This window comes from Oncorhynchus keta, chromosome 31, assembly GCF_023373465.1.
Source record: "Oncorhynchus keta strain PuntledgeMale-10-30-2019 chromosome 31, Oket_V2, whole genome shotgun sequence".
NCBI classification, from domain to species: Eukaryota; Metazoa; Chordata; class Actinopteri; order Salmoniformes; family Salmonidae; genus Oncorhynchus; species Oncorhynchus keta.
In genome coordinates, this window is record NC_068451.1 from 20,873,445 (window position 1) to 20,940,356 (window position 66,912).

At 45.4% G+C, this 66,912-nt stretch overlaps 1 protein-coding gene and 1 long non-coding RNA gene across 3 annotated transcripts; one reads left to right on the plus strand and one right to left on the minus strand.

Moving 5' to 3' along the window:
- Positions 1-14,421: 14,421 nt before the first annotated feature.
- Positions 14,422-39,965, minus strand: LOC118374537 (G protein-activated inward rectifier potassium channel 4-like). Of its 2 annotated transcripts, none has more exons than XM_035760968.2 (5): positions 39,806-39,965; positions 39,542-39,674; positions 23,852-23,999; positions 22,832-23,711; positions 14,422-15,224 (listed from the first exon to the last, which is right to left on the minus strand). In XM_035760968.2, the coding sequence occupies exons 3-5, from the start codon at positions 23,939-23,941 to the stop codon at positions 14,863-14,865; spliced, it is 1,332 nt and encodes a 443-aa protein (XP_035616861.2). In that variant the 5' UTR covers positions 23,942-23,999; positions 39,542-39,674; positions 39,806-39,965; the 3' UTR covers positions 14,422-14,862. The 2 variants fall into 2 exon arrangements, with proteins under 2 accessions (XP_035616861.2, XP_052345868.1); XM_052489908.1 differs by lacking the exon at positions 14,422-15,224 and adding an exon at positions 17,416-18,501.
- On the plus strand, positions 37,128-59,117 carry LOC127914319 (uncharacterized). Its single transcript, XR_008088020.1, has 2 exons — positions 37,128-37,287; positions 58,280-59,117. It is a non-coding gene; the product is annotated as an uncharacterized LOC127914319 (long non-coding RNA).
- Positions 59,118-66,912: the final 7,795 nt, after the last annotated feature.

Consider the following 66,912-nt stretch of genomic DNA (forward strand, 5'->3'; position numbering starts at 1 on the left):
TAACACCATAGTACCCTCCAAACTTAGGTCTGGGTCTCGACCCCGCCCTGTGCAACTGGGTACTGGACTTCCTGACGGGCCGCCCCCAGTTGGTGAGGGTAGGTAACATCTCCACCCCGCTGATCCTCAACACTGGGGCCCCACAAGGGTGCATTCTGAGCCCTCTCCTGTACTCCCTGTTCACCCACGACTGCGTGGCCATGCACGCCTCCAACTCAATCATCAAGTATGCGGACGACACTACAGTGGTAGGCTTGATTACCAACAACGACGAGTCGGCCTACAGGGAGGAGGTGAGGGCCCTCAGAGTGTGGTGTCAGGAAAATAACCTCACACTCAATGTCAACAAAACAAAGGAGATGATTGTGGACTTCAGGAAACAGCAGAGGGAGCACCCCTATCCACATCAATGGGAAAGTAGTGGAGAGGGTAGTAAGTTAAGTTCCTCGGCGTACACATCACGGACAAACTGAATTGGTCCACCCACACAGACAGCGTGGTGAAGAAGGCGGAGCAGCGCCTCTTCAACCTCAGGAGGCTAAAGAGATTTGGCTTGTCACCAAAAGCACTCACAAACTTCTACAGATGCACAATCGAGAGCATCCTGTTGGGCTGTATCACCGCCTGTTACGGCAACTGCTCCACCCACAACCGTAAGGCTCTCCAGAGGGTAGTGAGGTCTGCACAACGCATCACCGGGGGCAAACTACCTGCCCTCCAGGACACCTACACCACCCGATGTCACAGGAAGGCCATAAAGATCATCAAGGACAACAACCACCCGAGCCACTGCCTGTTCACCCCGCTATCATCCAGAAGGCGAGGTCAGTACAGGTGCATCAAAGCAGGGACAGAGAGACTGAAAAACAGCTTCTATCTCAAGGCCATCAGACTGTTAAACAGCCACCACTAACATTGAGTGGCTGCTGCCAACATACTGACTCAACTCCAGCCACTTTAATAATGGAAATTGATGTAAAAATGTATCACTAGCCACTTTAAACAATGCCACTTAATATAATGTTTACATACCCTACATTACTCATCTCATATGTATATACTGTACTCATTTAAACTGCTGCATTTTGCTGCATCTACTGCATCTTGCCATCTTTATGTAATACATGTATCACTAGCCACTTTAAACTATGCCACTTTATGTTTATATACCCTACAATACTCATCTCATATGTATATACTGTACTCTATACCATCTACTGCATCTTGCCTATGCCGTTCTGTACCATCACCCATTCATATATCTTTATGTACATATTCTTTATCCCTTTACACTTGTGTGTGTATAAGGTAGTAGTTGTGGAATTGTTAGGTTAGATTACTCGTTGGTTATTACTGCATTGTCGGAACTAGAAGCACAAGCATTTCGCTACACTCGCATTAACATCTGCTAACCATGTGTATGTGACAAATAAAATTTGTTTTGATTTGAGGATGAATTACCTGTGGTGGCAGGTGTGGTGAAGTCCTCAGAGTCCGAGCCTCGCCCAAATGGTCATCCAAATGATGATTCGGGCCCAGTGGGAGAGACATTTTTGGAGAAAGTGGAATCCTGCCTTTTGGCTAATCAAAATGTAGTCTCAGGCTGGGTAGAAAATAGGTTGGGTACTGTTAAATTGGTGAAGGTAGCTCGAAGTGGACTTGTGATTATTTTCCGTATTTCTTCCATCCAGAGGGAGCGTCACGTGACTAGGGACAAGATCTGTGACTTGCTTTGCTCTCCGGGGGCAGGGGGCCTTTGAAAGTAGTGATTACTGGGGTGAAGTTAAGTGTTGAGGTGGAGCAACTGAAATGGAAAACTCCCTATGCCTCTGACACCCACCGTTTGGTGCGACGCAGACCCTGTGGCGAGCGTGGTGAAACTGAGGAGACATTGTCTGTCCTTTTGAGGTTTGAAGCAGAGTCATGTTGAGGTTTGACAAAGTCATGTTAGGATATATCAGTTACCCAGTGAGAGCTTTTGTGCCAAATCCACTAAGGTGTTTCAGATGCCAAGCTTATGGTCATATTGCAACAGTGTGTAGGAGGGAGATTCCGAGATGTGTGAAGAAGGGCACGGGACAAAGGAATGTCTAGTATCGGTGGAATAAACTGTGTGTAAATTGTGGGGGTGCCCATGCTGCTGTGGGAGAGACAGGTTAAGATTGCCAGAGTCAGAGTAGAACACATTGTGCCATATGCTGAGGCAGTGAAGAGAGTAGAGAATGAGGGGTCAAGGGTGAGCAGTAGGCCTAGGCCAGTACAGAGTGATACGAGGTTGTGCTTCAGTACGGTTAACTTCTTAGCATTCATTGCCATGGTTATCAGTTGTACCTCAGAAATTAAATGTAAATCACATAATTGTTTCTTTGTGGTGGTAGTTGCGGAGAAGTACTCAGGTGTACAATGTTTTACTGCAGAAGAGTTACAAGTTGTGTTGAATGAAAGAGTCCCGTCCCCCCAGGCCGTAGGCCTGGTGTAGGATCAGTTAGGGTCAAAGTAGTGGAATGAGGTGGTGATTTGTATGTATTTATGAAATAGTGGTATATACTGTAGGCGGAGGGTTAGTTGGTGGTGCAATTCTTTTCTTTTCCCTCTCCTTTTACATTTTTTTATCACAAAATGTAATGTGATTGAACACACACTACCACACAGTAGGCGGCAGCATGCATATACAAAATGTGCAAACTCCATGATACCAAAGAATAAGAAGAAGTAATCAAGATTAAATTATTATGTTTTTGTCAAATTCTATAATTGTTTGAGCTTCATGTGGTCAATTTGCGGTGTACAAATGATTTATAATAATGTTCCAGCCCCCCGACCATCCACTCAAGAAAAAATCATCCCGCGGCTGAATGTAGTTGGTGACCCCTGCCATAGGGAATATGGTGACGACATACAAGATATCGAAAAGTTGTTCTCCATGGATATTTATTTGCATTTAGCGATCCAACTTAATTTTCTCTTTAAGATTATATGCATTTTTAGACACTACACGTAGGCCACTGGCTTCTGATTTAGCTCTGTGTGAAGGAGCCTATCCTCGGCTTTACCCTTCTGACTACAATGCATTAGAGTTAGAATCTTTCTTTTGATTTAGCTGAGGGGAACTGATCAAAGCGTGAAACACTCTACCTAAAAACAACTGATCCTTGATTCTGATACGGGTTTGGAAACCTTGAACACTCAACTTAATTATCACCCTAAAAAAACTTTACAAATAGACTGCAAAATATACACTGGTGTCACGCCCTGGTCAAAGTATTTTGTGTTTATCTTCATTTATTTGGTCAGGTCAGGGTGTGACATGGGTTTTTGTATGTGGTGTGTATGTATTGGGATTGTAGCTTAGTGGGGTGTTCTAGTTAAGTCTATGGCTGTCTGAAGTGGTTCTCAATCAGAGGCAGGTGTTTATCGTTGTCTCTGATTGGGAACCATATTTAGGCAGCCATATTCTTTGTGTGTTTCGTGGGTGATTGTCCTTAGTCCTGTGTTAGTTTACACAAGTATAGGCTGTTTCGGTTTTCGTTACAGTCTTTGTTTTGTAGTATTTGTATTGATTTGTGTTTTACGTTTGTTTATTAAACATTGATCGCAATCTACACGCTGCGTTTTGGTCCGACTCCCCTTCACCACAAGAGAACCGTTACAACTGGCTACTGTTAGATATTTCATGACAGATTTCCGCCAAGGTTTTTTGTGTAGCACAGCTTCAAGCCAAGGTTTTTTTGTTCCCTCCCAAATTTCCATTTGTAGTTCAGGTCAATGTGCAATGCAAAATAGCTCTGTGGGATTCTGTGTTAAAACAGCAGACAGTAAGTGTTTCTGTCACTCCTGCTCCCCTCTCCGGCGACGTCGCCTGTCTACTAACCACTGGTCCTGGCAACCCACATTGTGCACACCTGGCAATCCTCAGTGCGCACACCTGCTCCCCATCATTAAGCACACCTGGAATTCATCACCACCCTGATTACTCTCACTTCATATAGCCCTTACCACCAGTCAACAGGCAGTATTGGTTCTGTTTTCATGTCTCAACGTTTCTCTTGTTTTGTAACTCTCCATGTTCATTATTATAAAACTCCCCATCTGCACCTGCTTCCTTACAGAATACTGCCTCAGAAATTATGGAAGCAGCAGATGATTACACCATCTTCCAGACAGTCGAGGAACAGGGTCATCTACTCCACCAATACCACGACCAGCTGGGTCTACTGGGTACGACCATGAAGGAGGTCCTCCTCGTTGTCAACCGCCTGGACAACACCAGCAAGGTTCTCCATACCTTTGACAGAGGGCCTCCTATCATGGGTCGTCACAGTGAGCCAGTCCCCCAGTCTACCCAGCCATCCGCCCAGCGATTCCTGACTGTCTCTTCCGGAGAAGTATGACGGAACTCCATTGAAATGCCGTGGCTTCCTACTCCAGTGCTCCCTCTATTTTACCTATCAGACGGTAGCCCCCACCAAAGAGATGTCCAAGGTTGCCACGGTCATTTCCCTGCTGACCGGACGGCGTTGGAGTGGGCTACGGCCATGTGGGAGAGAGGAGAGGAAGAGCTGGGTTCCTATGAGAGATTCATGGCTCTGTTCAGGGCAGTCTTCGACCATCCTCCAGAGGGCAGAGAAGGAGGGCTTTTCCAACTCCAGCAGGGTGCCCAGACTGCTGCGGAGTACGCCTTCACCCTTTGGACTGTGGCAGCCTCCAGCGGCTGGAATGAGCTGGCGCTCAGCACTCTATTCCTCAGTGGACTGTGCAAAGAGGTCCAGACCGAGTAGGAATGGCGGAATGACAACATATCCTTGGACGCTCTTCTCCATCCGTCTGGATAACCTTCTTTGGGAGTGTCCACCTCGCCACTCACCTCCCTCCTTTGGCTGTCCTTAGTCAGAGCCTGAACCCATGGAGTTAGGGGCCACACCTCTCCGCGTCAGAGCAGAGTCACTGGAGACAGCTGGGGCTCTGTCCCTATTGCGGCCAGGAGGGGCACCAGCTTCAGTGGTGTCCGACACATCCTAACCCGGGGCCCATTAGAGCAGAGGGGTGGCCCCGTGACCTTTCATCTCCCAGGGTAGGCGTGAGCCATTATCATCGTTTTCCACCAAACCCTTTCTGGTTCCCATTTCGCTGGCTGTCCCTCAAGTGTTGTCTCTACAGCTCTAGTGGACTCCAGTGCCACAGAACTTTATCGACCAGGCCTTCGCCTCCTCCCTGAACTTAACCTCATACCCGCTCTCCTCTCCTTTTCCTGTCCAAGCCCTGGATATGTGACCATTGTGAACCGGCACAATTAATCATGTCACAGCATCACTCACCCGCACTATGGGACCCCAGCACCAGGAAAGCCTTCCCTTCAACACCGCACCCGTACACAATCCACAACTCCATAACCCCATCTCCTGGTCAAAGATGAGAATCACCGCCTGGGGACCAGGATGCTGGAGGACCTGCTTTCCCACACCCTTTGGTTTCACGCCATTAGAGGGTCATGCGATTCTCCTCCAGCCTCTCAAGCCATCCTCCCGTATTGTTGGCTCAGTGTTTTGGAACGTAGATGTGGACATCCGCCAGGCTCTGGAGAGAGAATCCACTCCTGCCATCTTCCCTCCAGAGCGCATCTACATCCCCACGGGGTGAGAGATTGGCTGTTGACCTGGGAACACATCCTTCGCCGCTGTACACCCAGGTATCACCCGCACCATCCAATCCCTCTCCGATAAATACTGGCCGCCCACTTGGTGCAGGACGTCACCCACTGTGTCAACTCATGTTCGGTATGTACTCAATCCAGATCTCCTGACATGCTCCAGCAGGTAAATTACCTCCCCTTCCCGTGTCTCAGCGACCTTGATCTCATCTGTCCATAGACTTTATGTCCATAGACTTTAATGTCCCTCTCTGGTCTACTGACCGCTCTCCAGGTCGCTGAAGCACTATTCCAGCAGGTCTTCTGGCACTATGGCCTTCTGGAAGACATCAGCTGGGGAGGTTCCTAAGGAGTCACTGCCAGGACCGGCAGGGGGAGTGGGCCCGAGTTCCTTCCCTGGGCGGAATACGCCCAGAACTCACTTCGTCACTCCACCACCAGGCTGACTCTCAGCCAATGCATCCTGGGATATCAGCTGGTTCCTTGGACTCCGAGCCAAAAGAGGCCCCTGCAATTGAAGCGTGGTTCCGTCGTCAGAAGGATCAGGCGGTCCACCACCGCAGTGAGGCTCCCGTGTTCCATCCTGGTGACCACGTCTGGCCCTCCATCAGGAACCTCCCGTTCCACCTGCCGGAAGCTGAGCCCCTGGCTTGTGGGGCCCTTCAAGGTCCTCCGGAGGGTCAATGAGGTAACCTATTATATAGAACTCCCCACCAACTACCAGATCTCACCCTTGTTTCACTCTTCAGGCTGGTGGTTCCTGGTCCCCTGGCTGATGCTATCCCCTGCGATTACCCCTCCCCTGGACTTTGAGGACCCCCACTTATGCTGTTAGGTCTCTCCATGACTCCCAAAGTTGTGGGGGTCGGCTCCAGTACCTCGACACTGCTTTTGTTTTGTAACTCTTCATGTTCATTATTATTAAACTCACCATCTGCACCTGCTTCCTGACTCCCATGAGTCATGTTAGAGTTCAGAAATCTGTATTTTCAAAACACAGACGTCAATAAATCTGCATTTTAAACCATTTCACTTGATCATAGAGTGATCAGGGGTGTGCAACTCATTTTCCTTCACAGAAAATACATGTGTAACACATTTGGCAGAAAATAGCTTCATTTTCATCAGCTGACAACAGCAGTGCAATGCTATTTGCCTAGCAGCCACACAAGTAAATGAGCTTATAATTAAAAGGCAAGGTCTTTTTTTGCAAAAACAATTCATGGCCATTATATTTCCAGTGTTTATCATATAAATAATGTAGCCAGTTACATTTCCTAAAGTTTTGTTTGAAGTTAATCTTGCATTGTACCAGAGAAAAGTAGGCTACGCTGAAAAAAATACCAGAGGTACACATTGGTGAATTCTCATCCGACTGGAGAAATGCAAGTCAAGCACAATATTTGTCTAAGGCCAAGCAGAAATTACAATAAGAAGCATTTTAGCAAGATATTTCTTGCTGAACAAAGGCAGAATACTGCGCTAATACGACTCCTGAAAACTATTTTGGTGTGCTATGAAAGTATAGTTTCTGAGGTTTCCAAATGCATATTGCATGCAATGATTACGAGGGGGTGTGGTATGAGGTAAATATTAGAGCAGTAAAAATAAATGTTTTGTCATACCCGTGGTATACCATGGCTGTTAGACAATCAGCATTCAGGGATCGAACCACTCAGTTTATAATAAAGGTTATACAATGGGTGGGTCTAATCCTGAATGCTGATTGGTTAAAACCTCATTCCACCCAAGTAATCATTCCAGCCAGTGTCTATTCCACAAATTACCACTAGCTAAATCTCTGATGTTAAAATGGCAGTCTGTTCTATCTGACTGCGCAATCCACTGTCTCAACCCAGCCAGTCAATTTATAAACTTGATCTCCACTATAAAAAGCATCTAGACATTATCTCACATTTCTTTTATACTAACATTTAGTTTTCAACATCTGAGACTTTTATAAACCTTGCTGTCTGTCTCTTTGACATTTGCAACATTGTTTCAATATTCCCATTCGATCTCCAGCTGTAGAGCTACCTCTGCCCTGGACTACATGACATGTAGCGATCACATTTATAACCGATCGCTGCAGCTGTACATAGTCTATCGGTAAATAGCCCACCCATTTTTACCTACCTCATCCCCATACTGTTTTTATTTACTTTTATGCTCTTTTGCACACCAATATCTCTACCTGTACATGACCATCTGATCATTTATCACTCCAGTGTTAATCTGCAAAATTGTAATTATTTGCCTACCTCATGCCTTTTGCACACAATGTATATAGACTCCCCTTTTTTCTTTTTTTTTTCCTACTGTGTTATTGACTTGTTAATTGTTTACTCCATGTGTAACTCTGTGTTGTCTGTTCACACTGCTATGCTTTATCTTGGCCAGGTCGCAGTTGCAAATGAGAACTTGTTCTCAACTAGCCTACCTGGTTAAATAAAGGTGAAATAAAAAATAAAATAAAAAATGTAGGACTTTGTATGATTTGATTTATGTATAATTGGATTTTTATGTGATTTGACGGTATTATGTCATTTTGAGCTTTGCTTTCAGTGGCAGTGCAGTATTCCTTGTTTACAACTAGAATGGGTGCAGTTTTAAGGGACCGTTGCCGCTTCATTATGATAAACACACCTTTCACCATACTTGACAATGTCACAATTTGCTTGTGTTTGGGGGTTTTACGCCTTGTCAGATGATTAATGACTGATTAATGACTGACTTATATATGACTGGGTAACAAAATTAGACTGATTATTCATTCCCCTCATCTTTTTTTTCACTTGATCAGGCTTGGAAGGAGTTGGAGAGAGACCCGAGAGGACCAGGTTGCTCTTGCCATGACGTTCTACAGCCAGTAGAGGGAAATCTTCATCAAGGTAAGACTCAATATGGCACAACTTCAGAGAGAATGATCAACCTCTAAAAATCTATCTGTGTGGTCACTGTGGTGTGAATGTAAAAATATACAAAAAAGGCTTCAATCATTTCAATTTCCATGATAAGCGCTCAATTATTTATTAGGTGGTTGCCAACGCCCACTAATAGCAAACCCTTCCAAAATGCCTTGAACAGGATCATTTGTGAAGCCAACAAAATGGTGCAAGAAATCCAAAACATAACTTTAAACAATTAATTCAAAGGCAAAGGCCTTTCAAACTTAGTGATTTTTTTTTTCAATTTAAAGTTTTATTAAGTTTTTTTTTTCAATCAACCAACAAAACACATTCCACATTCACAGATGTGACAGGCTTTAAAAAAAATAAAAAGTCAAAAAATAATAATACATTTGAAAAAATAAAAATACAATTAAAATGAATGATAAAGTCAAATAAAAGCATTTATTTTTCTTAATCTATATATTTTCCTTGGTACATATACATACACACACACACATACGCACACGTACTCAAAAACTAAATTAAAATAAAAACACAAAAAACAACAACATATACACACTTGCAGCAGCACTATCAAGGTTCTTATCAGCTATTTCAAGCATTCGCTGAGACGACGGGCCAATAATTCGGTTTTAGGTTTTACAGTACCTTACACAAAATGTATCTGCGCATTTCCCTAGTCACCCGTTCACTCTGTCCAGTTTGAAATATAGTTGAATAGTGGGGACCAGAGTATATCAAACTTGGGCTGTCTCTTGTGGAGGTCATAAGTGAGCTTTTCAAGAGGAAGAAAGTCAACAATCTGGTCAATCCACATTTTAAATGTAGGGGGGGGTATTAGAGGCCCACAATAGAAGAATACATTTCTTAGCAAAGTATGTAATAGTCATAAGCAAATTTTCTCTGTCAGGATCAAGAACAAAGTCCTGCTGGGCATTAAGAAGATAGATACACGGGGTCATATCAAACTGGGGTCAAACTGGGGTCATATCAAACTGTACCTCTAGTATTTTCTAGAGCATGGCGCTTGTAACGCCAGGGTAGTGGGTACAGACGTAGAATGTATGCACACATGACTGAATCTATTATTATTCTGTGCAATCTCCCTACAGCTCCAAAATACATGCATATAGGTTCCACATTCAGAGGTACATCTTTTACAGTTAGGAGACATATCTGTTTTCATTCTATGGAGTCTCAAAGGAGTATAATAAAATTTGTACAAAAATTTGTAATTAGATTCTTTCATTTTTACACTGGTAGAGGAGCAGTATACCCTGTCGCAAACCTCCGCCCATAACTCATCACTAATAGTCAGACCAAGGTCCTTTTCCCAGATTATCTTCAAAGGAGTAAAGGAGGAGCTTCCTTTCTCAGAAAGGAGTCTATAGATGTCAGATATTTTGCCTTTAATGGATTGTGCTGTGACAAGAAGGGTTTCAACTTCGTTCAACTGAGTTCTAAACCTCCTCTTGGAGGTAAATGAGGAAATTACATGTCTAATTTGAAGATATTTAAAAAAATGGGATCTTGGCACATCGAATTCACTGCAGAGCTCTTGAAAGGATTTCAGTGTAGTGGTTTTCTGATGAAATAGGTCTGAAAAGGTCCTGATTCCTAGAGTATGCCAAAGATTAAAGTTGGCATCCCTCAGGGCTTTTGGCAAGTCTGGGTTGCCTACTATAGGCGAGTGAGAACATATTTGGGAGGAAATGCCCAGGTATTTCTTACAGTCCCTCCACGCTAGTAGGGTGCTGTAAATCGCAAAGGTTTTGGCTATGTTGCCCACTTCACTAAAGTTATTAATGAATATAATTGAGCTTAAGGGCAATGAACCACAGGATTGGGCTTCTATCTGAATCCACGTTGACTCTTGTCTGTTTGTGATCCATGTTAGCATGTTGCGGATTTGGGCAGACCAGTAGTACAATTGAAGGGAGGGAAGGGCAAGACCACCTTTAGATTCAGGTTTTGATAAAGTGGAAAACTTGATCCTAGGTTTTTATTGCCCCATATAAATTTGGTGATGCTTTGGTTAGTTGTTTTGAAGAAGGAAACTGGGAGATAGCATGGGAGCATCTGAAATAAGTAGTTCAGTCTAGGGAGGACGTTCATACGGATTACATTAATTCTTCCTACTAAGCTAATTGGGAGGGAGATCCAGGTTTGGAGATTGTTCTTGATTCGATCCAGGAGTGGAAGATAATTTTCCTTAAAAAGGCTATTCAGATCTGGTGTTATGAAGATTCCGAGGTATTGAAACTCCTGTGTTTTCCATTGGAAAGGACAACGTGTCTTCATAGGGCTGGTGAGTGTAATATTGAGAGGGCAGACAGTGGATTTGTTAAAATGGATCTTATAACCTGAAAACTTGCCATACTGAGCAATTGTGTCTAAAATGAGAGGGAGGGATTTCTCAGGGTTGGATATGTAGAGCAAGACATCATCCGCGTAAAGCGAAATCTTGTGCTGCAGGCCACCTGCAGAAACACCCATAATACCTGGATTGCTCCTTATCAGCTCTGCCAGAGGCTCCACCCCCAACAAGTAGAGCAGCGGGGACAGCGAGCACCCTTGTCTTGTGCCCCGTTCCAGAGGGAATCTGTCAGAGTTCAGTCCATTAGTAGTCACCATGGCATTTGGATGAGAGTATAGTGATTTGATCCATTTAATCAAATTTGGGCCCATATTGAACTTTTCTAAGACTGAAAACAGAAAGCTCCATTCCATCCGGTCAAACGCCTTCTCAGCATCCAGTGAAGCCAGCAGGACAGGGGTCTTTTGTGCGTTTACTTGATCAATAATATCAAAAAGACGGCGAATGTCCAATTTGTAAGTCGCTCTGGATAAGAGCGTCTGCTAAATGACTTAAATGTAAATGAATGTTATCAGAAGAGTATCTGTTTCTAATAAATCCAGTTTGGTCCGCTTTTATTATTTTGGGAAGAAGAGTGTTTAGTCTTTTGGCGAGCAAATTTGGTAATTATTTTATAGTCGAAATCCAACAAGCTTATGGGCCGGAAGGACGAGCAGGATAGGGGGTCCTTGTCCTTTTTTAGCAACACTGTAATGCGAGCTGTGTGCATTGAGTCTGGGAGAACTCAGTTTTTGCAAAAATCCTCCAGCATTGGCATGAAGATAGGGCTGAGCTGGGGCCAAAAAGCTTTGTAGAACTCTCTGGGGAATCCATCTGGGCCTGGGGACTTATTAGGTGGCATGGAGGTAATTGCCTCCAGGATCTCCTCAGGAGTGAAGGGGGAGTTGAGATCTTCCTGGTCGGTCTCTGATAGTTTAGGTAGCGAGATTCCCTCTAGGAAAGAGTGGAGTTCTGCCTCTGTGTGTTTTCTCTCAGAGGTATATAGTTTGCAGTAAAAATCATGAAAAGTTAGATTGATCTTTTTTGGGTCATATGTGACCTCGTCCTCTGCTGTTCGGATAGCCATGATTGTACGCTCTGACTGCTCCTTTTTTAATTGGTAAGCAAGCAATCTACTGGGCCTATTGCTATACTCATGGTATTTCTGTTTAGTAAAGAAAACTTTTTTTTTTATCTCCCGAGTGTAGTCCAAATTCAGTTTGGCTTTGGCTGCTTTAAGATGACTCCAGGAGGTGCGGTCTAGGGATTGTTTATGTATTTTTTCACAGCATTCCAGCGCCGTCTCAAGATCTAGCCTGTGTGCTTCCATTGCTTTTTTCTTAGAGGAAGCATATGCAATTAGATGACCTCTTAGTGTGGCTTTAGCAGCATCCCACATTGTGGCCGGAGAGACAGGGGAATCTTTATTGTCTTGTGTGTAGTTGTCTGTCCATGTAGTTACCAATGTATGGAACACGTCATTTGATAGCATGGAGGTGTTGAATTTCCAGCTCTTTGACCTCGGGATGTTTTTGCAGAGGTCAAAGCGGATGTGGACAAAGGCGTGGTCTGAAAGTGCTATGGGTCCGATTGTACAAGTGGCTGAATTTATTAAACTCTTTGGGATAAAAATGTAATCTATACGGGAGTAGGTGTTATGGACATTAGAGTAGTATGTATAGTCCATAGATGAGCTATTATTCTCTCTCCAGATATCTATCAGCCCCATCTCTTTAGTAAGAGAGTTCAACATCTTTGCAGATCTAGGATTTGTGGTGGGGACTTGAGATGATTTGTCTAGGGTTGGGTTAAGGGTACAATTAAAATCTCCGGTCACCACGCCAAAGGAGACACAATGCTCATTGAAACATAATTTTTGACATGAAGGCAGGAGTATCTGTGTTAGGGGCGTATATGTTTAATATAGTAATTGGTTGACCATATAGTGACCCCGTTATCAAAATAAATCTCCCCTCCGGATCAGATATGTTTTTGTCTATTATGAATGGAACATTTTTATGGATAAGTATGGCTGTGCCTCTACAGTTTGATTTGAAAGATGAGAAATACACCTGTCCCACCCAAGCTCTGCGGAGTTTGGCATGTTCAGCATCACAGAGGTGTGTCTCTTGTAATAGCGCAATGTCTGCTTTTTCCTTTTTTAGAGCACACAGTATCTTTTTTCGTTTTATTGCATGCCCTAGACCATGGCAGTTCCATGTCAATAGATTTAAGGTACTAGTCATCGTCATCGAGCAGTAATCAAACTTTAGTGCAAGTCATCGCTGGGTAAAAGTGGATAGTAATTACAGCTGCGTTCACATAAAAGGAAAATAAATGGTGTACATAAAATAATAATCTCTGAACACCCCAGCCGAGTTCCCAAACAACTCGACACATCCCACAAACTCTTCGGGAGTTTTGAAGTGTCGCAAGGCTCCTTGGTGAAGAATCCTGAGCTCGTTTCGGTATTTGAATCCCCTGAAGATGCCTCGGTCAATGGAGTATTTCTTCACTTCGTCAAATTCTCGGCGCTTTCGGCGTATTCCAGCTGACAGGTCCTGGTGTAAAGCGAGTTTGGCGTTTCCCACTGTGATGGTGTTGTTTTTCGCCGCCTGTAGGACTCGTTCCTTGTCGGTGAATCTCAGGAAACGTATGGTGATTGGGCGCGGTGGTTGTCTGGCTGCTGGTGGGGGCCTCAGTGCTCGGTGAGCTCTCTCGAGTTCTATGGGCCTGTCGGTGGGCAGGTGGAGCCACTCGGGAAGTTTGTCTTGCAGGTAGCGGATCAGTGGCATGTTTCCCTCTTCTTTTTCGCCCAGATTGAATAGAACACAATTATTCCTTCGCCCCCTGTTTTCCAGGTCCTCTGTTTTCTCTTCCAGATGCTCGATTTTCTTTTTAGCATATGCTATTGTTTCCATGGCATCTGTCAATAAGTTTTCCATGGATAGGATTCGCCCCTCTGCCTCGTCCAGGCGCCCCGCGTTTATGGTTATCTTGTTTTTGATGTCAGGCAATGCGTTTTCCAGGATTGTCATCTTGCCCCCTATCGCACTGAGCTGAGAGTTAATGGCATCTAATTTGGTGTTTAGTTCTGTACGTTGGGATCTCAGCTCAGAAAGGATGTATTCGACAGAGTGCGAGGTTGGCATTCGTTGTGCCTCGTGGGGGAGCGGGTTCTCTTGCTCCTGGCTAATGGCGCTAGTTTTTTCTGAAGCTAGCTTCTTCTTGGAGGCTTTTTCCATCGCTAATACTCGAGTCCGGGTAAAAATGTCACCTGTAGTGTCGCCTTTTTCTTACTAAAGCTAAATGAGTGTGAACTTGGAGTGGAGGTAAGATTAGGAATTGGAAACTACTTGTGCGGAGCTCTTAGTTCACACGGCCATCTCGTTCAAGGGTCACGTGATCCCCCCAAACTTAGTGATTTAAGATTTGAATACAAGGTCAATATACATTCACGAAAATGAACACATGTAAGCAAAACATGTGTATCAAAATACTTGAAATGGATGGGCATTTGGCCAGGCCTCCTTTAATTCATCCTCTTTCACATTAATTCTTACACACATTGCTCTAGTCTATTACAAAGTATTCAATCATTTACATACCATTATTTGAAACTTTTAAAATCATATTCACCCAGTTATTCAAGTTGTTTTAGATCAGAATATTGGCACTAAATGCTGTAATAAAAACAATGAGTCCGCGTGAAGACTTACCTTTGGTCCCTCTAATAGTAGTCAAAAACTATAGGATATCATAGTTTATGTTTGATATCAAAGCCATTTGAGACATTGAGTCACTTGCACAAGTACTTCTTGCCTATCTTCATGATGTTTTGGTTTTGAAATCTTACCTCTTGTAGCCTTGTTTCCATGTATGAACTTATTTTAAACCAGTGAGCAGCATCATCGGATGAGATGGTTTGTGTTTTCACCAATGCACACTCATTCATGCCCATCATCCATCCTGTTGGCATCTCCATTGCTTATGTTATCCCCCTCTCCATCTCCTAGTTCCTCCACCCCAACCTTTTCCTCCCCTCTGTCTTCCTCTTTCTCTGGACCTGGTGGGGGTGGCTCCAGGACTGGAGGTGGGGACTGGGGAGGTAAGGGGATGGCTTCTCCCTTCTTGGCCAGCTCGGCCAGCTCTCGGGCAGAGCAGGTGGGGGTCGGGGTAGGGTAGGTGTGGTGAAAGGATTCATAGTCCACCTCGTAGAAGCCCTCCTCTAGGGAGAGCACAGGGGTGAAGCGCTCCCCCCACATGACCTCTGAATCTAGGTAGGAGCTGCGCGCCTGGCATGTCATTCCTGGAGAGAGAAAGGGGGAGGGAGACAGACAATACTGACATGAAATAGAGGATATGAGCTTGAAACGACTGTGTGATTGGGTATAATCTTAATGGGTTTTTTTCAAAGCCCTTGTCATGGAATTATACTAAGACCTGGATCCAAGTTGCGTCGGTGTGATTTGAGGATCTAATTAAGGTTCGCTATGCTTTGTCTTACTGACTTTAAATGAGCTATACTCCTTTCATTGAGCAAACATTTTAGCAGAGTTTCCAGGGTTGTACTAAATCAACTGAGACAAGAGAGAGAAACAGGATCTCACTGGGGAAAAGGAAATAGGCTGACGAGTAGTTCTAATACAGAGATGTGCATCTTCTCTTTCAATCACACACATGTACACACAAACACACAGATGCAGAAACACACACAGATAACCACACACACACACACACACGCACACACACACACACACACACACACACACACACACACACACACACACACACACACACACACACACACACACACACACACACACACACACACACACACACACACACACACACACACACACACACCTTTCTGAATATTTATACGTGGATTGCCTATAAATAGCTTGGGAGTATTTTCATCCTCTGCTCAAGTAAACCGTGAAGAGCCACATCAATTACAGTACATATTATCCACAGGAATGAAGAAACAAACCGACAGACCATGCACAGCCAGCACCAGGGGTATATCAAGACAGACAGACCAATGTGTACACACACACACATTGTGTGTGTACAGTGGGATACCTACATACTCGTCTGCTGATGATTTTTAATATACAATCAACATACCAATTAGCCTATGTATTTTCATGAAGCATCACACCTGGCAACCATCATTACGCACACCTGCTCCCCATCGTTATGTACACCTGGACTTCATCAGTACCTTGATTAGTTCCCTTTTATTTAGCCCTCAGTAGCCTCAGTCTTCAGTCTTGGTTTTGATTCCCAGTACGCTGCTCTTGTTTTGTATATCGTCATGTTCTTCCTTATTAAACTCACCAACTGCACTTGCTTCCGGACTCCCTGCATCTATGTTGCAGAAGCTCCCATTCTTTAAGCACCTGAGAGATTAACAGCAAACCAGTAAACTCTTTCCTACTTCAGGCAAATCCCACTTCAAGGCCTGATTGGGTTTGATCCCTGAGGGAAAAGAGCTTTTAAAAATTAAATAAAGCATTATCTTTTAGTTTGTCCCTTGACTAAACTGTCAATATTGACATGGGATACTGAGGAAAAAACAGTCCTTGCTGTGCGATGGATCAAACGATCTCCCCCTGTTAAACCAAAGTCTATATATTGAGTAGAATATCAAAAACAAATCTGAAGCAATAACACGCACCCGATGGCATCCTCATGAACAAACCCAAAGGTAAATCACCCGCAGCGTGTCTTTGAGCAGTGGTTCAGTTCACTGCCACCGCCCACTCCTGGACTTATAATCCTTGCCAGTGGGAGGGATAGGGTGGGAAAGGGAATTGGGTCATTCCATGAAAAGAGTGCCTTTTGTGTCCCATTGGTATTTTAAGTAGAAATTGTGCACCAATATTTATTTTTAAAAGTCTGTTATATTAAATTAAGTACCCTTTAATATAGACCATATGGATAATTCAATAAATTAGATGACTAAAGGCTTGCTTGTCACGCCCTGACCTCAGTTATCTTTGTTTTCTTTATTATTTGCTTAGGTCAGGGTGTGACAAGGGTGGTTTGTGTAGTTTTGTATTGTCTCAGGTTTTTTTTAATGTTTATGGGGTTTTTCTAGTCTAGGTGTTTTTATGTCTATGGTTGCCTAGATTGGTTCTCAATCAGAGGCAGCTGTTTATCGTTGTCTCTGATTGGGGACCATATTTAGGTAGCCATATTCCTTGGCTAGTTTGTGGGTTGTTATTCTATGTTTAATTGCCTGTTTTCACTAGTCATATAGCTTCACGGTTCGTTTTCTTGTTTTGTTCAGTGGTCGTTCTTTTCATTAATAACCTCTTACAGCTATCCCCCTACTTTTTTCAATTTCCCCCTGAAGACATACCCAAATCTAACTGCCTGTAGCTCATGCCCAGAACCAAGGATATGCATATTCTTGGTTTCATTTGAAAGAAAAGTTCACACTGAAGTTTGTGTGAATTGAATGTAGGAGAATATAACACAATAGATCTGGTTTAGATAATACAATAAAAAAAACGTGTTTTTTCATTTTTATTGTTGTATCATCATCTTTAAAATGAACAAGACAAAACAAACATTCAGATAGCATGATGATGATGACAATTTCAGTGAAACACATAAGAGGGCAACAGTACTTGTGCAACGTTTCAGAATGATAACTTCCAAAATGATTGTGCTACATGACATTTATCATGAAGTCACCCAGGTGTCCCACACAAGTAGCCCAAATGTACCCAAGTGGCCAAATTGGTGAAGTTATACATTTTGAATGGAATAACTATATACAAAATACCAAAATGGTATTCTAACACACCCCCCCAAAAAATGGAGAAAAAACATGAAAAAATATATATACATTTACAAAATAACACTTTCAATATTTGGAAGACCCTTAGTCCTCTACACAATATTGTGCTGCTGAGGGCCTCCTGGGTGGTGCAGTGGTTAAGGGCCCTGTATTGCAGCGCCAGCTGTGCCACCAGAGACTCTGGGTTCGCGCCCAGGCTCGGCCGAGGGTCGTCCAAGTTAGGGAGGGCTTGGCCGGTAGGGATATCCTTGTCTCGTCACGCACCAGCGACTCCTGCGGCGGGCCAGACTCCTGCGCACGGTGCCAGGTGCACGGTGTTTCTTCCGACACATTGGTGCGGCTGGCTTCCGGGTTGGATGTACGCTGTGTTAAGGACGCATGACTTTCAACCTTCGTCTCTCCCGAGCCCATACGGGAGTTGTAGCGATGAGACAAGAAAGTAGCTACTAATAATTGGATACCACGAAATTGGGGAGAAAGGGTAAAGAATTCAACAACAAAAAATATATATATATTGTGCTGCTGATGCCAGGTGCCATAGCCAGGTGCCAAGTGCCAGGTGCCATAGCACTGCTGTAAAGCAGAGGGTCACCAAACATGGTGGTGCAGGTGATGGGGGACTTCATTTTGCAGAGAACACAGCGACGCCTCCATGGTATGCCCTTTTGGCCCTGAGGCACATCCATGCCTGCAGAAATACATTTGTATGCAGGAGCTGGATGAACCAGCTTCACACCTTGGCACTGGAGGCTCCCATTCGGAGTCAGTGTCACTGTGAAAAAGAATGTTCAGTTAATATAGTTTCACATATGAGCCCTGTATCAACAGGTATAATAAACAGATATATATAGAGTACAAGGAACATAGGGTTGAATATATTATAGACCTGCTAGATCTACTGTCTCATTTATATTATAATAGACCTGCTAGATCTGCTGTCCATTTTATATTATAACATTTCAGCTAGATCTACTGTCTCTATTATATTATGACTGACTGGCTAGATCTACTGTCTTTATTATATTACAACAGACCAGCTGTATCTACTGTCTCCATTTCACTTTGGCCATTGTTGTGGGCCTGCCCTCCCCTCAACAGCTTCAAATAGGCTATTTCATGTGAGGGTGGGGTGGAGCGGCAGACACACACATCTCGGCCATGCTCCCTCTAATCCACAATATGTATATATACACACACAAACATAGGCTATGGGTCATAAACATACATACAAACATACCCCCACCCACAATGTATAGCCAACGTGTACTTTACACATTTCATTACATTTTTATATATTGCTACTAAAATGTTAAAAAATCACAAATAATATTTTATATTATTAATTTCAAACAACGGCATTAGCATGAGAAGAACTTACCAGTCCAAAACGATGTCCTGTCCATTCAAAAAATATTCCTCCATTTGGGAATCGCTAAATGAATCATCCTCCAACAATCTCAATCTCACTTTCCCGATCAATTTCTTCTAAAATTGTGTATACATCTGTATATCTAGACTTAGAGTTAGCTTTCCCTGACTTAGTCGCCATACTGATTGATATATAAACAGCTGAAGATGCGCTTTACCAAAACAATGCTGTCCGTAATATGCGTGGCTCCTGACCCTCTTTAAGCCGGAGTTTACTACATGGGTTGGTCTTCCAACACATAAACATTACATATTGCCGTTTACCTCAGCTCATTGGCTATCTACCCAGCTAGATTTCAAGACGATCAGTGGTCATTGGGTTAAAATACAGTCAATCAACGAAACAGCGGTCATATCGGTGCATATTGGTGCACAATGATGTCATTACTTGTTGTCTTCAAATCGGTTTCTTTCAGTCAATACATCCCGCGAAATGACCCATCACGTTTGGTTGTGTTACAAACAAACCAGTTGATTGCAATGAAACCAAACATGACTGGAAAAGTCACGTTTAGTGTGTGTATTTACATCGAATGTGTCGTCAAAAATGGAATGAGACGGAATTCACGACACAGGCGGTTCACAAAATGTTTCGTGTTAGGCTATAAAAATTGATTTTATCAAACAAAAGACCATTCATTGTGTAACAATGAGCATTGGGATTGCAAACAGAGGAAGATCGCCAAAGGTAAACAATTAATTTTATTGCAATTTGTGATGTTGTTACGCCTGTGCTGGTTGAAATAGTTTTTTTCAGATCATCGCATTGTATTCTTTCGCAGTAAATCCTTTTTAAAAATCTGACAACGCAGTTGGATTAGCAAGATTCTGGGCTTTCGACCCATGTATTTTCATTAATGTTTAACATGACTATTTATGTAGCGATCACCGTATGTTGTTGAATTTAATCCCGCTAACGGGTTCGGTGCGCAGAGAGGTTAAACGATTTATGTACGTTTATCACGCTGCGCCTTGGTCTCCTCATTATGACGACCGTGACATTGCTAAAGTGCCAAAATCCAGCATTTTGACATGTCCCTCTGTCAACCCTGTGTCACTTCTTGGAAGATTTTAACCCACTTAATCCCAAAATGTCTCCAAGTTTCACCATCATTGTAAAGACCTAGTTAGTTATTTTGTTACTTTGACAAAGTCATTTTTGAAGATTATTATTTATTTCATGTGATTATTGATTCATTTACGTCTGATTCATTTTAAGGTCAACCCTGTTAAGTGAACTGAACTCTCGTTTTAATATGGTGAAACGAATCATTTTTAACAGAAACATTGAACATCTAATAGTCAAATCCTAATCTTTTTGGCCATTTTCTGGTGTTTTGTGGTGGAAAACTGAAAGGGTCAAACATAACACGTCAACCGTAGATAGACAGGCTAGAAATGTTTTAACAAATACTTTTTTTGGGGAAGCTTGCATTCAATTGCCACTCCCTGATGCACACAACAAGCTTCCATTCCCCCTGTCACAAGGGGATTTATGGCTGATTTAAGAAGTAATTGACAACCCTGTTATGTTAAACCCTGTTACTTTATTTGGCACTTAATAGGCACTTACTATATATATATATATATATATATATATATATATATATATATATATATATATATATATTTATCCTCTTGAAATGCGAAAACAAGTTTTCTATTAAGTTGATCATGTGCTCTTTATGTGGGTGAAATCAAACATTTATTTTGTCCAAGTTACACTTCACAAAAGGCACAAAATTGCTGGAACGACCCAATTCAATCACCATTTCGACCAGAACTCCCTCAACGTCTTCTACTCATTTAATTTCCCAGAGGCGGTGCTATTGACAGGTCTGGGATTCTCCCACAAACACACAGACGGGCTTCCGTGGAGTCCCTTCCGCTTCTCACAGCAGCCAGAAGACCCTAATAGAGGATATTAGTGTCATGAAGTTGGCCTGGGTGGGGTAGGTTTATGGCAGTCATAAATACCTCTTCCCCCCTTTTTCCTCTCTCTACCCTACTGATGTTACATTTGCAAACCCCTTGGTTAACATAGAGATTCTGGGAACATCAGAAGCTGGGGGGAAATGAACTATATTCTGGTAATCAGACCAATGGAACATATACGGTGTTACTTAACGAATATGATGTCAGTTCGGTTGTCATCTGAGACATTCTCATCAATGATAAGATGACATAAACTCTACACTGGAAAGTCTACACATCAGAGTTATCGGATTCACATAGAATTGTTGTTCAATTTAAATGTTTGAATATGAAATGATTTGTGATGGGATGAAATGTGATTTTAGCTTCTAAAATGTGAGATTTGCTCAATCAGTGGCCCGCCCCTGTGAAGGGACATGGGCTATAAAACTTTTCAAACACTCCCTCCTCTCCCTTCCTATATAAGCCATTGACGACAATATAACTTCCTGTTCCGAGGACAACGGTCCTATGTCAGAATGGTTCAGATAATAACTACAGAACAAAGCCAACATCAGCGTGAGCTTTGGTTGCGAATGGTATGAACTTTGAACTCTTATTCACTACAGAAGTGATACCTCCTAGCTGTTGAGTTAGCAACAGCAGATGCAAACGCAGGTTAGCAAAGAACAGACAGAGTATCCCGTCTATCACACAATGACGTTACTATAACGTATTCAATTGACAACCAGAGACATTCTTCAAAGGACTCGGTTGGGCAACACGGCCTTGCATCTACCACCAACCTACCGAAGCGCAGCTCAGAGTAAATATTTATTGCATTTTCCTTTTCCAAATGGGCGGTAATTTAGAATGCATAAGATACTGTATTTACGATAGCACAGCTTCGGCCTTTGTTTCTCAGTCTTCCCGCTCCTTCACTCAAACCCAGCCCCTTTTCTTTTGTGTAACAAGCTGTCATATCTGTTCCTCCCGCTAGGGACGTTTTCCTTTTTTGACGTAATTTGTAATCAAGTTATGATTTAATTATGTGTATGTGTAATTCTGTGTGATTAGTTAGGTATTTAGTAAATAAATTATTAAACACAATTTTGTATTGCTGATTCAACTTGTTAGCCAGGGTTCATACAGAAAACTAAGAATTTACAACTTTCAGATGAGACTGAATTAAGATGACGATTGATATTGACTGCTATTGATGTGAAATATTACTAGGTCTTTAAGAGTTTATTCGGAAGATAACAGTTCTATAACTATTCTTTTGTGGTGTCCGACTCTCTAGTTAATTACATTTACATGGTGATATTAATTACGGAGAAATTATTTTATAGAATAGCATGTCATATCACTTAATCCGGCATAGCCAAAGACACAACATTAGCATACAGGACAATGCTGTGGCCATTTAGGACAGTGTAATTGCAGTCCTTGTCAAGTGCATTCACAGCCAACGTTAATTGGTGATACCCTGCAAGTCTCAAGGGATTCCTGACGACTGCATCCTCTTCATCCCACCAAGTGAATGAATGCTTATAAACAATGTCACACACAAACCTGCATTAGATTCTCATATTATACGTTAAAGTACCTGTAATTATAGTGTTATTAATGTCATTTTAATAATCATTTTCTACATCATTATGATTACAATAAAAATCTCTCTAGGTAGAAGTTTGTCGGCACAGATCTAGGATCAGCTTATTCTCCCCAGGTCCGAACCTTAAATTAGATGAACCCACCTGTGGCTTCCACCATGCCCTCCAGGATGACCACTACTTCAAACTCCTCTCTCTCTAGCTGTTCCTGTGAGATCTCCCAGAAGGGACTGCCCTCGTTGAACTCGTGACAGATGATGAGTGGCGACACCAGGAAGAGCCTGTCGTCCCCCGTATCGAAGCCCACATTGATATCCGTCTGATTGAGAGGGATAAACTCCCCTTCCTTGGTCTGCTTGGAGCGGATCAGCTTTGCCCGGATGGAGGCCTCCACGATGTGTGAGTTCCTCAGGTCTCCGACCCTGAACATCAGACACAGCTTGCTGTCCCTCACAGAGATCACCGCCTTGTGTGAGAACATGAGAGTCTCGGCTCGCTTCTTTGGCTGGGAGATCTTGACGAACATGCATCCCACCATGAAGGCATTGACGATGGAGCCCAGGATGGCCTGGACTAAAAGCAGGAGAATCCCCTCTGGGCATTTATCAGTGATGACCCGGTAGCCGTAGCCGATGGTGGTCTCCGTCTCGATGGAGAAGAGAAAGGCGGAGACAAAGCCGTTGAGGTTGTTCACGCAGGGGATCCAGTCTGCATCGTCGGTGTGGTCCAGGTCTCCGCGGATGTAGGCGATGAGCCACCAGATGAGACCGAAGAACACCCAGGTGGTTGTGTAGACCAGGGTGAACACCAGCAGGTTAAAGCGCCACTTCAGGTCCACCAGGGTAGTGAAGATGTCTGTCATGTAGCGGTATTTCTCGCGCACGTTGCCGTGATGCACGTTGCACTTGCCATCCTTCTCCACGTAGCGCTGGCGCCGTTTCCTCAGGGTACGTCCTGAACGGTTGGAACCTTTACAGCCCCCACCTTGCCTGCCGCCCACCACCATGGTCCGGTCTGTGGGCACCTGTGTGTTGTTCGTGTGAGAGAAAGGAAGAAAGAAAGAAAGATAGAAAGAAAGAGAAAGAAAGAAGAGGGTGAATGACTGTGTGATTTAACAAAGTAAGTTATTGCTAAATCGATACATTCCATCAAAACTTCCATCACCTTGTTTTTGGGTGTATCCCATCTTGGTTTTGACAGCTTTTGGTCCTGTTTCTCCACATCCTGTCCAAAACGCCTTTTGAAGCAATTCATGGCCTCAAAGCTTTGGGCCACAGTCGCTGTTTCTGGCCCCAAACAGTACGCTTTCTAGCTGCAAAACATAAAAGCATATTCACATGAAAGATTATTCAAATTCCACTGTGTAGCGGACTAGCAACAAACCTGTGACATTTCATATCAAACTGAAATGAGGTGTGGTGGTTTTTTAGTAATACATCATAAAATATAGAAGAGCCAACGCAAGCTTTTATGAACAGCTCTCCATATCAACTCATTATTGCTGTTCACCTCTGTCAGCCTGGGCAGGCGAGGTTCAGAGACATGGTTCATTTCTGTCATTGATCGGCAACAGCAGACACCCTCAAGCCAAACAGAGAACACGACAGTAATTCATTATGCTCAGAACAACTTCACAGTGTTAAATCCCACCTTCCCACATACACACTGGGGCATAAACACTGGGACACACACACACACACAAACACACACATGCACCATGACCCTCTCTTTTTCACAGCTAACTACGTGAGTCCTGGCTCAATTTAGAAAGGATAAAGTGAAACCCTTTTAAGTAATCTGCCTCATTATTGTCATCCTTCCAAATCGCTCCAGTCAATCCAGATCTATCCACCACCGCGGTGTGTGACTTGCAAGATTCTAAAGATGAGATCGACTGAACTTCAGATGGATTGCAGACTACTGGAGATGTAGATTGCATGATCATCAGCCTGAGACAAATCTCAGTTAGTTGCACTGCGGCTTGCAATGTCTGCCACCAGCAAAACAAAACAACTCAGCTTCCTCATTTGTCGTTATGTAGATTCCAGAGCTGATTACTGGTATCTAAAGGCAGTATAGCAGGTGTAATGTGAGAGGGAGTGAGTTTAAGGATTACTCAGATAGTCCAATGATACTGCTCCATGACCATCTGTTCCTTTGTATTGACAGAAGTTGCTGTTGTGAGCTGCTGGGATCAAAGCTCCTAGTTCCAGTCTCCCGTGGTAAGTGTGGGGGCAGGGGAGGGGACAGGGCAGAAAGCCACACTCTCCCTCCCTCAGGAACACTCTCACAATCTCACTCACCTCATGTCAGCTTGTTGCACTTTTGTTGTTATAAAGGCCTACAAGCAGCGCTTAAGATAAACTAAGGACAAGATTGAGTGTGTCCGTGTGTATGTATGTGTATGTCTGTATACGTGTGTGTACCAGTGGAGGAAGGGGAGGACCACCTTACGCAGTGAATTAAAAATAATGAAACATTAAATATATTCACATCACCAAATACCTGATTAAAACACACTGTTTTGCAATGAAGGTTTACAGTTGTCTCAACAACACCCTTTAGGCTATTACTATGGTGTAGCCAGAGGACAGCTATTCCCCGTCCTCCTCTGGCGACATTGATTTCAATACAAAACCTAGGAAGCTCTTAGGCCTTACCCCTTCCATAGACCTACATTGTAATTATGACCACTTCCGGAGGACATCCTCCAGCCAATCAAAGCTTTTGCCATATGAACAAACACGTTGTCCATCAAATCATAGGATTAGGATCAGAGAACGAACCTAGTGTGTTGTATTGCGGTTGTGCCATAGAAGCTTGGTGAGTTGGTGACTTATTGGATAGAGATTGACAGTGAAGAGTGATAGCTGAACATTTTTAAGGATATTATTCAAATCAAATTCGTTTTTTTAAACTATAGGAGACGGGGGTAGATTATATATTGTTTTCTTGGTTTTAGAACTTTATTTTTGGGTGGAGTTAGTGCAATTTATTTAAATTTGCCTTGCTAACTAGTAGAAAGTACTAACATCACTCACGAGTAGCGCAGCGGTCTAAGGTACTGTATCTCAGAGGCATGCTAGAGGCGTCACTACAGACCCTGGTTCGATCCTGGGCTGTATCACAACTGGCCGTGATTGGGAGTCATATGGGGCGGCGCACAAATGGCCCAGCATCGTCCTGGTTAGGGTTTAGCCGGTGTAGGCCGTAATTGTAAATAAGAATTTGTTCTTAACTGACTTGCCTAGTTAAATAAAGCTTAAATAAAAAAAATGACAAAATAAGCATTAGCTAGCTACCATATATGTATTTATAGCCCATTTGTTTGTCAGGAGAAAATGTGAATGTGATCAAATTTGGTTTATATTCAAACTTGGGCTGGCTATGCTGCCTATACCTTTTCAATCCAAAATGATTAACTGGAATGTATCAATCAACATAAGAGTGATGACATAGACTGAGTTAATTTTTTTATGAGGCCTACAGTTGCAAATATGCATAAAGCAAGCTCCGCCCCGTGAGATATATTGTCTATCAGTTGTTGGCTCTGTGTCTGGGTAGAGGAAATCCCCCTGTTAGTCTAGTCTAAATATAATTAATATGAACATGTACAAGGTTGCTGCAGTTTGACAGGGTTTTCTTCAGGAGATTTTTATAACTATGTGATCTGATATGAAAACATGGTCCCGTCATAGCCCATATAAAACCTTTTTACAATAGTCCAGTAGCCCAGCCTGTTCTCATAGACTAGATGTAATCACTGTCAAAAGAAAAACTCCAGGCCCCAGGGAGAACAATTTTTCCCACGGCTTTATCGGGGCTTTATTCAGGAACGTTTCTTGGGCTACTTTAATGTGTCAAGTAGGCGAGATTCGCAGTCTGTGTTTGACTTTGTGAATTCTGAGATGTCTAAGTTAACTTCATGGACAAACTTGTTGCCCAAACCTGTGATGCCGCAGCTGTAATGGAATGTCCCCTCCTGTTCCCTGATTAAGAGGTGATGACAACTCCACTACCATTGCCAATGCTCTCCTGACATGAACTGAAGCCATGTCTCATGTGCCCACTCATCCACTGGCACGTTGAATGTTTCCTCTCCAAGGACTGTGAGTAGCAATGTCAATTTTCTCTCATTATTACTGTATGTAGATTCAATCACATACAAAAACCCAATCACATTATTAAACATCAATGATTTTACTCCTTGCTTGGACTAACTCATTCTTAGCTCTTTAGTCTGTGTAGTGTATTGTGTTGTTGTTTTTTGTCAAATCCTGTCATGCCCTCAGTGGAAGAGCTCCTCTCCAACACCATCCATCCATTATGAGCCTGTCCTGCACTGAAGGCTATGAACACCTCAACCCCTGTCCTGCACTGAAGGCTATGAACACCTCAACCCCTGTCCTGCACTGAAGGCTATGAACACCTCAACCCCTGTCCTGCACTGAAGGCTATGAACACCTCAACCCCTGTCCTGCACTGAAGGCTATGAACACCTCAACCCCTGTCCTGCACTGAAGGCTATGAACACCTCAACCCCTGTCCTGCACTGAAGGCTATGAACACCTCAACCCCTGTCCTGCACTGAAGGCTATGAACACCTCAACCCCTGTCCTGCACTGAAGGCTATGAACACCTCAACCCCTGTCCTGCACTGAAGGCTATGAACACCTCAACCCCTGTCCGGCACTGAAGACAAGCCTCTGATCAACTCATGCCTCATACCCTCATTCAATCGCTGCTGTGATCCCTTTCCAACAGAGTGGAAGTAGCCCTCTCATTCCCACCCTTCTCAACTGTTCTCTCTCAGCTCAGCAGTGTCATATCTTAAAACATGTTTACAGGGCACACAGCCAACACTTTAAATAAATAGATGTTAATTATAGAGTAGGGTGGCAAAGTAATGGTCGCGGGGCACATTGAAAGTGAAACGCTCAAGTCATCTTTCTTTTGAGCCAGACCGCCCCCGTTCTATAAACTGCCACCCAGCATTTACAGTGGGGCAAAAAGTATTTAGTCAGCCACCAATTGTGCAAGTTCTCCCACTTAAAAAGATGAGAGAGGCCTGTAATTTTCATCATAGGTACACTTCAACTATGACAGACAAAATTTGAAAAAAAATCCAGAAAATCACATTGTAGGATTTTTAATGAATTTATTTGCAAATTATGGTGTCAAATAAGTATTTGGTCACCTACAAACAAGCAAGATTTCTGGCTCTTACAGACCTTACAGCTGAGAGAGAACAGTTGAGAAGGGTGGGAATGAGAGGGCTACTTCCACTCTTTAAGAGGCTCCTCTGTCCTCCACTCGTTACCTGTATTAATGGCATCTGTTTGAACTTGTTATCAGTATAAAAGACACCTGTCCACAACCTCAAACAGTCACACTCCAAACTCCACTATGGCCAAGACCAAAGAGCTGTCAAAGGACACCAGAAACAAAATTGTAGACCTGCACCAGGCTGGGAAGACTGAATCTGCAATAGGTAAGCAGCTTGGTTTGAAGAAATCAACTGTGGGAGCAATTATTAGGAAATGGAAGACATACAAGACCATTGATAATCTCCCTCGATCTGGGGCTCCATGGAAGATCTCACCCCGTGGGGTCAAAATGATCACATGAACGATGAGCAAAAATCCCAGAACCACACGGGGGGACCTAGTGAATGACCTGCAGAGAGCTGGGACCAAAGTAACAAAGCCTACCATCAGCAAGGGCATTGAAGATGAATCGTGGCTGGGTCTTTCAGCATGACAATGATCCCAAACACACCGCCCGGGCAACGAAGGAGTGGCTTCGTAAGAAGCATTTCAAGGTCCTGGAGTGGCCTAGCCAGTCTCCAGATCTCAACCCCATAGAAAATCTTTGGAGGGAGTTGAAAGTCCGTGTTGCCCAGCAACAGCCCCAAAACATCACTGCTCTAGAGGAGATCTGCATGGAGGAATGGGCCAAAATACCATTAACAGTGTGTGAAAACCTTGTGAAGACTTTGACCTCTGTCATTGCCAACAAAGGGTATATAACAAAGTATTGAGATAAACTTTTGTTATTGACCAAATACTTATTTTCCACCATCATTTGCAAATAAATTCATTAAAAATCCTACAATGTGATTTTCTGGATTTTTTTTCTCATTTTGTCTGTTATAGTTGAAGTGTAACTTGCACAATTGGTGGCTGACTAAATACTTTTTTGCCCCACTGTATAATGGACAAATAATTAATCATTACCAACACCACCTACTCTCAGCATATTTCTCTAATGACCCCTACCTAACAGCAGATTTTCATTAAGTCCCTGGTTTTAGATGTTGAGATGAAAACATTCTCTGCCACACACACACACACCTGATTAAACTTCTTTGAAGTCATACGCTTAAAACGATCAGCCTCCATTCCCCATGCTCTGTCCAGTGGTAAAACACTGGCAGTGGGTGTGATGAGGAGTTGCCTGTTAGTCAGCAGCAAATGTGTGAAAGCTGAAAGCCATATTAATAATGCAGGTCTCTGTTGGGTACGTGGGGGGAGGACAGGCAGAGACAGACGGAACACGCTGGGAGGCCACAAATCAGCCACTGATCCATCTAGAGGTGGGCCCGCCTGACGAGAGAAGATTAAAGAGACAAGGGGACAGACAACATGCTGCATACATGTATGACTGGGAGGAGAAACATTAGCCAAGGACTGGCAGGGGACGGAGAGCAAGGGAATGAGGGAGGGGGACAAGTAAACAAACAGGGGGAAGGAAGTAGATAAAGAGATATAGGAAAGGGAAAAGAGAAAAACAAATGAGGAGTGAAAATGAGAAGGAAAAAGAGGGACAGAGTAAGGTGTAGCGTTGGACAGGGCAAAAGGCAAGGGTGACAGAGTAGATTGGCGAGCAGATCGGTCAAGTAGAGGGTTTCAAGGAGGGAGATAATGAGAGAGACAGTAAAGAATGGTTTAATAGGGACAGAAAGAGAGAGATGGAGAGAAGGGGTTCATGGTTAGAAAGGAAATGACAGGTGTGGTTGGAAAGAGGAGAGGCTAGAGGGAAGATGGTGACTGGTGGAGAGGCTGGAATGTGTTAGGTGAATCGGTGAGTGTTAGGTCTAGTGTTGACACCAGTACCACTACTGACAGTAGCAGTAGCAGTAGCAGTGGCCATGTCTGTGTGTGTTTTCACAGGCTTCTCTCCAAGTTTTCCTTCTGACCACAGCAGCTTCCCCAGAGGCTCAGTCAACCAACATGGCTTCATCCTAAAGACAGGACTGACCCCAGTGCAGAGCAGCCAGGCAACATCTGCTTCCTCAGCACAGCTCCACTGGCACAGCATGTTACAGCACTAATGCCACCCAGAATAAAGAATAGTTCTGTCAGGGATAAGGCATGGAGGCAGCCTGTTGGTATGACATGTCATGTCAGCAGTATGAGAAAAAGATGAGGTCTCATTTTCTGTGTCGCCTTTGTGAGAATCTTGTCGTGAGCAGATTCTCTACTTTTTTCTTCTTATTTTCTCACTCCATGTATCACTCTCCCCTGCTCCTCCGTCTCTTTCCCTAGTCACTTTTCTCATTTCATCTGGGTTCCCATTTTGGCTCAGGATGATGAGGGTATAATGGCTTCATTGAAGTGTAATTCTTTATAATGAAATGACCTGTCCAGTACAAACTGAGAGCCACAGGTAGACAGTGAGACAGACAGACTTGCCAGGACAGAGAGAGGATATTTGAGCTCACTCCCGTCAGCCATTAAATTACATATCCAAAGAGAACAGAGGTTGGGAGAGAGAATGGGTAGACGGGAATTAAAGAATACTGCAAGAAAGTAGAAGTGAAAAGAATGAGAATGGAGTGGAGGTAAAAGGAAGTGGGTGAGGCTGAAACGAGAGCCAGGCAGACTCACTGCATTCCCACTTCACACTGTAGTCTACACACCATCTTTAAAGGCTTTGTACCACACTTAAACACTCTGCCCTTGAGAGAACTTCCTCTTAGGAGGGCAGAAAATGAGTTGTAACTACTATTTTTTAGTTTCATTAGATATGAGCATAATCATTTACATGGCTAGATATGATCTTGAATGTCTAATGCAACCGTGGTTATCTTAATATCAAATCATTTGAAATTAAGTTCCTTACTGTAATTGTTTCCAATTAAAATTGCCAAAAATAAACAAAATAGCCTCTTAGCGAAGAGCAATTTCCCAAGCAAAAATGTTACTAAGACTGGTCTGTGTGGAAAGGGAAAAACTGTGAAAACTAGCTCTTATTGGTAGAGAGGTTTTGAAATCTCTTTCTTATTGGTCTCCTTTTCACCTCATTTAACACCTGATTTACTTAACAAGAGGCACATCTCAATAGGTGGCCCAGGTAAGTCATTACACAGCCCAAGTGGGGGGGGCTTTCCGCTTTTTTTTCTATTGCTCCTCTATTGTTCCTCAAGCAAGAGGAAAGACCAATGACATCACAGATTCCCATTAGACCAACTCCTTGAATGCCCTGCAGTTCATTCTAAAAACACTATATTGCTTCTAACATTTTTTTTTACCCCTTAGTGTATATACTTTACAGTATTTAGACTTTTCAACAGTTAAAGTTAGCTGAAGGACGTGTTTAACTCATTTAAAATCAAATCCAATTTTATTTGTCACATGCTCCGAACACAACAGGTGAAATGCTTACTTTACAAGCCCTTAACCAACAACGCAGTTTAAAAAAAAATGTAGTTAAGAAAATATTTAATAAATAAACTAAAGTTTTTTTTTTTTTTTAAATAAATAACAATAATGAGGCTATATACAGGGGTTACCGGTGCCATGTCAATGTGCGGGGGCACAGGTTAGTCAAGGAAATTGTACATATAGGTAGGGGTAAAGTGATAATAGACATAAAGTAGCAGTAGTATAAAATGAAAATAGTCCAGGTGGCCATTTTATTAACTTTTCAGCAGTCTTATGGCTTGGGAGCTGTTATGAGCCTTTTGGACCTAGACTTGACCCTTCAGTACCGCTTGCCATACTTTTTAAAAATGTAACCTTTATTTAACTAGGCAAGACAGTTAAGAACAAATTCTTATTTACAATGTCGGCCTACTCCGGCCGCACCCAGACGACGCCGGGCCAATTGTGCGCTGCCCTATGGGACTCCCAATCACGGTCAGATGTGATGCAGCCTGGATTCAAACCAGGGGCTGCAGTTACACCTCTTGCACTGAGATGCAGTACCTTAGACTGCTGCGCCACTCTATGACTTGGGTGACTGCAGTCTTTGACAATATTTTGGGCCATCCTCTGACACCACATAGTATATAGGTCCTGGATGGCAGGAAGTTTGGCCCCAGTGATGTACTGGGTTGTACGCACTACCCTCTGTAGCGCCTTATGGTTGGATGCCGAGCAGTTGCCATACAAGGCGGTGATGCAACCAGTGCTCTCAATGGTGCAGCTGTAGAACGTTTTGTGGATCTGGGGAACAGACTCCTGAGGGGGAAAAGTTGTTGTCGTGCCCTCTCCACTACTTTTTTTGGTGTGTTTGGACCATGATAGTTTGTTGGTGATGTGGACACCAAGGACCTTGAAACTCTTGACCCGCTCCCCTACAGAACCGTCGATGTGAATGGGGGCGTGCTCGGCCCTCCTTTTCCTGTGGTCCACAATCATCTCCTTTGTCTTGCTCATGTTGAGGGAGAGGTTGTTGTCCTTGCACCACACTGCCAGGTCTCTGACCTCCTCCCTATAGACTGTCTCATCGTTGTCGGTGATCAGGCCTACCACCAATGTGTCGTCAGCAAACTTATTGATGGTGTTGGAGTTGTGCTTGGCCATACAGTCGTAGGTGAACAGGGTGTAGAGGAGGAGATTAAGCAGGGGATCAGCGTGGCAGATGTGTTGTTGCCTACCCTTACCATCTGGGGGCGGCACGTCAGGAAGTCCAGGATCCAGTTTCAGAGGGAGGTGTTTAGTACCAGAGTCCTTAGCTTAGTGATGAGGTTTATAGGCACTATGGTATTGAACGCTGAGCTATAGTCAATGAACAGCATTCTCACATAGGTGATCCTTTTGTCCAGGTGGGAAAGGGCAGTATGGAGTGCAATTGAGATTTCCTCATCTGTGGATCTGTTGGGTTGGTTTGCGAAGTGGGTCTAGGGTTTCCGGGATGGTGGTGTTGATGTGAGCCATGACCAGCCATGACTAGCCCTTCATGGCTATAGACGTGAGTACTACGGGGTGGAAGTCATTTAGGTAGGTTACCTTCGCTTTTTTGGGCACAGGGACTACCGTGGTCTACCTGAAACATGTAGGTAGGTATTACAGACTCGGTCAGTGAGAGGTTGACTTGCCAGTTGGTCCGTGCATGCTCTGATTACACATCCTGGTAATCCTTCTGGCTCTTTGGCCTTGTGAATGTTAAGCTGTTTAAAGGTCTTGCTCACATCAGCTATGGAGAGCTTGATCACAAAGTCATCTGGAACAGCTGGTGCTCTCATGGATGCTTCAGTGTTGCTTTCCTCAAAGCTAGCGTAAAAGGAATTTAACCCGTCTGGTAGGCTCGCGTCACAGTCAGTTCGCGGCTGGGTTTCCCTTTGTAGTCCTGCCACATCTTACGAGCCTCAGAGCCGGTGTAATAGGATTCAATCTTAGTCCTGTATTGATGCTTAGCCTGTTTGATGGTTCGTCTGAGGCCATATCGAGATTTCTTATAAGTGTTCTGATTAGTGTCCCGCTCCTTGAAAGCGTCAGCTTTAGCCTTTAGCTTGGTGAGGATGTTGGTGTTCAACCTTCCCAAGTTCTCTCACGTCACCCCGCTCCTCCGCTCCCTTGGACTATAACTCTGAGACACAAGAGCCCCGCCCCCCACATCTTATTCCCCTGGCCCCTCATCTACACAACATAGATACTGGCGGTACGGTGTGTATGCTCTAGTGAAGTTCATAGCAGCCACGGAGGTTAGACAAGACCATAAGCTCCGATTCCCATAACTGAGAGAATCCAGGTTTCGCCTGAGTTAAGGATGGGTAGCAAATCAGTCATCAGTTTGAGAGGAGCGCTCCGGGAAGTTTGGGGTTTATACAGTTGAAGTTGGAAGTTTACATACACTTAGCTTGGAGACATTAAAACTCATTTTTCAACCACTCCACAAATTTCTTGTTAACAAACTATAGTTTTAGGAAGTCGGTTAGGACATCTACTTTGTGCATGACACAAGTAATTTTTCCAACAGTTGTTTACAGACAGATTATTTCACTTATGTTCACTTACTGTATCACAATTCCAGTGGGTCAGAAGTTTACATACACTAAATTGACTGTGCCTTTTAACAGCTTGGAAAATTCCAGAAAATGATGTCATGGCTTTAGAAGCTTTTGATAGGCTAATTGACATAATTTGAGTCAATTGGAGGTGTACCTGTAGATGTATTTCAAGGCCTACCTTCAAACTCAGTGCCTCCTTGCTTGACATCATAGGAAAATCCAAATAAATCATCTAAGACCTCAGAAAACAAATTGTAGACCTCCACAAGTCTGGTTCATCCTTGGGAGCAATTTCCAAACGCCTGAAGGTACCACGTTCATCTGTACAAACAATAGTACGCAAGTATAAACACCATGGGACCATGCAGCCGTCATACCGCTCAGGAAGGTGACGCGTTCTGTCTCCTAGAGATGAACGTACTTTGGTGCGAAAAGTGCAAATCAATCCCAGAACAACAGCAAAGGAATTTGTGAAGATTCTGGAGGAAACAGGTACCAAAGTATCTATATCCAAAGTAAACAAGTCCTATATAGACATAACCTGAAATGCCACTCAGCAAGGAAGAAGCCACTGCTCCAAAACCTCCATAAAAAAAAGCCAGACTACGGGTTGCAACTGCACATGGGGACAAAGATCTTACTTTTTGGAGTAATGTCCTGGCCATAATGACCATCGATATTTTCGGAGGAAAAAGGGGGGGGGGCTTGCAAGCCGAAGCACACCATCCCAACCATGAAGCACGGGGGTGGCAGCATCATGTTGTGGGGTGCTTTGCTGCAGGAGTGACTGGTGCTCTTCATAAAATAGATGGCATCATGAGGGAGGAAAATTATATGGATATATTGAAGCAACATCTCAAGACATCGGTCGGGAAGTTAAAGCTTGGTTGCAAATGGGTCTTCCAAATGGACAATGACCCCAAGCATACTTCCAAAGTTGTGGCAAAATGGCTTTAAGGACAACAAAGTCAAGGTATTGGAGTGGCCATCACAAACTCTGACCTCAATCCCATAGAAAATTTGTGGGCAGAACTGAAAAAGCGTGTGCGAGCAAGGAGGCCTACGAACCTGACTCAGTTACACCAGATCTGTCAGGGGGAATGGGCCAAAATTCACCCAATTTATTGTGGGAAGCTTGTGGAAGGCTACCTGAAATGTTTGACCCAAGTTAAACAATTTAAAGGCAATGCTACCAAATACTAATTGAGTGTATGTAAACTTCTGACCCACTGGGAATGTGATGAAAGAAATAAAAGCTGAAATAAATCATTCTCTCTACTATTATTCTGACATTTCACATTCTGAAAATAGAGTGGTGATCCTAACTGGCCTAAGACAGGGAATTTTTACTAGGATTAAATGTCATGAATTGTGAAAAACTGTGTTTCAATGTACATGGCTACAGTGTCTGTAAACTTCCGACTTCAACTGTAAACTGTGAGTGTTACTGGGGGAGCTTGTCTGAGCTGTTTCCCTTCCATGCTATCATTCTAACTGTCTGTGTAATGCTACAGATGAAACACTATTAGATGTAGAATCAAATACACATCCTCCGCACACAGAATACAAATTGACAGAAATAAATGGTGTCAACTTATTTGCTCTTCACCACGATTGTGTCATAAACCACTTTTGACATTAATTTGAGGGCAATTTGAAAGTGAAAAGGACAACTCAATACGTGATCCTATGCTCCGCCAATGCACAGTACTCTGCTGAGTGCGGCTGATAATGGGCTGTGGTGGCTGTGCATGAGCAGTATGCCAGAACAGCACCTCTGTATTCTTAATCAAATCACTGTCATTGCCAACACCCGTAGTCCTTAATATTCTCCCAATCGCTCTCCCTCACTGCCTCATTTCCACCCCAATGAACTAAAATAGACAAGTTCAGGCAGATGAGGCATACAAGCAAACCCTTTAATTTATCTTTGGGAAATAGAAAGCCACTCAGTGATAGGTTGACTGATGATGGGATAAGGAGGTGGGAGAGAGAGAATGTTTTAAACCTTGAATGGAACAAATGTTCTCTATGTGAACCGTATAGGTTAAGTTTAGAATCACAAAAAATGTATGCAGAGATTTGTAGCTAACAACATCAATGGAAAGTAAATATGAAAAATGCATAATGTGGTTACGGCTGTTGGTGAACTGAACAATGTGAATGAGGAGCGTTGTTGCAGCATCACGTCCAAAGCCAAACCTGGCAGGCTGACATGGTAATAGTCAGAGGCTTCATGCCCATACAGTTTCACACAGTGAAACTCGGCCCTCAGATCACATTCCTTTCAATCTTTCAACCAGATTTTAGCAGAGAAGCATATTTAGTTTCTTTAAAAAATAACCCCCAGTCTGGAAGATACAGTTTAAGAGGTATGCTTAGATATGCAGGAAAATAAACATAGATTTTGAATAGAATTAAGCATAATGATTATGGCTCTAGATTGCAGGAAAAAGCTGGTTTTGGTGTTTGAAAAATGAAAAATTCTCCAACTAGTGTTAACATAATAATATTAACCAAATAGTTTGGCTCCTGGATGCTGATTGGCTAAAAGCAGTATGACAATTTTCATTTAGTGTTCTAATAACGTTGGTTACCAGTTTCTAATAGAGATAAGGCACCTCAGGGGTTTGTGGTATATGGCAACTCTGTGTTGTGCTGTGCTAAGAACAGCCCTTAGCCATGGTATATATATGGCCTATATATGCTTAATTATACCATGACATTGTTGAATACTTGTTTCTGATTGACTTGATGGGCATTCTGGGCGGCAGGGTAGCCTAGTGGTTAGAGCGTTGGACTAGTAACCGGAAGGTTGCAAGATCAAACCCCCCGAGCTGACAAGGTACAAATCTGTCGTTCTGCCCCTGAACAGGCAGTTAACCCACTGTTCCCAGGCCCTGATTGAAAATAAGAATTTGTTCTTAACTGACTTGCCTGGTTAAATAAAGGTAAAATAAAAAAATCTAGAGCGTGCATTATTTCCCTATAACGCACAGTATATTTGCACGGTAAAATTAAATGGCTATAGTTCATTCTTACATGTTCTATGTTTGAGCTGCTTTTGAAAGCAAAGGTTGAAACGAAAACGTTATTGGCATTGTTGAATTGGATTTTCATAATGGCAAGCCAGGACTGATGTTATGGTTAGCTAAACTAGCAAGTCTGTTTGTTTGGTTACCACGGCAACTACTGTAGCTATCTAGTAAACTTGCTGGCTACTTCAGTGGGTGTTAAACACATTTCTATCAGCAAATGAACACATTTATAGCAGCAAATATGTTGAATTATAGCCATGGTATAAAAGGGATCGTCAACTCGGGGCGCTATACATTCTCTGGGAAATAATGCAGCTCCATACAAGGTCAGTTCCAGTCTGCTAGCGCGTCGTGATTTTTGGAACACACTTTCCACATCCTTCATTATTTTCCATAGAACGCTTCTCAATTGATTATCCCTTAGGTGTAGGCATGCATGCCAAGTAATTAAATTCAATCAGCAAAGAGAATACAAATCACAATGCTGGAAAAGAATGACACAAAAAAAAATATTGAAAAGGAATTACATTCCTAGAATTAAACAGAGGCTATTTCTACACGGGCCAGAACATATTATGACTGAAATGGCCTTGAAGAAACAACAGTACTGTGATGAAACAGCAGGGAGCAGATCTTGAACCCTCGACCTTCTAGCCCGAGGTCCGGCGCGCTATCGACTGTACCGCAAAAGCCTGCTCGTACAGCAGGGTCGATTTCCGTGCTTATAAACCCAGGGTCTTTACACGACTCCCTCCTTTCAAAGAGCGCGTCCTCGCGCTAGCTTGCGACTCTACGTCTTTACAGGAACGCGCTCACCGGACAAGCACACGCACTGTCGTGGATGCAAGGTCTGATCACTTCTGACACCAGTGTAATGAAACAGGCAGGGAGCAGATCTTGAACCCTCACCTTCTAGCCCGAGGTCCGGTGCGCTATCGACTGTACCGCAAAAGTATGCTCATGCGGCAGAGTCGATTTCCGCGCTTATAAACCCAGGGTCATTACAGTACTTAACATTTTCAGAGCTTATATATACTTATTGAGAGTTTACCAATGCGTGTTAGCTGAAAGTCCTTGATATAATTATTCAACACACATTCACGTTTGGAATATCATATTTTATTAACTTAAACTGTATATTGAACTTAGTGAAAACATACTGAAAATATGTTCTCGCAATATGCTCAAGGTTAATTTAATCAAAAGCTACTCATAATACACCAAGGCTTTAAAATCAACCCATCACAAAGCCTTGGTAGATGAATACCCCACTGACCTTAGAGTCATCTTCAGAACCACGAATAGTGGTTAAGCTGGGTAGGCAGTGTAACCCTTTAGCAATTCCCAGTCATATTTAATATTCAAGAACAAATCTAAACTATTCCATCTGACGCCCATATCCTATTCCAATGGTTCCATGATATCCAATTCGCTGTCATCAAATATGAAGCATGTCAATTGCTCTTGAGCAGCCATGCCTTCCTTTTAGAATTTCAAGAATATGTTATGTAAAAAATATAACCAATTTGACAACGTGTGAATAGTTATAGAAAATATCTTATTCTAAACATCCTTGACATGGATAACAGGATGCAGGCACAGGGCACAGCGCACAGGGCACAGCGCACAGGGCACAGTCGCAGTTGACTGTTAGTTCTGGAACTATTCTTTTTTCAGAACGTGAATCGTTGATGACGAACAGCAGCAAGGCGCAATTAAAGCAGAGCGCGTTAATAAATGGGGTAAGAAATAATACAGGAACATTTCACATGCTGTGCAGGAAGGAAGAGTAGGGCTGTTTTAAATGGTAGCTTACACGTGGGTACTGGGTAGGCTAAAGAATTGGACTCGCTGTCAAAATCCTAGGCGAGTGTGAAATGCGTTGGAGCATAAGAGGAACATGTGGGCACGTTTTCACTCACTCGCTGAAAAACAACATGAAAACAGGGCGATAACGCAACACACTAAAAACTGCCGAGAGAATAAAAAAGAGGGGAGAAGAGAGAGAGAGAGAGCAGGGAAGAGACTGAAAGAAAGAGCGTATACAAATTGGGGATGGATGAATGGGGATAGAAAATAAATACAGTATAAATTAACAATGTATTACAATGTTTTAAATTGTTCATTGGCGTCAACAATGTATCAGTAATTAGTCAACTTTTAGACCCATTTGTTCAATTTTTTTTAATGCTAGGCTTCTAGTTGCCTACTAGTTACTGTTCAAATGCATGCATTTTAAGAGCCTAATTGATTGACAAGGTTAGGTTAGCTCACATTACCCGCTGGTTTTTAATTCGAACCACAACAAATGGAATCCTCAATAAACGAAGTTGTCCGCATGTTGACTTCACTAGTTTAATAGACACATAGCCTAACAACCCAGCATCATATAGGCTACACAAAACTGATGCAAATTAAGTTTGCCCCCCTGATAGACTCCGACCATACATGAACCGAGTTTGGTTGTCTAATAGCCTTGTCTGTCAGTCATATAGGCTACTATGGACATATATACAGCGTTGTCAGGGTTACTAATGTATTAAGCATTTAATAATTATGGTAGTTAATAAAATACCTCACCTCGGTTCTACAACAGTGCTTGGTTCGACACGTCTGCACGAGCTCTGACCAGTAGCTGTCAAAGGTAGGTTACATCAAACACGACCACCGAGCGCGCCGCCAGTGCGTGTCCACATATCAACACATCTCATTTCTGTAATTTGACAGAAAACTGAATTAATTAAAATAATAAGTTGCATTTACTATCGCTATAGTAGTTTGGAATGAACACGTCTGGTTATATTGTCTGTTATCCAAGGCATCCTCTGTTTGCGCTGTGCTTACCTTCTTTCCGAACTGGATTTGAGAGTCCCATGATCGCTGCCATAGCATATCAGGTGGCGGATTTAAAGCTGTAAGACCACCACAGTAAACTGTCACTTTTTTGTTCCTCCTGTTGCCCACCCCTGTCTCACAGACTGGAAGTAACAGCCAGCTGTAGTCTACAGTTCATTGTGCGCGAAGGAACGGTCTAGGCTTGCCACTCCTACTGTACGCGTAATGCAAAAATCCCCTCCCCCCTCATCCGCCCCCTGTACTTTACAGACTGCAAGGCTTTTCTCATTATGTGCGATCTAATATATGAGTTTCCGTGCTGTGCTTAGTGCTCAGCGCTAGACCTCTATTGCGGAGTGGCAATCGTCTTGGTATGATAACATTACTATTTGGCTTTTGACTGCCCTCTGCGCGGTGGCATCAGTAGTCCCATTTGACCCTGTGCAAACCATTCCCTCTCATCTACCGTTCATTAAGAGTGATCATTTTTTCTCAGCGGGAATGCTAAGATTGCCTGCTGAAAATGGTAGCCTATAAGAAATGTAGAGGTAGGTGGCTGCATGACCTATCTATGAGATTACATTTTCAAGAGTTAATTTAAGAGCAATTACATTGTATCAGCCATTAATGTGTGAGCCACTCTTGCATGATGAAAAACCTTGGCTGAGACCATAAACTTGCTATAACTCACCAAGCTAATGCCTATCCTCTGGGCACAGCACAGACCTCAGTTCAACTTCTAGTTTTGATTCACATTTGGTTGAGTTGTCAACTAACCTGAATTCAATTTGAAGTCGACAACAAAATGTCATTAGATTTAGGTTAAACGTTGGGCGAAAAACAATTAAGAAATCCCCTTACTTTTATGACTTTTTAAAAATCCAATCAGTTTTCCACATTGATTCAACGTCATCACATAGAAATTGTCTGTTGAAATTAAATGGAAACAATGTTGATTCAATTAGTTTTTGCCCAGTGGGTACGGCTTTAGTTCAGTGGGCTAACCCGTCTTGTGGCATACAGATGACCTAGGATGACTGTGGAGAGGAGGTGGTTAAAGGGGGAGTGTATGAAGTTTGCTTGACTACATTGTCACATAACTATAACTGAAATCAGAAGATGAATGTTAGCTCCCTGAGCGGATGCCTTAGGCTTTAGTTAACTGAGCTCAAATAGTCTCTGAAGTTGCACAGACACCCTGGGTCAATACTGTCAGATTCACCTGTCTATCATGTAAAACATGGAATATACTGTAATTCAACCATTATGTCAAAAATGAGCAAGTGACTGGGGAAAGAAAGAAAACAATGTCAGTCTCTTCCTGTGTAGCCCAATGATTTAGAGAGAAAGAAAGAGAGATGCCACTTTCCAATTCCATCTTGAACCACAGGTGCAAGAAAAGTAACTAGTGACAATGAATCAAGGTCGGAACATAATTGTATTTTCCAGAAATTACACTTCTCTCTGTATATGAATGCCCCCACCCCCTCCCACACATTCCTCTGTGAGCAATCGACCCACTCTCCTGTTCAAACTACCGTTGCTAATTGGCTCGCGGGGCTTTCATTCAAATCACATCTATTTTTTATGACTGCTGTGTAGTAGTGACTGAATTATTATTTTACCCCAGGAAAAAAAACATTACATCTTCAAATCTACATGCACTTTATTTGTGAATATACTTCAGAACCAAATTATGGCGCCAGGGAGCTGACAGAATATAGATTTCATGATAATGAAATGGAAGAGATAAATGCCTGCTGCAGATATGGAATGTGGAATTATACTCTCACAGAGGATTCAGGGGGCTTTAATGTTTATTCAGCCTCACAATGCTACACACAGACAGTATTAAGCCTATCTATCCAATTGTACACTCCCAAACAAGTGTTGAAGTTGAATACCATCAGTCCTCCTAATTCCCACAAGAGTAAATCAATGATCTTGCTCACTCAAGGCTTACCGTCTTTTCCATTCCCAGTTGAAGTCGTGCAGCACACGAGTCCCCAAAGCACTGTCACAATCTGTTTAATGACTCCATTCCATCACATTGGGTGAAAGCAGTGTGGAAAGGCTAATTTAGGGCTCCTAATCTGTTCACAGTAGTAGCTACAGAGTATATGCAGGAAATGTAAAACATGTAGTGTATTTGAGGTTTAAAAAGGCTTCTGAAGTTTGGAGTTTCCACTTAGAAATTTTAGACATGATTTTCCCTTACAAGAAATGTATCAACCCCAACAAAAATGCCCATGAATTATAATCCATATAATACACAGTATAGGCCCATGTCCTCAGAGTGGGGAACAGAGTGGGGCTTGGGTGTAGAGAAGTACGCTGAACTGATCTTCTAAAGGTCAAAGAGGTTACAGGGGGCGAAGAAACTTAATGATACATTTCTCCCATTGGTCGGTATTGATCCATGGCTGTATTTATACATCACCTGGCTGAGGGGAGAGAGGCAGAGAGTGACAGCCAGGGGAGGAGAGGAGGAAGGTAATCCTGTATTTATACATCACCTGGCTGAGGGGAGAGAGGCAGAGAGTGACAGCCAGGGGAGGAGAGGAGGAAGGTAATCCTGTATTTATACATCATCTGGCTGAGGGGAGAGAGGCAGAGAGTGACAGCCAGGGGAGGAGAGGAGGAAGGTAATCCTGTATTTATACATCACCTGGCTGAGAGAAGAGAGGCAGAGTGACAGCCAGGGGAGGAGAGGAGGACGGTAAATCCTGTATTTATACATCACCTGGCTGAGGGGTGAGAGGCAGAGTGACAGCCAGGGGAGGAGAGGAGGAAGGTAATCCTGTATTTATACATCACCTGGCTGAGGGGTGAGAGGCAGAGAGTGACAGCCAGGGGAGGAGAGGAGGAAGGTAATCCTGTATTTATACATCACCTGGCTGAGGGGTGAGAGGCAGAGTGACAGCCAGGGGAGGAGAGGAGGAAGGTAATCCTGTATTTATACATCACCTGGCTGAGGGTGAGAGGCAGAGTGACAGCCAGGGGAGGAGAGGAGGAAGGTAATCCTGTATTTATACATCACCTGGCTGAGGGGAGAGAGGCAGAGAGTGACAGCCAGGGGAGGAGAGGAGGAAGGTAATCCTGTATTTATACATCACCTGGCTGAGGGGAGAGAGGCAGAGAGTGACAGCCAGGGGAGGAGAGGAGGAAGGTAATCCTGTATTTATACATCACCTGGCTGAGGGGAGAGAGGCAGAGAGTGACAGCCAGGGGAGGAGAGGAGGAAGGTAATCCTGTATTTATACATCACCTGGCTGAGGGGAGAGAGGGAGAGAGTGACAGCCAGGGGAGGAGAGGAGGACGGTAATCCTGTATTTATACATCACCTAGGCTGAGGGGAGAGAGGCAGAGTGACAGCCAGGGGAGGAGAGGAGGACGGTAATCCTGTATTTATACATCACCTGGCTGAGGGGTGAGAGGCAGAGTGACAGCCAGGGGAGGAGAGGAGGAAGGTAATCCTGTATTTATACATCACCTGGCTGAGGGAGAGAGGCAGAGAGTGACAGCCAGGGGAGGAGAGGAGGAAGGTAATCCTGTATTTATACATCACCTGGCTGAGGGGAGAGAGGCAGAGAGTGACAGCCAGGGGAGGAGAGGAGGAAGGTAATCCTGTATTTATACATCACCTGGCTGAGGGGAGAGAGGCAGAGAGTGACAGCCAGGGGAGGAGAGGAGGAAGGTAATCCTGTATTTATACATCACCTGGCTGAGGGGAGAGAGGCAGAGAGTGACAGCCAGGGGAGGAGAGGAGGACGGTATCCTGTATTTATACATCACCTGGCTGAGGGGAGAGAGGCAGAGAGTGACAGCCAGGGGAGGAGAGGAGGAAGGTAATCCTGTATTTATACATCACCTGGCTGAGGGTGAGAGGCAGAGTGACAGCCAGGGGAGGAGAGGAGGAAGGTAATCCTGTATTTATACATCACCTGGCTGAGGGGTGAGAGGCAGAGTGACAGCCAGGGGAGGAGAGGAGGAAGTAATCCTGTATTTATACATCACCTGGCTGAGGGGAGAGAGGCAGAGAGTGACAGCCAGGGGAGGAGAGGAGGAAGGTAATCCTGTATTTATACATCACCTGGCTGAGGGGAGAGAGGCAGAGAGTGACAGCCAGGGGAGGAGAGGAGGAAGGTAATCCTGTATTTATACATCACCTGGCTGAGGGGAGAGAGGCAGAGAGTGACAGCCAGGGAGGAGAGGAGGAAGGTAATCCTGTATTTATACATCACCTGGCTGAGGGGAGAGAGGGAGAGAGTGACAGCCAGGGGAGGAGAGGAGGACGGTAATCCTGTATTTATACATCACCTGGCTGAGGGGAGAGAGGCAGAGTGACAGCCAGGGGAGGAGAGGAGGACGGTAATCCTGTATTTATACATCACCTGGCTGAGGGGTGAGAGGCAGAGTGACAGCCAGGGGAGGAGAGGAGGAAGGTAATCCTGTATTTATACATCACCTGGCTGAGGGGAGAGAGGCAGAGAGTGACAGCCAGGGGAGGAGAGGAGGAAGGTAATCCTGTATTTATACATCACCTGGCTGAGGGGAGAGAGGCAGAGAGTGACAGCCAGGGGAGGAGAGGAGGAAGGTAATCCTGTATTTATACATCACCTGGCTGAGGGGAGAGAGGCAGAGAGTGACAGCCAGGGGAGGAGAGGAGGAAGGTAATCCTGTATTTATACATCACCTGGCTGAGGGGAGAGAGGCAGAGAGTGACAGCCAGGGGAGGAGAGGAGGACGGTAATCCTGTATTTATACATCACCTGGCTGAGGGGAGAGAGGCAGAGTGACAGCCAGGGGAGGAGAGGAGGAAGGTAATCCTGTATTTATACATCACCTGGCTGAGGGGAGAGAGGCAGAGAGTGACAGCCAGGGGAGGAGAGGAGGAAGGTAATCCTGTATTTATACATCATCTGGCTGAGGGGAGAGAGGCAGAGAGTGACAGCCAGGGGAGGAGAGGAGGAAGGTAATCCTGTATTTATACATCACCTGGCTGAGAGAAGAGAGGCAGAGTGACAGCCAGGGGAGGAGAGGAGGACGGTAAATCCTGTATTTATACATCACCTGGCTGAGGGGTGAGAGGCAGAGTGACAGCCAGGGGAGGAGAGGAGGAAGGTAATCCTGTATTTATACATCACCTGGCTGAGGGGTGAGAGGCAGAGAGTGACAGCCAGGGGAGGAGAGGAGGAAGGTAATCCTGTATTTATACATCACCTGGCTGAGGGGTGAGAGGCAGAGTGACAGCCAGGGGAGGAGAGGAGGAAGGTAATCCTGTATTTATACATCACCTGGCTGAGGGGTGAGAGGCAGAGTGACAGCCAGGGGAGGAGAGGAGGAAGGTAATCCTGTATTTATACATCACCTGGCTGAGGGGAGAGAGGCAGAGAGTGACAGCCAGGGGAGGAGAGGAGGAAGGTAATCCTGTATTTATACATCACCTGGCTGAGGGGAGAGAGGCAGAGAGTGACAGCCAGGGGAGGAGAGGAGGAAGGTAATCCTGTATTTATACATCACCTGGCTGAGGGGAGAGAGGCAGAGAGTGACAGCCAGGGGAGGAGAGGAGGAAGGTAATCCTGTATTTATACATCACCTGGCTGAGGGGGAGAGAGGAGAGAGTGACAGCCAGGGGAGGAGAGGAGGACGGTAATCCTGTATTTATACATCACCTGGCTGAGGGGAGAGAGGCAGAGTGACAGCCAGGGGAGGAGAGGAGGACGGTAATCCTGTATTTATACATCACCTGGCTGAGGGGGTGAGAGGCAGAGTGACAGCCAGGGGAGGAGAGGAGGAAGGTAATCCTGTATTTATACATCACCTGGCTGAGGGGAGAGAGGCAGAGAATGACAGCCAGGGGAGGAGAGGAGGAAGGTAATCCTGTATTTATACATCACCTGGCTGAGGGGAGAGAGGCAGAGAGTGACAGCCAGGGGAGGAGAGGAGGACGGTAATCCTGTATTTATACATCACCTGGCTGAGGGGAGAGAGGCAGAAGTGACAGCCAGGGGAGGAGAGGAGGAAGGTAATCCTGTATTTATACATCACCTGGCTGAGGGGAGAGAGGAGAGAGTGACAGCCAGGGGAGGAGAGGAGGACGGTAATCCTGTATTTATACATCACCTGGCTGAGGGGAGAGAGGCAGAGTGACAGCCAGGGGAGGAGAGGAGGACGGTAATCCTGTATTTATACATCACCTGGCTGAGGGGTGAGAGGCAGAGTGACAGCCAGGGGAGGAGAGGAGGAAGGTAATCCTGTATTTATACATCACCTGGCTGAGAGAAGAGAGGCAGAGTGACAGCCAGGGGAGGAGAGGAGGACGGTAAATCCTGTATTTATACATCACCTGGCTGAGGGGTGAGAGGCAGAGTGACAGCCAGGGGAGGAGAGGGGGAAGGTAATCCTGTATTTATACATCACCTGGCTGAGGGGTGAGAGGCAGAGAGTGACAGCCAGGGGAGGAGAGGAGGAAGGTAATCCTGTATTTATACATCACCTGGCTGAGGGGTGAGAGGCAGAGTGACAGCCAGGGGAGGAGAGGAGGAAGGTAATCCTGTATTTATACATCACCTGGCTGAGGGGTGAGAGGCAGAGTGACAGCCAGGGGAGGAGAGGAGGAAGGTAATCCTGTATTTATACATCACCTGGCTGAGGGGTGAGAGGCAGAGTGACAGCCAGGGGAGGAGAGGAGGAAGGTAATCCTGTATTTATACATCACCTGGCTGAGGGGTGAGAGGCAGAGTGACAGCCAGGGGAGGGGAGGAGGAAGGTAATCCTGTATTTATACATCACCTGGCTGAGGGGTGAGAGGCAGAGTGACAGCCAGGGGAGGAGAGGAGGAAGGTAATCCTGTATTTATACATCACCTGGCTGAGGGGTGAGAGGCAGAGAGTGGCAGCCAGGGGAGGAGAGGAGGAAGGTAAATCCTGTATTTATACATCACCTGGCTGAGGGGAGAGAGGCAGAGAGTGACAGCCAGGGGAGGAGGATGGTAATCCTGTATTTATACATCACCTGGCTGAGGGGTGAGAGGCAGAGAGTGACAGCCAGGGGAGGAGAGGAGGACGGTAATCCTGTATTTATACATCATCTGGCTGAGGGGAGAGAGGCAGAGAGTGACAGCCAGGGGAGGAGAGGAGGACGGTAATCCTGTATTTATACATCACCTGGCTGAGGGGAGAGAGGCAGAGAGTGACAGCCAGGGGAGGAGAGGAGGCCGGTAATCCTGTATTTATACATCATCTGGCTGAGGGGAGAGAGGCAGAGAGTGACAGCCAGGGGAGGAGAGGAGGACGGTAATCCTGTATTTATACATCACCTGGCTGAGGGGTGAGAGGCAGAGAGTGGCAGCCAGGGGAGGAGAGGAGGAAGGTAAATCCTGTATTTATACATCACCTGGCTGAGGGGTGAGAGGCAGAGTGACAGCCAGGGGAGGAGAGGAGGACGGTAAATCCTGTATTTATACATCACCTGGCTGAGGGGAGAGAGGCAGAGAGTGACAGCCAGGGGAGGAGGATGGTAATCCTGTATTTATACATCACCTGGCTGAGGGGTGAGAGGCAGAGAGTGGCAGCCAGGGGAGGAGAGGAGGACGGTAATCCTGTAATTATACATCATCTGGCTGAGGGGAGAGAGGCATAGAGTGGCAGCCAGGGGAGGAGAGGAGGACGGTAATCCTGTATTTATACATCAGCTGGCTGAGGGTGAGAGGCAGAGAGTGGCAGCCAGGGGAGGAGAGGAGGACGGTAATCCTGTATTTATACATCACCTGGCTGAGGGGAGAGAGGCAGAGAGTGACAGCCAGGGGAGGAGAGGAGGACGGTAATCCTGTATTTATACATCAGCTGGCTGAGGGGAGAGAGGCAGAGAGTGGCAGCCAGGGGAAGAGAGGAGGACGGTAAATCCTGTAATTATACATCACCTGGCTGAGGGGAGAGAGGCAGAGAGTGACAGCCAGGGGAGGAGAGGAGGAAGGTAATCCTGTATTTATACATCACCTGGCTGAGGGGAGAGAGGGAGAGAGTGACAGCCAGGGGAGGAGAGGAGGACGGTAATCCTGTATTTATACATCACCTGGCTGAGGGGAGAGAGGCAGAGTGACAGCCAGGGGAGGAGAGGAGGACGGTAATCCTGTATTTATACATCACCTGGCTGAGGGGTGAGAGGCAGAGTGACAGCCAGGGGAGGAGAGGAGGAAGGTAATCCTGTATTTATACATCACCTGGCTGAGGGGAGAGAGGCAGAGAGTGACAGCCAGGGGAGGAGAGGAGGAAGGTAATCCTGTATTTATACATCACCTGGCTGAGGGGAGAGAGGCAGAGAGTGACAGCCAGAGGAGGAGAGGAGGACGGTAATCCTGTATTTATACATCACCTGGCTGAGGGGAGAGAGGCAGAGAGTGACAGCCAGGGGAGGAGAGGAGGACGGTAATCCTGTATTTATACATCACCTGGCTGAGGGGTGAGAGGCAGAGAGTGGCAGCCAGGGGAGGAGAGGAGGAAGGTAAATCCTGTATTTATACATCACCTGGCTGAGGGGTGAGAGGCAGAGTGACAGCCAGGGGAGGAGAGGAGGACGGTAAATCCTGTATTTATACATCACCTGGCTGAGGGGAGAGAGGCAGAGAGTGACAGCCAGGGGAGGAGGATGGTAATCCTGTATTTATACATCACCTGGCTGAGGGGTGAGAGGCAGAGAGTGACAGCCAGGGGAGGAGAGGAGGACGGTAATCCTGTAATTATACATCACCTGGCTGAGGGGTGAGAGGCAGAGAGTGACAGCCAGGGGAGGAGAGGAGGACGGTAATCCTGTATTTATACATCAGCTGGCTGAGGGGTGAGAGGCAGAGAGTGGCAGCCAGGGGAGGAGAGGAGGACGGTAATCCTGTAATTATACATCATCTGGCTGAGGGGAGAGAGGCAGAGAGTGGCAGCCAGGGGAGGAGAGGAGGACGGTAATCCTGTATTTATACATCAGCTGGCTGAGGGGTGAGAGGCAGAGAGTGGCAGCCAGGGGAGGAGAGGAGGACGGTAATCCTGTATTTATACATCACCTGGCTGAGGGGAGAGAGGCAGAGAGTGACAGCCAGGGGAGGAGAGGAGGACGGTAATCCTGTATTTATACATCAGCTGGCTGAGGGGAGAGAGGCAGAGAGTGGCAGCCAGGGGAAGAGAGGAGGACGGTAAATCCTGTAATTATACATCACCTGGCTGAGGGGAGAGAGGCAGAGAGTGGCAGCCAGGGGAGGAGAGGAGGACGGTAATCCTGTAATTATACATCACCTGGCTGAGGGGTGAGAGGCAGAGAGTGACAGCCAGGGGAGGAGAGGAGGACGGTAATCCTGTAATTATACATCACCTGGCTGAGGGGTGAGAGGCAGAGAGTGACAGCCAGGGGAGGAGAGGAGGACGGTAATCCTGTAATTATACATCACCTGGCTGAGGGGTGAGAGGCAGAGAGTGACAGCCAGGGGAGGAGAGGAGGAAGGTAATCCTGTGACGTTCCGGGAAAAGCTGGTGTAGTGTGGTGTCGTCATTATCACTCCCTTCAGAACAAGCACTTCCTCAGCAGACCATAGACGAGCAGCTAGTAGAACTGGTATAGTTTCTAAATGATAACTTCACTGAATCAAGCCAGAGAGAGATGAAGAAAGAGATGGCAAGGGGGTCGAAGAGAGAGGCATGGGGGGGAGTGGTGGAAAAAGTACTCAATTGTCATACTTGAGTAAAAGTAAAGATACCTTAATAGAAAATGAAAGTCACCCAGTAAAATACTACTTGAGTAAATGTCTAAATGTATTTGATTTTAAATATACATAAAGTATCAACATTAAATGGAATTGCTAAAATGTACTTAAGTATCAAAAGTACAAGTATAAACCATTTCAAATTCCTTATATTAAGCAAACCAGAAGGCACCATTTTGTATTTATTGGCAGATAGCCAGGGGCACATTCCAACACTCAGACATAATTTACAAACGAAGCATTTGTGTTTAGTACGTTCGCCAGATCAGAGGCAGTAGGGATGACCAGGGATGTTCCCTTGATAAGTGTGTGAATAGGACCATTTTCCTGTCAAAATGTAACAAGTATTTTGGGTGTCAGGGAAAATGTATGGAGTAAAAAGTACATTATTTTCTTTGGGAATGTAGTGAAGTAAAAGGAAAAGTTGGCAAAAATATAAATAGAAAAGTACGGATACCCTAAAAAACGACTTAAATAGTACTTAAAGTATTTTTACTGAAGTACTTTACACCACTGATGGGGGGGGCATAGGATGGAAAGGGAGAAGGGAAGGAGAAAGAAGAAGAAAACAGGAATGGAGAGAAAGAGGAGTGGCGAGAGTGTGTGAGTGAGAACAGAGTGATGGAGATAAGACTGGTAATGAATGTGATACATGACCAGACAATTGTGGAGTCAGTTCTAGACTAAGAAATATCAATTAGCGTGTGTGGTATGCTTAAAAAAAATATTTTGACTCAAGCATAATTCCTTTTGTGTAAGGAATATATAGTTGAGTGATTTGACTGAATGGCAGGGTAATCCAGGCATTTGTCATCTCCCGTCTGGATTACTGCAACTCGCTGTTGGCTGGGCTCCCTGCCTGTGCCATTAAACCCCTACAACTCATCCAGAACGCCGCAGCCCGTCTGGTGTTCAACCTTCCCAAGTTCTCTCACGTCACCCCGCTCCTCCGCTCTCTCCACTGGCTTCCAGTTGAAGCTCGCATCCGCTACAAGACCATGGTGCTTGCCTACGGAGCTGTGAGGGGAACGGCACCTCAGTACCTCCAGGCTCTGATCAGGCCCTACACCCAAACAAGGGCGCTGCGTTCATCCACCTCTGGCTTGCTCGCCTCCCTACCACTGAGGAAGTACAGTTCCCGCTCAGCCCAGTCAAAACTGTTCGCTGCTCTGGCTCCCCAATGGTGGAACACACTCCCTCACGACGCCAGGACAGCGGAGTCAATCACCACCTTCCGGAGACACCTGAAACCCCACCTCTTTAAGGAATACCTAGGATAGGATAAAGTAATCCTTCTCACCCCCCCTTAAAAGATTTAGATGCACTATTGTAAAGTGGCTGTTCCACTGGATGTCATAAGGTGAATGCACCAATTTGTAAGTCGCTCTGGATAAGAGCGTCTGCTAAATGACTTAAATGTAAATGTAAATGTAATCAATCAGGTGTCATATTGTATTCATCTCTATTGCGTCATTTATCCAGATTGGTAATTGACAAAGTCAAAAATCTTACTCATGTCCTAAATTTCACATTGTTCAAACCTCCCTCCCACTTATCGCATCCACAATGATATTGACTGTGAGGGCAGTGCTCTCTGTGTGTGCCCGTAATTTGGAGCTTGAGTATTGTAAAGTAGTTTTTACAGAGGAAAACTCTTAAGGTCCAGTGCTTCTGTGGCATTTACATAGATGAATGTTCTGCTGTCTCTTACCATGAACATTATTTTGCCAAAGGATTTTCTAACACTTTATAGTGCAACAGGCATGTATGTCCTTGTACATAACAAACAAGAGAAGTAGACCTTTTCATCTCTCTCGCTCTCTCTTTCTCCAATGAAAACTTTCAAGGATAACTGCACCACACTCGCACAATAAAATGTATTATGCAGAATATACTTGACGATAGTCTCGACTATTTTTATAATTCTACGAGCAACTTGAGGACTTTCTGTCCTTGTACATAACAAACAAGTGGTCCTCCCTCCTTGTATATAACAAACAAGTGGTCCTCTCTCTCTCTCTCTCTCTCTCTCTCTCCCTCCCTCCCTCCATCCCTCTCTAAAAGGTTCTTGGGCTTTGAGGCCGTCCCCCTTGAGGAGCTTGTGGTGCTGTTTCTTCTTCTCAGCGCGTCTTCAAATGTCCCCCCTAATTATGAGCGACGAGGGCCTTTTGAAGAGCACTAAGAGGGCCCTCTGCCCACTCTGGCTCCACACAACATTACACTAAGAGGGCCCTCTGCCCACTCTGGCTCCACACAACAATAACTGTAACTGCACCCAACCTGAGAAGAATTATGAAAATGGCATCTTAAAGCGGTTTATTAAATACACACCTGCTTCTGTCTCCCTGTTACTGAGCCAAACACTCAACTCACAGTCAATGATGTGTCCATTAGCTACCACTCTCCATGGATGTCATCATTAGAGACCAGCTCAACACACACTATAATACCAGCAGGCTCACTTAGCTAGGATGCCTTTCTGCAGGGTATGATCCATGACCAAAATCCATTCTTAATAAATATCTCCATCTGATGGACTGACACAGTAGTGCAGAGAATGTCTTCCAGAGTTACACACTAACGCTACATATAGTACTGTAGGTACAACCCTCTGCCCTACTTTGTTTTCAAGGCCAGTGGAAAAGCTTTAGCTACTGCCAATTATCCCTGCTAAAATGGGGGCGTAGCCCATTCTGTGGCTCAGTGAGGCACACAGTCATCCCGGAGACAGCCTTCATCACTGTGAAATGGGATTCCTTCAGGGGCCACGGCCCAGCGTAAATTACCGCCAAATTACCCATCACAATGACTGTACAATGCCTAAATGGTGGAAATGAGGCTATTACAGTGCCTGCCTCCAGGAGGTTCCTGTGAAGGATATGTAGCGGTTGAAGCTCCATAGTGTGAGAAGACATCATGAGGATGAGAGGGAGAGAGAGATGGGGAGAGAGATGGGGTGAGGGAGAGAAAGATGGGGAGAGGGAGATAAAGATGGGGAGAGGGAGAGAAAGATGGGGAGAGGGAGATAAAGATGGGGAGAGGGAGATAAAGATGGGGAGAGGGAGAGAAAGATGGGGAGAGGGAGATAAAGATGGGGTGAGGGAGAGAAAGATGGGGAAGGGAGATAAAGATGGGGAGAGGGAGAGAAAGATGGGGAGAGGGAGATAAAGATGGGGAGAGGGAGAGAAAGATGGGGAGAGGGAGATAAAGATGGGGAGAGGGAGAGAAAGATGGGGAGAGGGAGATAAAGATGGGGTGAGGGAGAGAAAGATGGGGAGAGGGAGATAAAGATGGGGAGAGGGAGAGAAAGATGGGGAGAGGGAGATAAAGATGGGGAGAGGGAGAGAAAGATGGGGAGAGGGAGATAAAGATGAGGAGAGGGAGAGAAAGATGGGGAGAGAGAGAGATGGGGAGAGGAGAGATAGATGCAGAGAGGGAGAGGGAGATGGGGAGAGGGAGAGAGATGGAGAGAGAGAGAGATGGGGAGAGGGAGATAAAGATGGGGAGAGGGAGATAAAGATGGGGAGAGGGAGAGATGGGGAGAGGGAGAGAGATGGGGAGAGGGAGAGAAAGATGGGGAGAGGGAGAGAGATGGGGAGAGGAGAGATAGATGCGGAGAGGGAGATGGGGAGAGGGAGAGAGATGGAGAGAGAGAGAGATGGGGAGAGGGAGATAACGATGGGGAGAGGGAGATAAAGATGGGGAGAGGGAGAGAGATGGGGAGAGGGAGAGAAAGATGGGGAGAGGGAGAGAGATGGAGAGAGAGAGAGATGGGGAGAGGGAGAGACGGAGAGAGAGAGAGATGGGGAGAGAGAGAGAAAGATGGGGAGAGAGAGATAAAGATGGGGCGAGGGAGATAAAGATGGGGAGAGGGAGAGAGAGATGGGGAGAGGGAGAGAGATGGGGAGAGGGAGAGAAAGATGGGGAGAGGGAGAGAAAGAGAGAGATGCGGAGAGGGAGAGAGATGGGGAGAGGGAGAGAGATGGGGAGAGGGAGAGAAAGATGGGGGGAGAAAGATGGGGCGAGGGAGAGAGATGGGGAGAGGGAGAGAAAGATGGGGCGAGGGAGAGAAAGATGGGGAGAGGGAGAGAATGATGGGGAGAGGGAGATGGGAGAGAGATGGGGAGAGGGAGAGAGAAGGGGAGAGTGAGAGAGAGATGGGGAGGGAGATAAAGATGGGGCGAGGGAGATAAAGATGGGGAGAGGGAGAGAGATGGGGAGAGGGAGATAAAGATGGGGCGAGGGAGATAAAGATGGGGAGAGGGAGAGAGAGACGGGGAGAGGGAGATAGATGGGGAGAGGGAGATAAAGATGGGGAGAGGGAGATAAAGATGGGGAGAGGGAGAGAGAGATGGGGAGAGGGAGATAAGGATGAGGAGAGGGAGATAAAGATGGGGAGAGGGAGAGAGATAAAGATGGGGAGAGGGAGAGAGATGGGGAGAGGGAGATAAAGATGGGGAGAGGGAGATGGGGAGAGAGAGATAAAGATGGGGCGAGGGAGATAAAGATGGGGAGAGGGAGAGAGAGATGGGGAGAGGGAGAGAGAGACGGGAGATAGAGATGGCGAGAGAGAGAGACAGGGAGAGGGAGAGAGACGGGGAGAGGGAGATGGGGAAAGGGAGAGAGAGATGGGGAGAGGGAGACAGGGAGAGGGAGATGGGGAGAGAGTGACAGGGAGAGCGAGATGGGGAGAGAGTGACAGGGAGATGGGGAGAGAGTGAAGGAAGATGGCAATCAATGAAGAAGTTTGAGGGATGAATTGCATGTCTTTATGAAGCCGTCGTTTTATTGGATTATGGCCTTTGATGCAGCCTCAGAAGTTCTGGTACCATGTCACAGTGACATCACCGCTTTGATTCAAGACCCATTATTAAGTGCAGAATCTGAAGCACATTGATGCAGTTAATGGAGGATGCAGTCTGGTAGTTTTCTCCAATATTATTGTATTCTATTTCACAGAGGAGCAGGTGCTTCTGGGAACTTCAAGTGCAGTCAGGCAGTGTGAGAGTACTTACCGTTTTTCTCTCAGCCCAATAACAAATTCTACATATTTTTGTTCTTGTTTTGACTTAAGACCTACACTTTCAGAGTTCCATGTTGAGAATACCCTTGGTCTCATTTCATCCATCTCCTTCCACGAAACATTAGCATCTCTTCCTTTTCCTAAAGGGATCATGAGTGTTGAAAGAACTTGTCTTGAGATAGTTCATGCATTATCTAATCTGCAAAGCTGCGTTGTGAGGGGAGAACACTTTGGTCAGTAATGAATGGGAAGAAATCTTGCCAGTGCTGGTGTGTGTGAGTGCGGAATTGCACCATTCAAAGGGCAGACAGAGTGAAAGGGGGAAAAGGAGAGGAGGGGAGGAAAAGACAAGATGGACAGAAGACAGGCGGGGCAGGACAGAGCAGTGCACAGGAGATATGAGAGGGAGAGAGAAAGAGAAGGGGGGGGAGAGAGAGTCAGAGTGTTTGAATTAAATAATTAATGTCAACAGTTCCGCACAAAATGAACTATGGCAGAGTGATGACATCAAATACAAAACTCTGGAGCCATATATAGAGATACACAGTATATTGCTCTGCAAAAAAAGTATTGGAAGCAACACAGACCAAATCAAATCAAATTTATTTATATAGCCCTTCGTACATCAGCTGATATCTCAATGTGCTGTACAGAAACCCAGCCTAAAACCCCAAACAGCAAGCAATGCAGGTGTAGAAGCACGGTGGCTAGGAACAACTCCCTAGAAAGGCCAAAACCTAGGAAGAAACCTAGAGAGGAACCAGGCTATGAGGAGTGGCCAATCCTCTTCTGGCTGTGCCAGGTGGAGATTATAACAGAACATGGCCAAGATGTTCAAATGTTCATAAATGACCAGCATGGTCCAATAATAATAAGGCAGAACAGTTGAAACTGGAGCAGCTGCACGGCCAGGTGGACTGGGGACAGCAAGGAGTCATCATGTCAGGTAGTCCTGAGGCATGGTCCTAGGACTCAGGTCCTCCGAGAGAGAGAATGAAAGAGAGAAAGAGAGAATTAGAGAGAACACACTTAACCTCTAGCGACGAGCAATCCCGTATCCGGGAGTGTAATCATAGCCTCAAGCGCATTACCATAACGCAACGTTAACTATTCATGAAAATCGCAAATGAAATGAAATAAATATATTCAATCACAAGCTTAGCCTTTTGTTAACAACACTGTCATCTCAGATTTCTCCTCCATAGCAAACTGAAAAGTACTGCAGCTGGAGATTACGCAATAATTGCAACGGAGGACACCAAGCGACCACCTGGTAAATGTAGTTTCGTATGGTCAATCTTCCAATGACATGCCTACAAATACGTCACAATGCTGCAGACACCTTGGGGGAAAACGTGGAAAACGTAAGCTGACTACTAGCTCCTCCACAGCCATATAAGGAGTCATTGCCATGAGGCGGTTTCAAAAAATGCGGCACTTCCTGATTGGATTTTCATCTGTTTTTTTTCTGTAACATCAGTTCTGTGGCACTGACAGACAATATCTTTGCAGTTTTGAAAACGTCAGAGTGTTTTCTATCCAAAGCTGTCAATTATATGCATAGTCAAGCATCTTTTCGTGACAAAATATTTAGTTTAAAACGGGAACGTTTTTCATCCAAAAATTAAAATAGCGCCCCCTATATCCAACTGGTTAAATTCACACAGGACACCGAATAGGACAGGAGAAGTACTCCAGATATAACAAACTGACCCTAGCCCCCTGACACATTAACTACTGCAGCATAAATACTGGAGGCTGAGACAGGAGGGGTCAGGAGACACTGTGGCCCCATCCGAGGAGACCCCCGGACAGGGTCAAACAGGAAGGATATAACCCCACCCACTTTGCCAAAGCACAGCCCCCACACCACTAGAGGGATATCTTCAACCACCAACTTACCATCCTGAGACAAGGCTGAGTATAGCCCACAAAGATCTCCGCCACGGCACAACCCAAGGGGGGGCGCCAACCCAGACAGGAAGATCACATCAGTGACTCAACCCACTCAGGTGACGCACCCCTCCCAGGGACGGTATGCAAGAGCCCCAGTAAGCCAGTGACTCAGCCCCTGTAATATGGTTAGAGGCAGAGAATCCCAGTGGAAAGAGGGGAACCGGCCATCAGAGACAGCAAGGGCGGTTCGTTGCTCCAGAGCTTTTCCGTTCACCTTCCCACTCCTGGGCCAGACTACACTCAATCATATGACCTACTGAAGAGATGAGTCTTCAGTAAAGACTTAAAGGTTGAGACCGAGTTTGCGTCTCTTACATAAAAATGGAGCTCTATAGGAGAAAGACCTGAATCCAGCGGTTTGCTTAGAAATTCTAGGGACAATTAGGAGGCCTGCGTCTTGTGACTGTAGCGTACGTGTAGGTATGTACGGCAGGACCAAATCAGAGAGATAGGTAGGAGCAAGCCCATGTAATGCTTTGTAGGTTAGCAGTAAAACCTTGAAAGCAGCCCTTGCCTTGACAGGAAGCCAGTGTAGGGAGGCTTACACTGGAGTAATATGATACATTTTTTTGGTTCTAGTCAGAATTCTAGCAGCCGTATTTAGCACTAACTGAAGTTTATTTAGTGCTTTATCCGGGTAGCCGGAAAGTAGAGCATTGCAGTAGTCTAACCTAGAAGTGACAAAAGCATGGATTAATTTTTCTGCATCATTTTTGGACAGAAAGTTTCTGATTTTTGCAATGTTACGTAGATGGAAAAAGCTGTCCTTGAAATGGTCTTGATATGTTCTGCAAAAGAGAGATCAGGGTCCAGAGTAACGGCGAGGTCCTTCACAGTTTTATTTGAGACGACTGTACAACCATTAAGATTAATTGTCAGATTCAACAGAAGATCTATTTGTTTCTTGGGACATAGAACAAGCATCTCTGTTTTGTCCGAGTTTAAAAGTAGAACGTTTGCAGCCATCTACTTCCTTATGTCTGAAACACAGGCTTCTAGCGAGGGCAATTTTGGGGCTTCACCATGTTTCATTGAAATGTACAGCTGTGTACAGCTATACAGACAAACTTCCCTTGGAACACAAATCTCCCTGTCTGGCTCTAGTATAGGCTAGTATACCATTGGCTCTAGTATACCATTGATTTACCTTCCATGACAACCTTGCAAAATGTGATATGTTAGCACTACAGCACTGACCTCAAACGGAGGTCTACTGTCCCATCCTCCCACCCCCTCTCGTCTCTCTGTTCTCCTGCTCACTCTGCAGCTATTATTTGTTTCATTTCAAGCTAGAATCCTTAGTTGCTACATCAATTTTTGGACTTATAAATGAATTATATACTGTATACCCATTGATTCTTCAAGAATATAACTTATCCATGCCTCATGAGCTTAGTTCAACTGTCGAACCCCATCAGAACCTACAATAAGCTTTTTTTTTACTCCAATGTCTGTAAATAACTAACACTGTATAGCCTCAAACATGGTTGAAACTATCATTTTTATACCATGGTTAATCAGTCCTTGCATCAATAGCCCCGTCTATGAATTTGAGAGTTGTTACACTTCTCCAAGACCATCCTTCAATTTTTTTACCAAAACCAAGGCGGGGTGGTAGCTTTGTTATTGTTTCAACTGCAGATTCTAGGTTTAAAGCACCTTTAGCTCTTCCAGGAAGCTAGAGAGCTGGTTTTACACTGCAAATACAGTAGGTATGATGTACAGCTCAATTATCCTCCTCTCTCCCCTTCTTTAGGCTTGTCACCTAAAACCCTGACAAACTTTTACAGATTCGCAATTGAGAGCATCCTGTTAGGCTGTATCACTGCCTGGTACGGCAACTACACCGCCCTCAACCGCAAGGTTCTGCATCCAGAGAGTGGTGCGGTCTGCACAACACATCACTGGGGGCAAACTACCTGTCGGTGTCCTGCGCTCTAGGACACCAACAGCACCGGATGTCACAGGATGGCCAAAAACATCATCAAGGACTACAACCACCCAAGCCACTGCCTGTTCACCCTGCTACCATCCAGAAGGCGAGGTCAGTACAGGTGCATCAAAGCTGGGACCGAGAGACTGAAAAACAGCTTCTATCTCAAGGCCATCAGACCGCTAAACAGCAATCACTAACTCAGAGAGGCTGCTGCCAACATAGAGACTCAAATCATTGGCCACTTTAATAAATGGATCACTAGTCACTTTAAACAATCCCACTTTACTAATGTTTACATATCTTACATTACTCATCTCATATGTATATACTGTATCTTATACCATCTATTGCATCTTGCCTATGCCGCTTTGCCATCGCTCATCCATATATTCATATGTACATATTCTTATAGTTGTAAATTAGAACTTGTTCTCAACTAGCCTACCTGGTTAAATAAAGGTGAAATAAATAAATAAATTCAATCCCTTTAGATGTGTGTGTACACGGTAGTGGTTGTGGAATTGTTAGATTACTTGTTAGATATTGCTGCACTGTCGGAACTAGAAGCACAAGAATTTCCCTACACTCACATTAACATCTGCTAACCATGTGTATGTGACCAATAAAATGTGATTTGATTATCACCACTACCTCCCAACTCCCTCTCCAGTCCTGGCTTGGTCCTTCTAATTGCCTGAAAACCAGCCATGTTAAAAGCACTCCAGAAATTCCCAGTGCATGATTGGTCTCCATTTGTGCTGTGTTTTTATGCTCTGAAAAAAAATAACATCTAACATATATACACACACACACACACGGGTGGGAAATTCTCCCACTCTCTATTTACTTGAGTAGGGATCAGAGGGGCGCTGGCAGGATGTGTTTGTACATTCAGAGACCGAGCTGCCACCTAATGCCACAATGCTGTTGTTCTGTACTGTTCACTGGAAGCTAATGGGGAACTACAAAATTACATCTCAGTCCCTAAGACGCAAATGAACTGTAATTCTACACTCTCATTTGCGTTCCCATGTGTGCTTGAATTAAGCACATTTATTCATTCCTCAATTTGAAAGAACAATCCGTTGGGGTAGAATTAGTGTTTTTCCTTCCTCCACACAACCCTGATCATTCATTTTTAATTATTGTCCTGCTATATGCAAGTAGCGAGCTGATATGAGAGGTATGTTTAATTTTGTGTGACTGGCTACACACACTTAAGCTACAGAGCATTTACCTTGCACACTCAGGACTGGAGACACCACTGTCTTCAGTTATGCTCTTGTTTTCATCTCTTTGCAGCGATATTAATCAGCCTGTACCGGTCCCAGGATTTCTAAGTAGGACTTCCCCATGCCTCTCCCCTGCTGTTTCATACACTTCCCCATGCCTCTCCCCTGCTGTTTCATACACTTCCCCATGCCTCTCCCCTGCTGTTTCATACACTTCCCCATGCCTCTCCCCTGCTGTTTCATACACTTCCCCATGCCTCTCCCCTGCTGTTTCATACACTTCCCCATGCCTCTCCCCTGCTGTTTCATACACTTCCCCATGCCTCTCCCCTGCTGTTTCATACACTTCCCCATGCCTTTCCCCTGCTGTTTCATACACTTCCCCATGCCTCTCCCCTGCTGTTTCATACACTTCCCCATGCCTCTCCCCTGCTGTTTCATACACTTCCCCATGCCTCTCCCCTGCTGTTTCATACACTTCCCCATACCTCTCCCCTGCTGTTTCATACACTTCCCCATGCCTCTCCCCTGCTGTTTCATACACTTCCCCATGCCTATCCCCTGCTGTTTCATACACTTCCCCATGCCTCTCCCCTGCTGTTTCATACACTTCCCCATGCCTATCCCCTGCTGTTTCATACACTTCCCCATGCCTCTCCCCTGCTGTTTCATACACTTCCCCATGCCTCTCCCCTGCTGTTTCATACACTTCCCCATGCCTATCCCCTGCTCTGTTTCATACACTTCCCCATGCCTATCCCCTGCTCTGTTTCATACACTTCCCCATGCCTCTCCCCTGCTCTGTTTCATACACTTCCCCATGCCTATCCCCTGCTCTGTTTCATACACTTCCCCATGCCTATCCCCTGCTCTGTTTCATACACTTCCCCATGCCTATCCCCTGCTCTGTTTCATACACTTCCCCATGCCTATCCCCTGCTCTGTTTCATACACTTCCCCATGCCTCTCCCCTGCTGTTTCATACACTTCCCCATGCCTCTCCCCTGCTGTTTCATACACTTCCCCATGCCTCTCCCCTGCTGTTTCATACACTTCCCCATGCCTCTCCCCTGCTGTTTCATACACTTCCCCATGCCTCTCCCCTGCTGTTTCATACACTTCCCCATGCCTCTCCCCTGCTGTTTCATACACTTCCCCATGCCTCTCCCCTGCTGTTTCATACACTTCCCCATACCTCTCCCCTGCTGTTTCATACACTTCCCCATGCCTCTCCCCTGCTGTTTCATACACTTCCCCATGCCTATCCCCTGCTGTTTCATACACTTCCCCATGCCTCTCCCCTGCTGTTTCATACACTTCCCCATGCCTATCCCCTGCTGTTTCATACACTTCCCCATGCCTCTCCCCTGCTCTGTTTCATACACTTCCCCATGCCTCTCCCCTGCTGTTTCATACACTTCCCCATGCCTCTCCCCTGCTCTGTTTCATACACTTCCCCATGCCTCTCCCCTGCTCTGTTTCATACACTTCCCCATGCCTATCCCCTGCTCTGTTTCATACACTTCCCCATGCCTATCCCCTGCTCTGTTTCATACACTTCCCCATGCCTCTCCCCTGCTCTGTTTCATACACTTCCCCATGCCTCTCCCCTGCTCTGTTTCATACACTTCCCCATGCCTATCCCCTGCTCTGTTTCATACACTTCCCCATGCCTCTCCCCTGCTCTGTTTCATACACTTCCCCATGCCTCTCCCCTGCTGTTTCATACACTTCCCCATGCCTCTCCCCTGCTCTGTTTCATACACTTCCCCATGCCTCTCCCCTGCTCTGTTTCATACACTTCCCCATGCCTCTCCCCTGCTCTGTTTCATACACTTCCCCATGCCTCTCCCCTGCTGTTTCATACACTTCCCCATGCCTCTCCCCTGCTCTGTTTCATACCCTTCCCCATGCCTCTCCCCTGCTCTGTTTCATACACTTCCCCATGCCTCTCCCCTGCTCTGTTTCATACACTTCCCCATGCCTCTCCCCTGCTCTGTTTCATACACTTCCCCATGCCTATCCCCTGCTCTGTTTCATACACTTCCCCATGCCTCTCCCCTGCTCTGTTTCATACACTTCCCCATGCCTCTCCCCTGCTCTGTTTCATACACTTCCCCATGCCTCTCCCCTGCTCTGTTTCATACACTTCCCCATGCCTCTCCCCTGCTCTGTTTCATACACTTCCCCATGCCTATCCCCTGCTCTGTTTCATACACTTCCCCATGCCTCTCCCCTGCTCTGTTTCATACACTTCCCCATGCCTCTCCCCTGCTCTGTTTCATACACTTCCCCATGCCTCTCCCCTGCTCTGTTTCATACACTTCCCCATGCCTCTCCCCTGCTCTGTTTCATACACTTCCCCCCTGCTCTGCCTTCCCCATCCCCTGCTCTGTTTCATACACTTCCCCATGCCTCTCCCCTGCTCTGTTTCATACACTTCCCCATGCCTCTCCCCTGCTCTGTTTCATACACTTCCCCATGCCTCTCCCCTGCTCTGTTTCATACACTTCCCCATGCCTATCCCCATGCCCTCCCTCTGTTTCATACACTTCCCCATGCCTCTCCCCTGCTCTGTTTCATACACTTCCCCATGCCTCTCCCCTGCTCTGTTTCATACACTTCCCCATGCCTCTCCCCTGCTCTGTTTCATACCCTTCCCCATGCCTCTCCCCTGCTCTGTTTCATACACTTCCCCATGCCTATCCCCTGCTCTGTTTCATACCCTTCCCCATGCCTCTCCCCTGCTCTGTTTCATACACTTCCCCATGCCTCTCCCCTGCTCTGTTTCATACACTTCCCCATGCCTCTCCCTGCTCTGTTTCATACACTTCCCCATGCCTATCCCCTGCTCTGTTTCATACACTTCCCCATGCCTCTCCCCTGCTCTGTTTCATACACTTCCCCATGCCTCTCCCCTGCTCTGTTTCATACACTTCCCCATGCCTCTCCCCTGCTCTGTTTCATACACTTCCCCATGCCTCTCCCTGCTCTGTTTCATACACTTCCCCATGCCTATCCCCTGCTCTGTTTCATACACTTCCCCATGCCTCTCCCCTGCTCTGTTTCATACACTTCCCCATGCCTCTCCCCTGCTCTGTTTCATACACTTACCCATGCCTCTCCCCTGCTCTGTTTCATACACTTCCCCATGCCTCTCCCCTGCTCTGTTTCATACCCTTCCCCACTTCCCCATGCCTCTCCCCTGCTCTGTTTCATACCCTTCCCCATGCCTCTCCCCTGCTCTGTTTCATACACTTCCCCATGCCTATCCCCTGCTCTGTTTCATACACTTCCCCATGCCTCTCCCCTGCTCTGTTTCATACACTTCCCCATGCCTCTCCCCTGCTCTGTTTCATACCCTTCCCCATGCCTCTCCCCTGCTCTGTTTCATACACTTCCCCATGCCTATCCCCTGCTCTGTTTCATACCCTTCCCCATGCCTCTCCCCTGCTCTGTTTCATACACTTCCCCATGCCTCTCCCCTGCTCTGTTTCATACACTTCCCCATGCCTCTCCCCTGCTCTGTTTCATACACTTCCCCATGCCTCTCCCCTGCTCTGTTTCATACACTTCCCCATGCCTCTCCCCTGCTCTGTTTCATACACTTCCCCATGCCTCTCCCCTGCTCTGTTTTACACTTACCCATGCCTCCCCACCCCTCCCCCGCTCTGTTTCATACACTTCCCCATGCCTCTCCCCTGCTCTGTTTCATACCCTTCCCCATGCCCCTCCCCTGCTCTGTTTCATACCCTTCCCCATGCCTCTCCCCTGCTCTGTTTCATACACTTCCCCATGCCTCTCCCCTGCTCTGTTTCATACACTTCCCCATGCCTCTCCCCTGCTCTGTTTCATACACTTCCCCATGCCTCTCCCCTGCTCTGTTTCATACCCTTCCCCATGCCTCTCCCCTGCTCTGTTTCATACACTTCCCCATGCCTATCCCTGCTCTGTTTCATACCCTTCCCCATGCCTCTCCCCTGCTCTGTTTCATACACTTCCCCATGCCTCTCCCCTGCTCTGTTTCATACACTTCCCCATGCCTCTCCCCTGCTCTGTTTCATACACTTCCCCATGCCTCTCCCTGCTCTGTTTCATACACTTCCCCATGCCTCTCCCCTGCTCTGTTTCATACACTTCCCCATGCCTATCCCCTGCTCTGTTTCATACCCTTCCCCATGCCTCTCCCCTGCTCTGTTTCATACACTTCCCCATGCCTCTCCCCTGCTCTGTTTCATACACTTCCCCATGCCTATCCCCTGCTGTTTCATACACTTCCCCATGCCTCTCCCCTGCTCTGTTTCATACACTTCCCCATGCCTCTCCCCTGCTCTGTTTCATACACTTCCCCATGCCTATCCCCTGCTGTTTCATACACTTCCCCATGCCTCTCCCCTGCTCTGTTTCATACACTTCCCCATGCCTCTCCCCTGCTGTTTCATACACTTCCCCATGCCTATCCCCTGCTGTTTCATACACTTCCCCATGCCTATCCCCTGCTCTGTTTCATACACTTCCCCATGCCTATCCCCTGCTGTTTCATACACTTCCCCATGCCTCTCCCCTGCTGTTTCATACACTTCCCCATGCCTATCCCCTGCTGTTTCATACACTTCCCATGCCTCTCTCCCCTGCTGTTTCATACACTTCCCCATGCCTATCCCCTGCTGTTTCATACACTTCCCCATGCCTCTCCCCTGCTGTTTCATACACTTCCCCATGCCTATCCCCTGCTGTTTCATACACTTCCCCATGCCTCTCCCCTGCTCTGTTTCATACACTTCCCCATGCCTATCCCCTGCTGTTTCATACACTTCCCCATGCCTATCCCCTGCTCTGTTTCATACACTTCCCCATGCCTCTCCCCTGCTCTGTTTCATACACTTCCCCATGCCTATCCCCTGCTGTTTCATACACTTCCCCATGCCTCTCCCCTGCTGTTTCATACACTTCCCCATGCCTATCCCCTGCTGTTTCATACACTTCCCCATGCCTCTCCCCTGCTGTTTCATACACTTCCCCATGCCTATCCCCTGCTGTTTCATACACTTCCCCATGCCTCTCCCCTGCTCTGTTTCATACACTTCCCCATGCCTATCCCCTGCTGTTTCATACACTTCCCCATGCCTATCCCCTGCTGTTTCATACACTTCCCCATGCCTCTCCCCTGCTGTTTCATACACTTCCCCATGCCTATCCCCTGCTGTTTCATACACTTCCCCATGCCTCTCCCCTGCTCTGTTTCATACACTTCCCCATGCCTATCCCCTGCTGTTTCATACACTTCCCCATGCCTATCCCCTGCTCTGTTTCATACACTTCCCCATGCCTCTCCCCTGCTCTGTTTCATACACTTCCCCATGCCTATCCCCTGCTGTTTCATACACTTCCCCATGCCTATCCCCTGCTGTTTCATACACTTCCCCATGCCTCTCCCCTGCTCTGTTTCATACACTTCCCCATGCCTATCCCCTGCTGTTTCATACACTTCCCCATGCCTATCCCCTGCTCTGTTTCATACACTTCCCCATGCCTCTCCCCTGCTCTGTTTCATACACTTCCCCATGCCTCTCCCCTGCTCTGTTTCATACACTTCCCCATGCCTATCCCCTGCTGTTTCATACACTTCCCCATGCCTCTCCCCTGCTCTGTTTCATACACTTCCCCATGCCTATCCCCTGCTGTTTCATACACTTCCCCATGCCTCTCCCCTGCTCTGTTTCATACACTTCCCCATGCCTATCCCCTGCTGTTTCATACACTTCCCCATGCCTATCCCCTGACAGTCTGCTTAGTGCAGTACACACAAACACTCCACTGATATTTTATTTACCCGTCCTTCCATTTTCCCCTCTCTTTCTCCTCACCATTCACCCCTCCCCATCCTTTATTCAACTTCCCCTCCCCTGTATCTCAATTCTCATGAGAGCACATTCAGAGACTCCATTCCTCTCCATTCTCTCACAGAAATCATAAAAAATTAATACCGGGTGCGGCTGTGTAAACCTATGATGAAGGATGATTGCCCAAAAAGTAGTTACCGTTTTTAACGATGTCGAACAGAAATACAGTGGCGTGTTGGTGTGTACATCACATTTACAGATGTGGAGAAACACCCTTGTCCTGTATCTAGCGGCTGGGGAGGAGATGAAGAGGGGCTGACGGTAGGACTCAGAGCCCCTGGGGATTCACTGGTGATCCTCCACACCTTTCTGCCTATCATAAACTCACTCACAATGCCTGCAAGGTAAACTGCTGCATCTGAGCAGGGATCCAGCAGTGAGAGACTCATGCAAATCTCCCTGGATTGTAGTAGATGGCAGGGGGGGATTTATTCTTTCATAAATCATAAAAACCATATATCTGAAGCCTATTGTGTGCCCGCGTGTGTGTATTATACCGAATTGAGTGACAAATATTTTGGCTTGTGGAGATAGAGGTACTATCATTAGTTGCTATTTGACAGAGATTAGATGTTTAGAAAACCACGTGCAGGGAAGCGTTTCAAGAGTTGGAAACGGTCTTGGTGATCTCATGTAGCAATATTTATTAACTCACTTTACTACTGTAGCGGCCCAATTACTTCCAATTTTAGTCAAGTTTAATTTGGCGATGCTGAATACAGTGGCGCACAATCTAAACAACTCTCCCTTTTCACATGAATCTGAGAATCTACTTCTTCTGTATGTTACAAGCAAACTACTGACTCAGAGCCTATAGGCAGGCAGTCACACAAACACACAGAATTAATAAAGCATTTTAGAAATAAGGGAATTATTTCAGAAAATCTCTTGATCCCTCTTCAGAATGTTTGTGTGTCTCTGTGCATCTGCTTACTAACAAGCTGTTTGGAACATGGGATTAATGCAGCGATGCACTCATCTAATTGGATGGTACATTCAGGTCTGTAGGAAGATACACTTCATACCAGGCGGATTACATTTTCTTAGTAAAAGGCATGACGTTCATCAACCTTGTTTATCGAGTTGACAACAGCGTGGGCAGAAAGATGGGATCTAAACGCTGTTACTAACATTACTGAATACGTTAACCTTTGGAAATGAAGGGCAAATGTCCAATGGCAGCTAAGGGAATGGTTCATACCAAGAGTCCAGATGGTTGTATGAAATAGCACAGGAGTAAAACCCAGGAGTCATCTAATAATGGACATTACCACCTGGACTGCTATAGTTTGGTTGATGTGAAAGGACATTTTCAGAT

Coding starts and splice junctions, on each gene's coding strand:
- LOC118374537 (XM_035760968.2), bottom strand. CDS start 23,941: ATGAATTGCTTCAAAAGGCGTTTTGGACAGGATGTGGAGAAACAGGAC. Junction 23,712..23,851: donor GGGATACACCCAAAAACAAG/GTGATGGAAGTT, acceptor AACAACACACAG/GTGCCCACAGACCGGACCAT. Junction 15,225..22,831: donor GGGCATGGTGGAAGCCACAG/GTGGGTTCATCT, acceptor TTCTCTCTCCAG/GAATGACATGCCAGGCGCGC.